At 33.8% G+C, this 60948-nt stretch overlaps 6 protein-coding genes and 1 pseudogene across 16 annotated transcripts in view; 3 read left to right on the forward strand and 4 right to left on the reverse strand.

Moving 5' to 3' along the window:
* The window catches only part of LOC146924644 (cation/H(+) antiporter 4-like), a 2555-nt gene extending 2439 nt beyond the window's left edge, over positions 1-116 (forward strand). The window contains exon 2 of the mRNA XM_085709608.1: positions 1-116. This exon is cut by the window's left edge and continues 1167 nt beyond it. The gene's annotated coding sequence lies outside the window, so the exon portion shown is untranslated.
* Positions 117-4860: 4744 nt separating this feature from the next.
* On the forward strand, positions 4861-7965 carry LOC146924645 (cation/H(+) antiporter 4-like). Its single transcript, XM_085709611.1, has 3 exons — positions 4861-5189; positions 5277-6323; positions 6639-7965. Exons 1-3 carry the CDS (start codon positions 4881-4883, stop codon positions 7752-7754), a joined length of 2472 nt encoding a protein of 823 aa, XP_085565737.1. The 5' UTR covers positions 4861-4880; the 3' UTR covers positions 7755-7965.
* Positions 7966-8050: 85 nt separating this feature from the next.
* On the reverse strand, positions 8051-10527 carry LOC146924646 (uncharacterized). Of its 2 annotated transcripts, XM_085709609.1 has the most exons (4): positions 10451-10527; positions 8833-9817; positions 8405-8467; positions 8051-8324 (listed from the first exon to the last, which is right to left on the reverse strand). In XM_085709609.1, the coding sequence occupies exons 2-3, from the start codon at positions 9799-9801 to the stop codon at positions 8453-8455; spliced, it is 984 nt and encodes a 327-aa protein (XP_085565735.1). In that variant the 5' UTR covers positions 9802-9817; positions 10451-10527; the 3' UTR covers positions 8051-8324; positions 8405-8452. The 2 variants fall into 2 exon arrangements, with proteins under 2 accessions (XP_085565735.1, XP_085565736.1); XM_085709610.1 differs by lacking the exon at positions 8405-8467.
* Positions 10528-11914: 1387 nt separating this feature from the next.
* Positions 11915-17326, reverse strand: SCAB1 (plectin-like protein). 4 transcript variants are annotated; one of them, XM_085709613.1, is made up of 14 exons: positions 17149-17326; positions 16774-16878; positions 16052-16352; positions 15769-15897; positions 15401-15493; positions 15114-15254; positions 14868-14936; positions 14532-14615; positions 13983-14163; positions 13734-13850; positions 13535-13593; positions 13012-13146; positions 12695-12844; positions 11915-12305 (listed from the first exon to the last, which is right to left on the reverse strand). In XM_085709613.1, the coding sequence occupies exons 3-14, from the start codon at positions 16331-16333 to the stop codon at positions 12261-12263; spliced, it is 1485 nt and encodes a 494-aa protein (XP_085565739.1). In that variant the 5' UTR covers positions 16334-16352; positions 16774-16878; positions 17149-17326; the 3' UTR covers positions 11915-12260. The 4 variants fall into 4 exon arrangements, with proteins under 4 accessions (XP_085565739.1, XP_085565741.1, XP_085565738.1 ...); XM_085709615.1 differs by having other exon boundaries at positions 16985-17239; XM_085709612.1 differs by lacking the exon at positions 16774-16878.
* Positions 17327-23805: 6479 nt separating this feature from the next.
* On the reverse strand, positions 23806-27864 carry LOC146924648 (uncharacterized). 6 transcript variants are annotated; one of them, XM_085709580.1, is made up of 14 exons: positions 27577-27864; positions 27377-27417; positions 26949-27230; positions 26513-26587; positions 26294-26421; positions 26114-26174; positions 25930-26025; positions 25602-25814; positions 25382-25511; positions 25133-25287; positions 24900-25020; positions 24632-24808; positions 24479-24547; positions 23806-24379 (listed from the first exon to the last, which is right to left on the reverse strand). In XM_085709580.1, the coding sequence occupies exons 8-14, from the start codon at positions 25766-25768 to the stop codon at positions 24368-24370; spliced, it is 831 nt and encodes a 276-aa protein (XP_085565706.1). In that variant the 5' UTR covers positions 25769-25814; positions 25930-26025; positions 26114-26174; positions 26294-26421; positions 26513-26587; positions 26949-27230; positions 27377-27417; positions 27577-27864; the 3' UTR covers positions 23806-24367. The 6 variants fall into 6 exon arrangements, with proteins under 6 accessions (XP_085565706.1, XP_085565707.1, XP_085565703.1 ...); XM_085709581.1 differs by having other exon boundaries at positions 26902-27230; XM_085709577.1 differs by having other exon boundaries at positions 27361-27417.
* Positions 27865-31590: 3726 nt separating this feature from the next.
* LOC146924649 (G2/mitotic-specific cyclin S13-7-like) lies at positions 31591-60653 on the reverse strand (annotated as a pseudogene). Its single transcript, XR_015011197.1, has 10 exons — positions 60634-60653; positions 58116-58190; positions 57848-58025; positions 57698-57738; positions 36325-36403; positions 35959-36207; positions 35833-35849; positions 32460-32604; positions 32158-32339; positions 31591-32043 (listed from the first exon to the last, which is right to left on the reverse strand). The product of XR_015011197.1 is annotated as a G2/mitotic-specific cyclin S13-7-like (transcript).
* LOC146924650 (uncharacterized) lies at positions 46035-50098 on the forward strand. Its single transcript, XM_085709616.1, has one exon. The coding sequence runs from the start codon at positions 46427-46429 to the stop codon at positions 48254-48256; it is 1830 nt and encodes a 609-aa protein (XP_085565742.1). The 5' UTR covers positions 46035-46426; the 3' UTR covers positions 48257-50098.
* Positions 60654-60948: the final 295 nt, after the last annotated feature.

Genomic DNA, 60948 nt, shown 5'->3' on the forward strand with positions numbered 1-60948 from the left:
TAGTTTTCTATACATATTCTAATGTTGTAGATCCATATTTTTCATCAAAATTCAATATTGTGTAGTACTTCCTGGAATTATTTGTCCTGTAATGTGAATATTCATTTTAATGCAATTCTGAGAATCAATTATTCGCATACTAGAGTCCATTTGTTACAATTATTAAATTTTACCGTGATAGCAGAAAAAATGCCCTTGTGAGAAAAATTCGCTTCACCTCAAACTCAATTTTAACCAAATTAAGTTAACAAATTTTTAAAATAAAAAGTTATTCATTATTTTAGTGAATTTTTTTTAAGCTCGTCATTATTTCTTTTGGCTGAAAAATGTCCCTTGAAATTATTATTCATTGAAGTAGTTAAAATTTAAAAAATGTCTTACTAGAGTTATCTCTCGAATTTTTTAAGGGAGAGTCTAAGAGACATTGAGAGAGCCTAAAAAAAACTGCTCCAGCTATTTTTGGCAGGCTGAACTAAAGTTTTTAAGGAGGTGAGATATCTTAGAGAACCAAGCAATGTATCCCGCTATGTGCTCCAAGGTGACTCCACCTCTAGACCTCGATCATCCTCATGCGTAACGTGCATCAAGAAATCATAGAAATGCTGATCAACACCAAACACATTAACATGAGCTACCTTTGAAGGATGTCTCGGAATATCATGAGCTTGCATGTACTGCCTCTTCACCCTCTCTGACAAGTGACGATAAACCTTCCCTCGACCGCATATAATTCATCCTGAGTACCAGCATATCTCCTCGAAGGGACGCGTCTCACGATGATCATCATATGGACTGAAGATTACGTTGTCAACCTTCGGACGATCAAGGAACATCAAATATTTATCTATTGTCTTGTGGCCCCTGCTACAAATAAACCGCAAAGTATGTGGCATGTCAAAGGCAGAGTATGGATCGTCAAAATATGGATATATTCCACTGATATGCTCCATAGCCCAAGCCTAAAATCAAACACAAATATAAAAACATATTACAAGCACAAATATAAATATAAATATAAAAACACAAACACAAGTATAAAAACCTACTAAATTAAAAAAAAAATATTAAAGTACAATTAATTACCTACATTAGCGTAACCAAAAAAAAATTACCTACATTAGGTAATCTATCCACCCATCTATCCTATATGGGGCTTACATGTAGTCGTGCCTACGTCGGCCCCTTTTAGAAGGAGGATTCGCTGCAGTATTCGCTCTGCGTACACTGTTGGTATGAGTCGGCCTCTCTAGCCTGAGTCTGTCTCTGTTGTCAGACATATCTACACATCAACCAACAACAAAATCCACGAAAAATTCTGAGACATTTCATCAAATACTTAGAGCACAAAATATACATACTTTGTTCATTGTGTATTTCAATTCTCAAACTACTATATTACACTTAAACTTAGTTTAAACTACATTCATAATCAACACATGCAAGTATTTGATCAAAAACTACCCAAAAAATCATCAATTTCAAAAATAAAATAAAAAACTAAAATATGAAAAATTAGAAAGAAAGAAAAAAACCTAACATATAAAACTAAAAATGTGTATGCTTAAGGATTTCAAACACATACTTGATTACTTGTTTATACAACAACAATCGGCGCTCAAGGGGTTCAGTGTTGCTCATATTTTACAAGAGATGTTGACTTATAAATCTGATCATATTAAAGCTTTTCAAGAAGTACTCGAAACTACGATTATTGGAGGAACAATACATAAACTTGTGGATGCTCCAGAATCTTTTCGATTGCTCGTTCGAGAACTACAATATTTGGCTCTAGGGCAAATCATTTCCATGTATCTGAGAAAGACTTCCAGATTCAAAGGAAGGAAGTTTAATTGGACTAAATCAGAAATCCATATCCCACTAAGTGGGGTCATCTACATAAATCAAAGGACGTCATGGTGTTCTATCAAAAATAATATTTTTCTCCAACTCATTTATCTCTAGATCCTTCATAATAGTTTCTCTTATAATTTTTCTAGCTCTACCCCTACCTCTAGTGATCTGACTATCCTCCATCTGATTTACTCTCCTAACTATATAATCTACATGTCTTCTCTCTGCATGTTCAAACCACCTAAGTTTAGTTTCTACCATCTTTTATACTATAGTTGCTACCATAACTCTAATGTCATAATTTTTAATTCTATCTCATCTAGTCTTGCCACACATCCAAGGCACAACCTCATTTATGATATGCTTATTTTATGTTCGTGTTGGTTCTTCACCACCCAACAATTTGTGTCGTACAACATCGTCGGTCTTACGCTGTCCGATAAAAAATTTCCTTCAGCTTCATTAAGCAGTACTTTTGCATCACATAAAACACTTGAGACACTCCTCCATTTCAACCACTCAGCTTGGATTCGATGGTTTACATCTTCTGTTTCCCAGTCATTTTGTACTATCAACTCAAGATATTTAAACTGTGTATCTTGTGCTATGACATGATCGACAACTTCACCTTTATGCTTGAGACTCTATGCCTCTTGCTAAAATTACATTCCACAATTTCTTGCTTATGTTTGAAGAAATTTGATCAAGATTGATTTCGTGACGTTTAGAGGGAGTATGGTTTGTGTGTGACAGTTTTTGTATATGTGTGGTGGTTCTGTTCTGATATATGATCAATGTAGAACAACAATTAATAACCGTTCAACAACGAACGACGGTTAATTGTCGTTCAACATCCAACGATAATTATTTATCGTTGAAGACATTTTGGTCAGTTCAGAGTGTCTGAGAACAAACCATGAGTATCTAAAAAGCAATTTGTCCTTCTTCCCGCCATCCGTAGTTTTAGCCTAGAAATTGAATCTTGAGTCCCAATTTGTAAATCAATTATCGGCATTGATTCTTCTAAATCTTAGGAGATTATTTTCCATTTGTCTATTCTTAGCTTGGACAGGTTGGATATATTGGTGAGGAACACCAGGGTGATTTAGTTCAGCAAGACCCTGGTGTTTTCAACAAAATCAACGAGTCTAGAAACACCATTGGCTTGCTTAACCGAAAAATCAACGAGTTTTACACGGGTGAACAAGATTAAATTAAATTAAATTAAGGCAAAATTACACTTTTAGTCTCATAACTTTACTTTAGGTAACAGTTTAGTCTTTTATCTTTTTCTCATTTCAATTTTGTCATTTTGATTCATTTACATATGAATTTTCAAGCTTAAAATTCATGATTTTAATTTCTTATGGTCTTTCAGTCTTCAAATATATGATCTTTGTCTATGTTTGTATAAGAATATTAAATTTGAAACTTGATAATGTATATGAAAATGGAAAAAAAGGACCATTTTTGAAAATGAGAAGCTATTTCAATTAACTTCTCATAAAAATCATTTTTGAAATGTCTTTTTGAAAAAAAATATGTTATTTTTATTACGTAAAATCACTAACAATGAATATTTAAGTTAATGAATGTCAAAATATCTTTTTTATGCATTGGGTTTTATTGTAGTCCCATTTTTTGGCCGTTTCTGATGTGCTTTCACAGTCGGCTTGTTATAATATGGTGTTTTCAACAACAAAAAAACTTATAACAAATGAGTTCGAAATAACTTCTATTAGTTTTGAGTAAATTTAAAAAATATATATATATATATATATATATATATATATATATATATATATAAATACAACGGAATTTTTTTTTTAAAAAATCTATAACAAAGAGACCCTATATTATATTTCTTTTAGTCATCCCACTAGCAATTCAAGAATCCTCATTAAATGTTAATGGAAAATTAACCATATTAATAGAAAAGGGATGTGTTTGTATATTTGATGAGAACTTAAGAATGTAAGTGTACGTTTTAAAACAAAAGGAGCGTCGGTGTCATTTTTTTCCTAAAAGGAGTATCAATGTCATTGTACTAATATGTTATTTTTATTACGTAAAATCACTAACAATGAATATGTTATTTTTATTACGTAAAATCACTAACAATGAATATTTAAGTTAATGAATGTCAAAATATCTTTTTTATGCACTGGGTTTTATTATAGTCCCATTTTCTGGCCGTTTCTGATGTGCTTTCACAGTCGGCTTGTTATAATATGTTGTTTTCAACAAAAAAAAAAAACTTATAACAAATGAGTTCGAAATAACTTCTATTAGTTTTGAGTAAATTTAAAATATATATATATATATTTAAATACAACGGAATTTTTTTTTTAAAAATCTATAACAAAGAGACCCTATATTATATTTATTTTGTTATTTCTTTTAGTCATCCCACTAGCAATTCAAGAATCCTCATTAAATGTTAACGGAAAATTAACCATATTAATAGAAAAAGGATATGTTTGTATATTTGATGAGAACTTAAGGATGTAAGTGTACGTTTTAAAACAAAAGGAGCGTCTGTGTCATTTTTTTCCGAAAAGGAGTATCAATGTCATTGTACTAATATTAGATTTTTACTGATATTATATATAGTAGATACAGTATAAGAATACAACTAATTGCATATATTTTCCACTATTTTTTGAGAAAAAATATTTTCCACTATATTTAGTACAAAATTAATTGAATGGTAGAAAATTGAAATTTAGATAAAAATAGCTATTCAAATTCAAATGAAAATGTCCATGTTTAACAGTATTCAGTTTCTGTTTTAAAATGTGTGATGATACAGTTTAATTTAACCACAATTTAGCTGTGATTTTATCGTTACAGCTTAAACAAGCTGTAATTTCTGGTATTATTGTTATACCTTATCATTATCCGTTAATGTTGTTAAGAAAATGTTACACCAATGAAGTAGTATATTAAAGACAAAACATGTTACTTGTTCATATTAATTAAATTTGTTTACAATCTTGCACTCTTCAATTCAATTTGTTTCTGGAAACATGAACGCAACAACAGCAACAGAATTTACAAACATGATATTAGACCGAACAATTTTCAAACATGCATATATTAATAGAACAGCCTCGGATCCTGACGGCAAATTAGTTATAGACGTAAATGTTTGTATTGACATGCCCCCTAAGGTTGTATCTGACGGCTTTTGGGCTGATCATGATCAAGCTGCAAAGCCTATGCAATCCACTTTGCCATTGTTAGAGCTTCAAATTCTCACAATCTTTGCCATTACTCAATGCTTTCATTTGGTACTTAAGCGTCTTGGGGTCCCTTATTTCGTTTCACAAATCTTGGTAATATAACGTGTTACATTTTAGTCGTTAATTTAAAAATATATTTGTATTCATGGCATCGAAATTAATGATACATAAATTTTGCAGGCTGGTATAGTTCTAGGACCATCATCTTTGAAGATTTCAAATAGATGGAATGAATTCAAAAACATCTTGTTTCCATACGGTACTGAAGATGTAATAAGTGTAGTATCCCTAATTGGATATGCATTTTTCCTGTTTCTATGTGCTGTGAAAATGGACTTCACCATGATAACAAGAACAGGTAGAAAAGCATGGGCAATAGCTTTTTGTTCCTTTATGATTCCGACGTTTATTGGTCTCGTAGCGTGTTACAGATTCTCAGAATTTTGGATACACAAGATGGGAGTTTTTGAAGCAAAAAACCTTCCTGTTATAGTTATAGGACAAAGTGGCTGTTATTTTGTTGTCATAGCTTCTTTGCTCTCTGACCTTGAGATTCTCAACTCAGAACTTGGACGTTTAGCACTCTCAACAGCTCTGGTTATTGATTCTTTCTACTCAATTGTTACAGGAATTGGCACAGCTTTTGTTAGCAGCATCCCAGCTGATCTAAGCAACGGTGCTGATGGATCGGCACATGCTAAAGCTTTTTTAGCTGTTTTCTATTACATTTGTTTCATGGTAGTGACTCCTCTTGTAGTTCGTCCTATACTGCAGTGGTTTGTTAGAAGAACACCAGAAGGTAGACCAGTGAAGAAAGAATACACCTATATTGTGTTCATTATGGCTTTGGCAGTTGGAATGTTGGCATTAGTGCCAAAGCAAAGTATTCTAGGTGGAATTTGTTTGCTTGGTTTTATTGTACCTGAAGGCCCTCCATTAGGAACTGAAATGATTAAGCAATTGGAATTGTTTTGTAGTTGGTTCCTTTTTCCTATTTTTGTCACAAGTTGTGCTATGAAGGTTGATCTTAATATGCATGTTGAAAAAGAGTATGCTTATGTTTGGCTTGGTTTTATCGTTGCTATTCATTTGTTTAAGATGCTGGTGACCACTGGAATTTGTTGGTATTGTAACATGCCTATGATTGATGGTTTGTGTCTTGCTCTCATGTTGAGTTGTAAAGGTGTTGTGGATTTTTGCACCAATGTGTTTCTTCATGATGCCAAGGTAATTTCTTTAGCTAATATTTCCATATATTACATGCCTTCATAGAAACTAAACTGATAATTGTAATATAGTGACTAATTTAAAATAATGAAAAACATTGCATTACATTTTACGTATATAAAAAAATGGTAGCATTTTTCGGCACAAGGATCACAAAAAATGTTTATAAAATTTCAGGGACTAGAACCGAATATTAGCAAAAGTTAGAGGGGCTAAAAACATAATGAAATCAAAATAGTAAATTCTAAGTGGTTTATAATGATTTACTTGTTGAATAAAAGTTATCTAATTTTGTCCACTATAATGCATGTGCAGCTTTTTAGCAAAGAATCACTATCCATTATGAGCTTAAATGTGTTGGTGATTGGAACCTTGGCACGCATTGGTGTGAAGTTCTTGTATGACCCTAAAAGAAAATATGCAGGTTATCAAAAAAGGAACATCTTGAGCTTGAAACCAAACTCAGAACTTAAGATAGTTTCATGCATCCTCAAACCAAGTCACATAATTCCCATCAAGAATGTTTTTGACATTTGTAGTCCAACATCAAACAATCCATTGGTAGTTCATATCATACATCTCATGGAGCTTGTTGGAAGGTCTTCACCTGTTTTCATTTCGCATCGTCTTCAAGAAAGAATTGGTTCAGGTCGATACGCTTTCTCTGAGGATGTTATTGTTACCTTTGATCTTTTCGAACATGACAATGTAGGTACTGCAAAAGTGAATACCTACACAGCTATATCTCCTGTGGGTTTCATGCACGACGATATTTGTTATCTTGCATTAGACAAACTTGCGTCCATCATCATTGTTCCTTTTCATTTGAGATGGTTAGAGGATGGTTCTGTTGAATCAGGGGACGAGAACATCAGGTCTTTGAACACCAAGGTTCTTGAAAGAGCACCTTGTTCGGTAGCGATCCTTGTGAATAGAGGATACTCTTCTCCATTCAACCACAATGATAATACAAAGCAAATTGCCATGATTTTCTTAGGGGGTGCAGATGATAGAGAAGCGTTATGTTTAGCTAAAAGAACAATCAAAGAAGATACTTATCACTTGGTTGTGTATCATTTGGTTTCATCGAGCAAGAATGAGGAGGCCACTAATTGGGAGGTTATGCTTGATGATGAGTTACTAAAGAGTGTTAAGGGAGTTTATGGTAGTGTAGATAATGTGACATATGAAAAAGTAGAAGTTGAAAACTCTTCAGATACCACTGCATTCATCTCAGATATAGCGAATCAACATGATTTCATTATAGTTGGGAGGCGAAATGGCATCAAATCGCCTCAGACACAAGCACTTGCATCGTGGACTGAGCATCCAGAGTTAGGTGTGTTGGGAGATTTGCTTGCTTCACCAGATACTAATACCAAAGCTTCAATTTTAGTTGTGCAGCAACAAGTAATGCCTAAGCCGCGATGAACATTTGCGTACATGTATACAAGTATGCATCATTCTAGTTATAGATACAGATTCTAATGTTGTAGTGCAAATTTTTCACCAACAGTAGTGCAGATACTTGAAATTATTTGTATTGTAATGTGAATATTCATTTGCATGCAATAGTGAGAATCAGATATTTGCATACCAAGCCCATATGTCACAGTTATGAAATTTTATTATCATTATGTCATTTATCAAGTTTGATGAAAAAAAATGCAAACCCTGCATCAAATAAATGAATAATAACATAGGCGCAAAGTCACAAGACAAATAAATTTAAAACTGGTAAATTTGACTAATTGTCATATATCTCACCAAAAGGTAGCACAAGCTTGTCATGATTGTCAATCAAGTACTCAAACAAGAACACAGACCGAAAGCACGTGCCTGACTGAACGGACATACTTACTAGTACATGATAAAATCACATAATTCAAACGACAAATCGATTTCTCAAGATACATAAATGTTCATCAAACTTTATTTTCTAATGGACATGGGCTGTAAATAAAATTAACAGCTGTAATGAGTTGCTACAGGTCTTCAATCCTGCAAAAGAGATTGAATACACAAATTATGACACAAGCAAATACAATATACAAAAGGAGAGATAGAGAAAAGATGTTGACCTACACTCGTGTGTGTTTGGCTACGAAAAGCAAAAATCGAGTTACCTCCTAACCTCGGCTTGACTAGAAGCGATAAAAAGTAGTTTTTGGGTTAGGTTGGACAATTTACACTAAGCTTCACATTGTCCTTGCGTTTAAAGTAAAAACACAAACATAAATCACTTCACTTCAAATACAATTTTAACCAAATTAATTTTACAAGATCAACTTTATTCAAATCATTTTTGTCAAACACTATTCCAAACACATTCTTGGTTACATTACCAAGAATTAGTTTAGGAAAGCGCCTAATTTGTTCAGTTAAATCTGTTTTCTATAAGAGATCCATACATATAGTTGCATACTAATACAAAACTATAAGACTTGTAACATCTTGGACAACATGCAAAGTATAGATAGGAAACATAGAAACAAATAAAAGTTAATACCTCGTCATCGTCATCGTCATCACCTCCATCTTCCCTATTTTTCTTAAGACGGGTAGTACCGCCTTCTTTGCTGATAGGCAATTTCATTGCTCCAAAAGGAGTGTCAACATCAATGTTACCTTTCATGGTGTAACCAGTTCCCTTTCCTCTAATCATATCCCATAATGCAGAACCAAAATCCTTAGGCCTAAATGTAATTGGAACATCAATGTAACTAATTCCTCCACTTTTCTCAAGTTTAGCAGATTTACTGAGCTGTGCACCTCCAATGTTAACATCACCAAGCCAAACCTCATACTCAAGTGCATTGAGACCTAGGTCAAAATCATTCATGTTTTCCAATTTCAAATGAAGATTCGCAACCGTCTCTTCAAAAGAGAACTTTTTGAATTGAATCTTGTCAATATCAACATCAGGCTTATAAGGAATCGGAATTTCTCCTTTTTTCTCTAAAGGTAGCGTAAACCGTCCCAAGACAGGAACATCAAAAATAAGATCAACCTTAACTCTATAAGGAATTATAGTTCCAGGTTTAATATCAGCATAGGTTTCCTTAATATCATCATAATTCAAAGTAAGAGGAATCTTGACAGTTTCCTCTCCATGAGCATGGATAGTACCTGCATCTGGTATCAAACCGGAAATGAGTTTCCTGTCATCACTCTCAATCAAATAATTGATGTCAACCAAAGGAATTGGCACCGGATTGGGATTCTTGATGAGAATATCAACAACAAGATCTATCTTATGAAGGTTAATTTTAGGAACGTGTATCGTTTTAACATCAGCAGTTGGTTTCCCAAATCCAATAACTTCCTCAATCTTCTCACCAATGTCATGAATGAAATCCTTCACCTTTTCAATAAATCCACCCTTCTCTTCTTCTTCTTGTTTATCTTCTTCCTTGTGCTTATCATCCTTAAAAAGCCCCCTTTCCACCACTTCCGGCTTATCCTCCGATGTCGACATATCAGATCAATCAACCCTGTAGCCAAGATCAAATCCAATCAAAGTCAAATGAAGTCAAACACTAAATCTGATCAATCATTTACAAAATTAATCAGATCACACTACTATTAGACATGAAAAAAAACTGAATCATAATTATTTGCAAAATTAAACACTAAAACATTTGGATCACATAAATACAGATATACATTAGCATTAGATATACTAAAAAAAATATTATTAAAAATACAAACTTTAGATCAGCATTGACTAAAAAATGCAGCAAAACTTAAAATTTCATATCAGGGTATAATAAAGTCAAACGCCATAACTCTGATTAGTGAATTACAACAACATAAGATTGGATCAAAGTTGATCAGATCATATTAGCATTAAAATACCACCAAAAAAAAAATTTGATCATATAATTATTTATTAAAAATACAAACTTTAGATGAGCATTGACTAAACAATGTAGTAAAACTTAGAATTTCATATCAGGGTATAGTAAAAAATATGAAATTTATGCTAGCATTCATTGATTCATATTTTTTTTTGTGCATGGTTATGCAGAAATAAGCATAAAATCAATGCATGCTTAATCAAATAATGTATAGATCATAAGAAACTAATATGAATAAAAAATAATTTGGTTAGAGTAGAGAAGTACCTGAGATGAGATGAGTGATGAGAGAGAGAGAGAGAGAGAGAGAGAGAGAGAGAGAGAGAGAGAATTTGATTGTGAATGTGACCAGCACAGAAAAATTCTGAGTATATTCAACTAAATTTTCTTGAATAGGGGAATCAACGGTTGGATATTGGCCACGAAGATATGAGTAATAATAGCCGTTGATTGAAGTGTTAAGGTGTTAACTATTCATTCCTTCATTTATTAGTACAAATCATGATTAACAGTACCAGTCTCTCAAAAGCATGGTCCACACGGAAACTACACGTGCCAGAGAAAGACTGGAAAGGAAATCACACCGACCATTTTTTTAGAATTGATTAGAAAAGGGTCAAAATTGATTGTGAAGACTGCCTTTTTTATTGCGTTAACGGGTATAAATTATGAGAGGTTAAATAAAATTTTGATTAAAATTATAAATACAAATATTTATGACTTTTAAATTGTAACATACTTAAAAATCATGTTTATTAAGAAAATTTGGTTTAAGAGTTTAATTGAAATAATAAAATGTCGGCCCAAAATTCATATCCCCTTCATATATAATATAAATAATATTGTTTTTATCGAAGTGTGATATTTCCTAATTTAATAGGATTTAATTTTTTAATTAAAATTTAAAATAATATTTTTATTGAATATAATAATAAATTAAATAGTTTAAATGAAGGATATAATAGATAATGAAAAAGACTCATGTATTTTGTTTAAATATATTATAGATGTAAAATAGATTCTAACAATTTGGTTGCTTTTGCTAGAATTATTCTACATTCAGAATTGATTTTACTTAAGCCTAAGATTTGTTGCTTTTGTTTTATAATTAATTTTTATACACAAACTTATTATTCACATCACTTTTAAAAATATTCAAATTCAAATCATTTTACTTTCAACTTACTTTTAATCGGAATCACTTCTATATAATCAATTCAATTAAAATCAGTTTTCGTCGCAGAGATATGTCAAGATATATCAACTTTTATTAATCAGATTTTCTCTTAAGGATAAAATCAAAGGAAGAACTTCTTATTAATTTAATACAATAAATTTGTCTTGGAATATGAAAAGTTATACCCGAACAATAATTTAGTGATAATCACACAGATTTAACAATTTTTCTTAGTAGATTATTCTAATAAAAGAACATAGTTACTTTTCTGAGTAAAAGAAAGTAACATTTATTATCATTATAACCATCTTGATAATAGGGGTTGTATGTTACAATTTTTTAAATAATGTTTATAGATCTGATTCCTCTAAAGTGATTAGCTCTAATAAATTGAATATTAGCAACCATTAATTAATAAATTAAAGATAAATATTGTAAATGCATCATAATTTGTTACATTAACAAACTCTTGATTTTATTTGTCAAAAAAAAAAAAAAAAAACTCATGATTTTATCACTTTTGATCCAAGTTTTCTTATGAAAAAACACAGAAATTTCTCAAGGCCAATGTCCATAGATAAGTGCAATGAGAGTGAGACTGAGGATTCTCTCATAGAGATTGTTAATCAAGTACAGCCCATTTGCAACCACTCTATAATATGTAACCTATAAATCTCTAGTCAACTCACTCACAAAGGCAAACAAAAATATGCCCAAGTGTTGATCAAACAAAATTACATTAAATGATTCACACCACAAGATATGAATCATTACCAGCTTACCAATATAACATAACAAGCCACGGTTCACTGTTAAAACTTATGTATAATACAAGGTAGAAAGAAACAAAACTCATAATTAATTACAAGTGGGAAATAAGTAAGATTTTAAGGAGACTCATCATGTCCCTAATGGAGCTCTGTCATCTGGTCCAGCAAGCATGATCTGCCATTATAGCAATGAAAATCAATAAAGAACAAACTAAAGGGTTTACTTTTCCTACTGCCAGCAACTATAACGTAAATGAATGATATGTAGCACTGACGCTTCAGATTGAAGGTGTGTCTGGTATCCGACGTGACACATGTGTTTACATTCTAATATATCACTTTCTCAAATTATTACTTTTGTCAACGTGTCAATGTCAATGTTGCATCCGATGTTGTGTGTGTGTGTCAGTGCTTCAATTATCAACTATTAATGGAAAAGTTAGCGGTTGATATTTCAACATATTCATTATTTGTTATGCAGGTGTATGTAATATCAATCATTGATTTTCTCATCTGACTGGTAAAATTTGAGCATAAGCTTAAAAATTGTTGAGAAAGACATACATTACAGTCAAATGCAAATCTCCTTGCAAGCATGATGGCTGCATTCCTTTCTCGCTCTGATTCAAAAGCCAATACAAAAGAAAGTCCTTGTTTTGGCTGCCAAAATAGTGCCTGTGCCGCAGCATTTCCACCGCCTCGAACTCCACAAAGCTAAAGAAAACAAGATCAAAAGCACATTAGTCGTCATAATCAAAATATAACTCTTTTAGTTGTTTAGTGAAAATACAAAAGCTAATGAATAATAGAACATGAAAATAAATTTTCAAGTTGCGAGTAAGAATCATCTCGAACCAAAAAGCATTGACAATTTGAAATACCTGCATTGAACTTGAATAATATTCTTTGGCAATTGTTGTCTTTCCTTTGCAGAGTTTGATCCTCATTTTTCCAACATGAAGTACATGAATAGATTCAGTTGGATGATGCAAACCACTCATTTGTGTTACAACTACCTGAAAATATCAAACACGGCATATTATTGTCGCAGAATCTGACTAGATTTGACTTCTAAATTTTTTATATTGAAATATGAAGAACAAATTACAAGACTTCACACTATTTTTTATGAAAATTTGATTAGAAGATTGTAGTTACGTTACGAGCGCGGAACCATATAGATTTGTTAAAACAAGGTCAATTTAAGAAGACATACGAGTTACGAACATCTTTTATTCAAAACTTTTTTAAAAAATTGGCCAAATGAGAAATAAAATGGACGTAAAAGTGATGAATGACAAGCTTACACAATAACACAATAATCTCTTCTCAATATCTGACATTGATGCTCATATACTACTAGGAGGGTGAAAATGAAATAAGTAAAAGAATGATAACACATACATTGAATTCAGTGTCATGTTTTCTCACAAGTGCCTCTACATAGGTTCCCAAACCAGCAGCTGCATAAAAGCAATTTAAGCTCAAATCGATTGTGCAACGTAAATATAACACCTTTATAGTTTCAATATAAACAAATATATAGAATCTATGTAAGTTCGTAACTTCTAAATCAAATGTGGATGACTCAATGAAACGATACCTGGATCTATTGGACCAGTAGTTGAAAGTATGATGTGCTGGTTTTCTGAAATAATATCAACATGCAATATTCGTCCGACATCAAATGGTTCAGGTGCGTAAACTGATTTTATAGCTCCTGAAAAGAGAAAAGTGCATTATCAAGTATAGAAATGACATCACAAGAAAATGCCATAACTTTCATGCTCAACATAGCACTGCAACAGAAAATGTTGTCTTCAACAGGTATTCGTCATGCAAAAATCAATACCTGAAATAAGTTCTTTTTTGGCACCATCAGATGATACACGACACCATTGAATTGAACAATTTGAAAGATCTGGAGCATTATCAGAGCAAGGTTGAATTTGCAAATAGGAGCCTAAGGTTTCATTCCCTTCAAGTTCATATAAATGTGGAACATTTTCCTCTCCTTTCTTTGTCCTTGTTATCTGAAAAGCATTGTGAAGGATAAACGGCTATCAGTCAAAAAAGCTTAAGATGAAAGACAGTCATGTAACTGCTCCACTTAATCGGAGAAATTTATCATTCACTCACGACAATAAAAAGTGGTATAACATTTGCTCAAACTCTAATCTATATATTAAAAATATCGAGTAACTCATCATGGAATTCTCCATCTTACCGTTCAAGACATTGCTCAAAGATCCCCTAAGTATATTTTAACATGACACTGCCTCAATGATAGGAATATGGACTACTACATTTTTTTTTTTTTTGAGGGAAATATGGACTACTACATGTTTTTCATTTTATATTCAGTTTTTTTTTCCATTGGCATGAGATTATACAGGCATACCTCCTTCTGAAGTCGAAGATAATGTCTGGTCTTCTCTGCAAGTTGAGCCCTCAATGCTTGAAGTTCATGTTCCATATCCATGACCTACAAATCAATCAACAATCAATGTATTCATTTCCTTGAAATAACTTGATGAAGTTGTAGAAAATAAGAAGAAATCCAATTCCACGTGGGAAAGACATGTCGATACCAAAATACAAAAAACAAACAGTTCAGCCATTAACTACGCTATGGAGGAAGACTAGAACTAAGAAAAAGAGAAGATATTTGAATAGTAATTATTACTATTATATATCTAGACTAAAGACGGAATAGAGACTACTATTTCGTATATACCTTGCTTGGCTGATGCAGCATTTTGATTCTTCGAGCCTCTTGAACCTCCTTCATTAATTGTTCCACGTCCTAAAACCCCAGCAAAGCCAAAAAAAAAAATCCAAACAAAAATTATTCAGTTGCATGAAACTATACGAATAAGAAAACAAGTGATAGTAAGTCCATCAAATTAATCATTAATGCATAATGAAATACGCAATTTGACATGTTTTATCACATGGAAAATGACAAATGAAAAATACAAACCTGCTTCCCGGAAGCTTGAGACATTCTCTCATGCTCCTGAAGCGACTCTTCCACTCTCTGAACAGCTGACCTAGCATTATCTATTTCTGCACGAGCAAAAGCTCTTTCCTCATCAACAAGTTTCTTAGCATCTTCAGAAGCCTGCAAATGAATCTATACTCTCAGCATATGTAACGGAAATATCTTTACACATGCATGCATAGAAGATATAACCAAAGCATATCTCTTTCACAACATTGAAGTTAAATCCTTTTAGCATACCATAAGGTAACATAAGTTAGCATCACCTGTTTAAGAAAATTTGCCAGTTTTTTAACCTCTGCCTTCTCTTGTAATAGTTCCCCTTCCCTTTGAGTTAACTGAACTGCTAGAGCTTCAACCTGAAGAGTGCAAATAATAAAAATTTCTTCTAGAAGCTTATGAAAAATTTAAAAAAACCATCCTCAAGTTTATTCACTATGCATCTTCAACTCTTCGTTAACATGTACACTTTAAGACCATGATTTTCATAGAGTACAAGTAAGAATATTTAATTACAATGTTGCCTTCACGGAATTTCTTTAAGCACATAACTGGAAAAACATAAATATATGTTTATTAGGAAGAAAGGAATGTGAAGTACATATCCTCCTATTTTATCTCCAAAAGAACTCACCATAGCAATAGCATCCTCGACATCATCCTTGTTTCTTCCCGCCACACGCCCCTTTAAAGATTCAAGTGAATCTCTGAGTTTCTTTAAAAGAACATGTTTTTCCAACGATGCTGCTTCTCTAAGTCTGGCCTGAATTTCACCAGCATATGAAAAGCTTGATTAAAGTCAGGCTACATAAAGAAACTCTAAGATTACAAAATTCTTAAAAAAAAAAAAAAGGAAGCAAAAATATAATTATATTGCTAAATCTGAGTTTTTCAACTAGAAAGCAAGGTACACACACCTCTTCAGACAACTTAGCAGCCGCAGCCAAACCCTTCTCAAATTTACTAGCAAGGTCACGAACTGAGAGACGATTATGCTGGTCCAACAACATAGCAGTCTCACGCGCAATAACCTCCTTCATAGATAACACTTTAGGGTCATCCTTTGCCTCCATTATCTGATCGTTAGCTCCAATTCTATAATTAGGAAACCGACTAGTAGCAAATACCACATCAGAAGACACTGCAGGCACAGCCTCTTTTTGCATTGTATCGCCAAAATCACGAGTTACCCTCGTCATCTCTTACAACCACCTCCCTCTACAAATCACAAAAATGCAAACTTTAGCTAAGGTAATTGAACATCGCATAGTTAAGTGCAAGACAAAATCAAAAACAACATAAGGAATAATAAGTATAGGTATGGTTCCACTTTGGGAGCAGTGAAAATTGATTTTGATATGTTTGGTTGCTCTCGAGTAGAATTGATTCTAATTTGTAGCTTTTCGAATGTGATTTTTACACTAAAATTATTGTTCAATTCACATTTTCGTAAATGTATCCAAACATAAACCACTTAAGATTCAACTAATTTAAGTAAAATATATTATACAAAACCAATTCATATCAAATCAATTTTTGTCACTGCAGAACCAAACAGGGACTTATCATATAGCATGAATAGAACAAAGAGTATTGAAAAAAAACAACATAAAAATAAGAGACTTGTAAATAGAGATACCACTAGCATTAAGCTAATTGAAGTAAAAGAAAATTCTAAATTTTCTTCAAATTACTTCAAAGTGCAACTGAAGTCTAATTTCCTTCTTCTTCTTTCTTTTTTCCCCTTTTTTATATAATTTGAAGTACATGACAAAAAAACACAACATATAAGAATGAACAGAACAAAACAAGCCAAAAATAAGAGACTTATGAATAGTGTTAGCACATACACTAGCATTAAGCTTATGAAAGTGAAGGAAAATTCTGAGATATCTTCAAAATGAAAGTAAACCCTAGTTTCCTATTTTTTTTACTCTTTTTTTTTTCTTCTACAAGTTGAAGCAATGATGAAAAATTCAACAAAAAAAGACAAAAAAGGAAAGCTTGAACTTACAAAAGATCATGTGAAGATGAAAATGGGTGGTTAGGCTTGTGATTGTAGCAGTAGATGCAAAAGGGTGGCTGCAACTTGGTTATTCAACAACGGGAATCACCACTGGTCTTGTTGATGCTTTTAGAGAGAGAGAGAGAGAGAGAGAGAGAGGTATGGAAGATTGCTTTTTGAAAAGAACAATAAAAAAGACCAAAGAGGTGACTTTGTTGTGGCATCCGTGGGTTCTGTGGACCCCACTTCGTTAGATTTGGGAAACCTTTTGTGCTGTCTGTGTTCTATGTATCTTGTCTTAGTTTATCCTATGACCAACTACATATTTGAATTCCAACTATGTGAGATTCACACTACACTACTTAGATTATTAGCATGTTACATAACATTAGTACTATTATAGTGCCCTTTTATAGACGAGAGTTCTATTTTTGTTGTCGATGTAAAATTCTCATTGATAGTTTGGTTGTATGTACTTATTAGTGTGTGAACATGTTACGTTAGTACTATTATAATGCACATATATGATGGTTCACTTGATAAAAAGTTGAGTATATATCACAAAGATAAGAGTTTTATTTTTGTTGTTGATGTAAAATTCTTGTTGATGGTTAATTTGTAAGTATCTCTATAAGTGTAGTGAATACGTGAAATTCAATTTATTTAAACTTTTTATAAAAGAAATAGTAAAATACTATGGTGTCATGCTTCATGCTGCTATGCTATGGCTTTAAATTGAAAATCTTTGGTCCCATTCCTCCAACAAGAAAATAATAGTTGGTCTAGTCCTGATTCATTCCAAGGCTTAGCTTTTTTTTTTTTTTTTGAGCAAAATTCCAAGGCTTAGCTGTTGTTACTTCAATCCCACTTTCTATCTTTTTCCTTTTTTGACATGTAAACTTTGCTTGAAAAAGTTGAATAGTGGCAACTATAATGTAAATTATCCATGTTGAACTTTCTTGTGTGGATGTAAATTTGAAATTCTAACCAACTGGGGAGACTGATCTTTTAAACCATGGTAGAGATTGGAATAAACAACTTATTATTTCATAATTGTTTATTATGATTATTGCTTATTTATAAGTTATTTTTGTAGTAAAAGATAAAATTAAATGAGATTATTTTCCCATTTACTATAAACTATCTTGTAGAAAAAAAATCATTTTTAAATTATTTGTTGTATAAAAAAGCTTGGCACATTTTAAAAATGATTTTTTTGTGAAGACATTTTGAAAATGATTTGTTTGTTGATGGGCGTGAGTAGAGTCAACGAAATTTTTTAAAAATCTTGTTTTTAACGCCTACTATCTAACTGATAGGTTGTATTTAGGATTAAACTAATAATTTGAAGAAAAATATATGCAAAAAGTCTATTCAACTACTTAAAGTAAACTTCTATTAAAAATAGTTAAAGTATATTTCACATAAAAAGAAAAACTTGTTAAAGTAAACTTCAAATGCTTTTTATAATTAAAACCTCTATCTAAGCTATTTAAGCTTTTAACAAATAATTTAACAGTTTAATAGTTTACTATGATTAGTGTCCCATATGTTTACCCAACAAAAAAAGTGTCTCATGTTATATGTCCTCTAAAGTTATGTTTTTCTAGAGGATCCTCTAAAGTTATGTTGAATGGATTAGGAAATTTAATTAATAGAACGCCCCAAAAATTGTAATTAATATTGGCGTCTCTAATTTTAGCGCAGTAATTAATGATTGTAGACGCTTGTTAGCTTCTGATTTAGTAACATCTGATGTTAGGTTTATTCGGAAACAAGCCAACGAAGTCGCTCATAGCTTTGCTAGGGTAGCTTCGCGTTATGCTAGTTTCCATATTCATATTAGGATTCCATCTTGTATCTCTACTATTATTGTGAATGAAATGCAATAAGTTTCTTCTTGTCAAAAAAAAAAATCGTTAATTTATGTTATTAAGGAAACGTACAAGCCCTTTTGAACTCTTCAAAAGTAGGAAATGTACAAGCCCTTGTATTTTTCTATGAAATAGATATATTCGTGAATCTTTTGCTTAGATTACAATTTTATCTATTTTGTAGAAACATCTAAAAATTAAAGAAAATAATTTATATAAAAAGTAAAAATTGTGTAGATGAAGGACTAAAGTCACGAACCCCATCCAATCTTCATTTATGCAATAAAACAAACAAAGAAACAAAACCTTACGGTGGGAATACGCAACAAATGAGTGTCACTGTTATGAATCATCAATCAATGCAACACTTGGAAACAAGGATTGGTTGTTGATTGATTATAAATGCTTCTTAACTCCAATTCATGTGGAAGATGACATAATAGTATACACAACCATTTCCTTTAAATAAAAAGTATACACAACCACATCAAGGATTTAGAAGTTGTAGTTGAAGTTACATTTTTGTGCTCGTAGGGCAAGGGAGTTAATGCACACAAGGGAATTATTTATTTTATACGTTATTAAAATGAAAAAACAGATTTTAATTGTTACTTCTTCTAGTTCTAAGAGAAAGTTAGATCAACAAAAATTGATAAATTTGGATTCAATTTTAAACCAAATACATCAGTTTTTGTTAACTCAACTTTCTCTTATAAATATGATTAAATGGAGTATGTCTAAAATAACATAATTGAATTTAGAGGAACGTACCCCTTTAGTTTGAAAAAAGCACTCATCCGGTCTACCCTATGTTAACTCAATTAACTATTTTAACGATTTACAGTGTTTCTTTCTCATCACCGCGACCAATAACATGAAATGTCTCACCCTTTCGACCATTTGTTTATGATTATGAAACTACACCGATGTTGTCATAATTCTTGTGCCATATTTATTAGAGGAGTGTATCAAGTTTTCTTCTTGAAATGCCATAAAAATAAGGAAAATACCTTCCAATATTTTACACAATGTTCTACCTCTGGAGGCATCCACTACGTGTGTCTTGTGTGGTCGAGGGGAAGAATCAACTACGCATCTATAGGAGGAGACTTTGGGTCTTTTTGTTTTAGAATCACCTCTATGCGTCATTTTTCTCTTCTTTTTATCTAAAGAAGTGTTATTCACACATATTAGGATCTGTTTTTGTTTGGGAATTCTTCGTATAAGTGCGGCATAATTTGGTTTTTGCATTTTTGTGCGATGTAGTTGGATTTTTCTATTTTGGTTCTTGTTGTTTTCTATATGGACGGTCTTGATATAATTTTATTCTGCCAAGGTTTATTTCATTTCTTTAGCGTCGATTAATTGTGTTTTCTTAGCATAATTTGAGGGAAAAATAGAATAGGACTACTGAATTAAAAGGGGGAAATGTAGTGGACCAAAATAGATCAAATAAAAAAGAAGAATAGAACTAATATTGCACTTAACTATGTTTCACTTGATCCAACGTAATCTTGTTGGATGCACACCATAAGTAAGTTTCTAAAGCAGTATTCTAAATGATATAATAAACTGGGGTGATATACTGATATCTAAAATTTATGTTAATTTTTTGAGCAAAAAATTTATGTTAATTAACAATAACAAGTAACCGCCGATATGATATATTCTAACTCGTTAATTGATTAAAGCAAAAATACATGCATGCAAAGATACGTGTTTTATAGTTATGTTTCACACATACAAAGACTCGTTTGGAGCTTCCTATTTCGACCCAATACTATATAGTCTTCACCTATAACAACAATATTTGTTTGTGATTGAAGAATTATGGCTTCAACTGCAACATATTTGGGTCATCATAGTGTGATATAATCACAAATAATAACGACACCGAGTATATAAATGTCCCACATAGACCAGAACAGAAAATATATGAGACTTTATAAAGTGAGATTAAGCATTTGATGTATTCTTCCAACTCAAATGAATGGATATTTGTTTTAATTTGTTTTAAGTAAAATAAATTTAATTTGTTTTAAGTAAAATAAAATGATAAATTATTATAGTTAGTGAATATATATATGATACTACATTTTTTTTAGGGTTTAATAGCAGATTTAGCTTAGTGAATATATATATGATACTAGATTTTTTTTAGGGTTTAATAGCAGTTTTAGCCCTCTAACTTTTTGAAAGTTGCGATTTTAGCCCCCTAAGAAACAAAAACTACAAAACCGCCCCCTAAGTTTTGCACATGTGGCAGTTTTGGCCCCCAAAGCCAATTTTGACTCGGTCTACGCTGACATGGCATCCTAAGTGAGGTGTCACGTGTTATTTTTTTTAATTTTTTTTTGTCCTTGAGGGGCCAAAACTGCTACAGTTGCAAAACTTAGGGGGCGGTTTTGTAGTTTTTTTCTTAGGGGGCCAAAATCGCAACTTCGTGAAAGTTGGGGGGCGAAAACTGCTATTAATCCTTTTTTTAACAAACAAAAATAGATTATATGAACACCAACCAACTGAGAGTCATAAAGAACCTCAAAAGTTTACCGTCGCCACATAACAAAAAACATAAGAAACAAAAGGACTTAGTTTATGCTCATACAAACAAAAGACTCGACCACCGCATATATGAGTTTAAACCATGATTGACATTATAAGCTTTCAACCACCAAAACGAATGTAATTTGACCTTATCTAACATATAATGAATTGTATTTTTCTTAGCCTTGAAAACTCTGGTGTTCCGTTCGTTCCACATAACCCAAATAAGTTGCAAGAAAGAATGGCGAGCTTGCAATCCTCCAGAAGAATGAATAAACTGAACAAGATGATTCTGTAGCACATCCGGATCAGATAAAGATATTCCAATCTGAGATCTAACCATGTACCACAAAGGGGCGAAAACGGAGCAAAAACGGAACAAGTTGAGTTGTTTCCAATCCACCGCATCCAGAAACACAAAATTGAGATTCATGAGAAATGATGTTACATGTCACCAAAATGTCCTTAGTCGGTAACCTGTTCCGAAAGAGCCTCCAAACCAAAAAAAAAAAAAAAACACCACCGCCCCCTACATGCAAACGACCCCCTTCTTCCTCATACTTAGCACACAACACCCTATACCATAAACTCCGAGTTTCCTTCAACATCTTCCAACACTATTTGCCTAGTAAAGCTAAATTAAACTCATGCATCCTCCTAACCCCCCAAGCCTTCATTTTCTTTTTTTCAAGCAAATAGTATCCCATTTAATCTAGGATATCTTCCTAAAATTCTCACACCCACCTAGAAAAGAGCATTAAGAATGGATTCAAGAGAATAAATAATACATGAGGAAAGCCTTGAAGGAGGAAAGAAAGTAGACCGGAATGAAGGACAAAACATACTAAAGAAGAATCAGACATCCTCCCATAGATAAATTACGACTCTTCCACCCCGCCAACCTTCTTTTAATCTTATCAATTAGAGAATACCAAAAATTGCTTCCTTTTTAGGAGAAAAAGTTTGTTAATAAAGTTTTACGTAAGGGATAGATGTGTAAACTTTATTATTTATTATTTTTGAAACAAATTATTAGAAACCTGTTTCCTTAATTTTTGTAAATATATCACATTTGTTTGTTGTTCCACTTACCATCAAAGTAAAAGTAATTCCTAACGTAGTTAGTATTACACCACGAGAAAACTCCACCTTAGTTTATAGTTGTTACTTGCATTGTAAGCTAACTGCACAGTTAGTTAGTTTCAGTATTTGATACATGCTAGTACACCATAGCTTAATGTGAAGAGACAGTTGTATATAATAATATAAATAGTAGATTTTTTCCCGATAATTCTCTCCTAAATAAAATTTTCTAACCATGACCAAAAAAGCCATATAATAGATCATAATAGTAATGATCTCTCCTAAATCAAACCATACAAAAGCTCCAATGCATAACATCTAAATCATTCATTGTATAACGATAGTAGATACAACTAGATCGTCTACCCGTGCTGCCGCACGGGTCATATATAGTTAAAAACGTAATTTGATGAAATATAAACGACAATGATTGTTTTTTGATAACAGAACACGATTTTCTTAACGTAGAGTTTAATAAAAGTACGATCAAGACACGGCAGTATTGGATACATTGCTTTTAAATAAATTCGCTTGATGAAACACAATAACTCAGCAAGAAATTTAAAAATGCCAAACATGTGTCCTGTTGCATTTAAGCAGACTAATTTGCATCAACAATCCATATACAGCTTAATTAGACGTTGTCATATACAGCTTGTAGTTTAGATGCTTAGCCTCTACAATCCATGGAGGTCGTTAAGGCTTCCCCAACTATAAGTTATGATACTGTGATCAAAACTTTTTTTACCTAACCACTATATGATAATATTAAGTATATAGTCCCTAACAGTTTTATACTTATGTAGAATGATATAATTTAATTAGGAATAAAATGATTTTTAACGTGTTGTCAAATGTTCATCAATTTATAATTGTCATATAAATGACTATATAAAATATGAAATACTTATAATATAAGGTCATAAACTTAAAAATTTCAGTTAATGGACCTAGATAAACTAATTTAATATTTTTCAAAATGCAAGGTACCATTTATCAAAATGAATATTTGTGATCATTGGAGATGACCATTCACAAACCGACGGGCCAAAGTATGCTTGAAATGTAACCAAACATAACAATTTGCTAAAAACTATTAACAAATTGCCAAAATTCATCTCAAATATCATGTGCAAAAAGTAAAAGATGAAATTCGGAAACATCTGCACAGATAGCTTTGTAATAATAGCATGTGTTTAAGCTAATAGGCTTACAAAAACAGTCAGAATAAACACATTACATATGTAAAACACTTGGACTGATAAATGTAAAACCTCAAACAGTTGAAACATCAATAGGAGGAAATACTTTCCTTCAAAAAAAAAATAGGAGGAAATACTTAGATTGATTCAGACAAAACAGCTAACAAAAAGATAAACGGGAAACAAACAAAAGGCTGTAGGGCCTAAGGTTCAAAAAACATTACACCAAAATGGGAAATAGTCTAAAGAAAATAAGCATAACATATTGATCCAGAACCAACACAGAATCTGGTATCAGACAAAACAGAAATTTAAAATTACGGACTTCATCCTCCCCATTAGTTCAGTTTCTCAACCTTGACACATATCATCTTTTGCGGCTTGTTAATTGATCTTTCTCCAATCTCTTCGGTGCCAAGTATAGCAGAATCCTCTGCATCAGCAGACCTTTTCCCTCCAGATTTGCTACCAGGTGTTTGCTCGTTATCCACCAGATCATTCCCAGTTTTGGTTGAATCACCAAACTCAATAAGGCGGCTTTGTAAATGGAGAAAATATTGCATTATTAGTTTAATGTTTCCCATGGTTCAAAATATTTAAAAAACATTTAAAAAGTGCAATCTGAATCGTTTATACCTCCAATTGCGTTTCACCAATCTGTGTTAGCGGAACATTGTTATTGCAAGAATCATCCTCTTCAGCAATCTGAAAACAATACATTTTGAACTTAATCTTAAAGTGAATGATCTAATTTAATTTACGTAATAGAGTCCTATAAAAAATTACCACCTTAATGTTATGTTTCTCAATAAACCCTTTGATCAGATCAGCATCATCTGAAGTCCTCTTGACACCATAATTTCGCCAATTGTGTACCAAATTCCAATCAGTGATCTCAACTTTAAACAACATCTTTTTACCAACCAACAGCCCCAGTTCTTTGGGGTAACCAAGAGAATTGCTGGCCTGTAGTGTAAGCAGATAATCATCAGAGCTCAAAAGCCATACCACGAATTGGCAAGGTTAATACAGGATCAAATTTGTTTAGTTATATCACCTGCCCCTGAGTATCAATTAGGTCTTGAACACTCCTTCCCACATAATTTGCGACGTTACAGTCAAAAATGATAAAACTTGTTGATCCTGTATTGTCCATCACCTGGACATGCAACTTGAATCTGTAATGATAACAACACAATGACACAGTGAGTATTAATACAACAACCCAAGCAATCAAAATATATACGGTAATCAAATCACCTTGTATGAGCGTGACCCTTAATTGTTTACCTAGGAACAACATTCCTGCTCTGATTGCATCTAGCACAGAACATCCTTCCAGCAATAATTTTGATTCTGGCCGCACACTTGGTAAATGCATCATAATACCAATTGTACTCCGGCTCAATACCACAAATAGAAGCAAAAACTATCACATTGCATTGCTACAGATGATATAAAAAAATGTCAGATGTTTGCCTATTCTCCAGTGTGATTTATTTTATGTTCTAATTAGGGAAGTTAAGTTAACTGTAATACCTCATACGACTCAATCAATTCTTCAATTGTCATCATCTTTGACTGAAGCTGATCATCAGATAAAGGAACCATTAAGGTTCCAGATGCTTGACTAAGACCTTGAGCCACCTCAATTGCAGCACCACCAATCCTGTTAATGACAATCATACAATTATTAAGTTCTATAAAGGTGTTGATATAAGCTATAAACTGGTATGAACTCCAGATATGTTATTATTACTTGCTACGATACTCCTTAGCAGCCGGAAAATTATCATCTAAGATCAGCTTGGTGCCATAAAAGGCATTCGAGACACCCATAGCACCATAGTATTTTTTGAGTTTTCCCAAATGTAAAATCACCACGACAGGAGAGTTTGGGTCGTGAACAGTCAAGTGAGCATCCATTCTAATAGCATATTGATCCCACAAAGAACAATGGATCCTCTTACCCCTGTAACAGTCGTACCACATAAAGCAAATATCAAATATAGAGGACCTAAAAGGAATACATACAACAATGAAATGCAAAAAAAAAAAAAAAAGATAAGCATCATGTATACACATACTCATGATCCTCCAATGTTATGTCAATGAGCTTGCTTTTCTTGCCATTCACCTCTTTTTCTTTTAAGGCATCTCTTTCCACAACATACCAATTACATCTGAACATATAGCATGTAACGTGAATTTAACATCTATTATAAACTGAACAGAATTGCACATATATTAATTTTGGAATAAGTTAGTTACCAAGAGTAGATTTATAGGTGATTCCTCCTTCCACGTTATCATTTATAATGGTACTCAAAAACTTCAAGTAGAAAAGGAGAGTTAAGGTGGAAAAAAATGAATGAAGATATACATATCTAAACATGAGCATATATGAGTAGCATATTAAAAAAGCTCTTCCCTGTTGGGTTATTATTGTACCTTCAACCAAAAAGGATGAAAACAGAAACATTCCAGTTTCAATGCTTGCACGTCATACATTCATAAAGTTGCATATGCATTGGACCAATCTTTACATTTTAATTGCTAAAGTTACTTTGCCACTAAACCTTCACAGGAAAAACGAAAAATTACTTCTGTTTGCAAAATCCCAGTACGAAAAATCCTAAATTGACAAACAAACAAAACCCCAACAATTACCTTTATTTGTGAAATAAAAATCAAATTCAAAGTGTGAGATGAGAACCATGGGAAGCTATATTGTCACTGCAATACCTACAACCACCATTGAAATAAACCTGATGATGAACTACTCAAATCAATGATTTTTTTGGCAAATTGATAGATTTCTAAAGTTCTCAAAATGCCTGATCAAAACTGCAGGTTTTCATTAAGGTAAGAATTGGCAAAAATAGTTAAGAAAACGTAGATTATTATTCTCATAATCACTTTCACTGGAGTCAAACAACACCATAAAGCAATAAAATTTGATATCAAATAATTTCACAATGTAAAAAATCAAAGAAAAATTAACTATTTAGTTGTTGTCAAATTAACAATACCATATGATTAAGCCCATCTAACAATACCTATCTCAATTACCACCAATAGGAGAAAGTAGCGATAAATGTTCAACCTGAAGGTGACACCGTCGGCATACATTCAATTTTGCAACGTAGAGGTGATGGTGGGAAGGGCGTGGTTGAGCCGGGTGGAAGTTGTTGAGAACAACTATTTTCACCAGAGCCATAAATATGCAGGTCCTTAAGAAGATGAAGACAAACAATAACCGAAAAAATCAAACAGCCAAATGTCCTCCATATTTTATCTAATAAACAAATTCAGCCTCCAACAATGTTTTGAAATTTCCTCTCAAAAAAACAATGTTTTGAAATAGAACAATGATTGTTCACTCAGGCTGTAAAAAATAGAAAAATTGAAAATCAGAAGAGTGATTTACATGAACAAAGAAATGCACACAAAAAATCTGAGAATCAATTTTATGGGAATGAACACAACAAATTAATAGAGATAAAAAAAAACCTCACTGGAGTAACTTTCAACCTTGGTCATTCAATCCTTTGCAACATGGCGCATGATGTGATCTAAAACATAAAGTAGAAACGAATCAAAAGCCGAAATCTTCAATGCTATCATCAACCCAATTCGAATTAAATATTAACGATGGAATTTTTAGTTAAATGGATATCAAATTGAGAAAGAATAAAGCAAATAAGAAATTGAGGAAAAAGCAAATTGCATACCTTCTCGTTGTTATCGTCGCGACTCGTTGAGGTTCCCTCGCTGTTACCATCACGACTCGTTGCCATGGATCGGCCGCTGAGTTCAACTCCACTGGAGTTGAGAAAGGGAGGAGAATAAGAAGAGTACGATCATTACATTAACTTTCTGTGGTGGTTCAGATCTGGTTATGGTGTTCTCCGATCCAGCAATGAAATTGAAATGGGAGTGTAGAGAGAGAAAGAGGAAGATATGGTAAATTGAGAGAGAGAGGTCGGGGAACATAAGGTTGCCTTGGAAAATACATGCTTGAAGGGAAGAGAAAGAGGCTCAAGTGATTATTGAGCAGTGTGTATACCAATTGTTTCCCTATGCACGTGAATCAAATTTCAAGGAGTGAGATTTGATCAATGGCTGATATGATAATCTCCCCTAATTACAATGATCTAACGGTTGGGATAGATTGGAGCCAAAAAAGTAGGGTTAGGGGTTGGGAATTAGGGTAAGCATGTTTGCTAGGATTAGATATAAAGGATCATCCCAAAAAACAACCCTAAACTACTAGAGATTAACCAGAAGTCAATGAGTGCTCATTTCTCTCCTTATGTTTCAAAATCACTATCATAAATTACTACTAGAGAATAATTGCCCAAAAAGAAGTGATATTTGTACCCGCATAAGAAAAAAATAAGGAACATTACCTCATAAAAAAAATTAAAATAAAACGGAAGAGTTGGTGTATTAAAAAAATTAAAAATTAAAGATTTGCACAAAAAGGATTTCCACAGCCGGGAATCGAACCCGGAACTCATATCAATTGAATTTGCCTGGTGTGCTACTGTGGATTTTGTGATGTTCTTCCGCCAATTATTTAAATATACTGTGTGTCGTGAGGGAATTTTATTCTTCTTACCATAGTTATTTATTTATTTATATATAACCACTAGTTTTTTTATAAGAAACTGAAAGTAAAAACTAAGAACATCAAGCTAATCTACGAGTTTGAAAATGATTCATTTATCTATTTTTAAATTATTATTTATTTATGAGAAAGATAGACACAAGTGAAAAGTTAGTAAAAGTTACTAGTGATTTATTTATTAAAATGAATTCACTAATCAATCTCATTGTATATCTCTCTCGGAAATAAATAATAAATTGAGTTTAAAATATTGTGCATATTCATATTCGTAATCTACTACCCCTAACATCATTGGATAAAATAATAATTAAAAGGAACATATATAATCTAAAATGAACACTCAAAAGAAGGGAAATACGACCCATTTATGCTAGAAGGACATAATATTAGTTTTTTTTTGTCAAGTAGTCAAGTGAGTAGAGAAATTCACCTTACTGGTGAAATGTGGCGTGTCTAGGGTTCGAATCTCGACCCCTCCATATATTTTGCATTATCACTTAGCAAGTGAGCAGAGAGATCATTGTATTTTATTTATATATACTAGTGGTTGACGGACACTCCGTATATGTCTAAATGCTCTTTTTATTACGCTAATGCTTGTAAATTATAAATAAATTTTTATGAAATTTAGATTATGATTAAAATTATATGTAGAGATTTTTGACAGAAAAATTATATGTATAGATGTTTGTGACTGATTGTAGCAAGCCATATGCCTTTTTTTTAATTACACAACAATATTGCAAATATAAGATAAACTCTTATCACATTCAATGACACCAACAATATAACATTATTATAGAAAAATTTGTTTAAGAATATAACTGAAATAATCAGTGCGCGCGCGTGTGTGTTCATTCATAGTTTTATTACAAATGTGTGTCCATTCATAGTTTTATTACAAATGAATCACTCATAACATAAAAGAATTTGGTCCTTCACTTGCATGAACATAGATGATTAACTCAGTATCATATTGAGTTTGGCAAAGGCATGATGAATCACGAAGAAGAAACAAGAAAAACGTTAGAAAACGCATAAATGCGCAAAAATTTCAAGAGAGAATCAAAGAAAAGACAAGAAAATTTGCAAAGAATCAAGAGAAAACGCAAGAATTCCTGCGAAAATGGATGTAGATCCAAGAAGAAATGATGAAGAATGAAGTTGTAACTAACTTTCTAACAAACTTTCTCCGTGAAAATGAGAAAATGCACCAATACTTGACAAAGACACTCAAAATCATTTTTTTTTCTCTCTTTCATTTACACTTTTCTTAATTTGTGTGAAATGATCAACTGGCTCGGTTAAACTGGAACGAAGGGAGTATATTGTTAGAATTAATACAGTTGAATTTACTTTTTAACTTTTAATTAATTGAATGATACACAAAATTTAAGGGAATGTTTCTACTTTTATGTTGCTTTCTTGACACGTACTTTTAAAGCACGGTAAATTTAAGGATAAATACTTCAACTTTTAAATATAAATTTAAGGTTAAAATCATTTATAGAAGTAAAATCCACTTTACATAAATATAAAGGTTGTAAAATTGATTTTATCATGTTTAACTTCAAAAACATTCAATTCTACAAGCAACATCAATTCTCTTATAACTCATTCAAACATGATAAAATCAATTCTACGACCTCTAACATTATTTTTACCTTCCAATATTAAAACCAAACATATGCATATTATGTTTATTATATATTACTAATAAAATATTCCTACTTCTCAGACACCTTACTACTTACTTAAACACTTCACTAGCAAACTTAGCCACTAATCTTGGCCATCCTTTCATAAACCTTTTTTTCTTGTTTATGCCTTTTTCCTGAGTTTTGAATGCTTTGTGTTTTGCTAGATTTTCTTTCGATATAGTAATTATTTAGCAACTGAACAAAGTTTTAAATCTAAAAACTCAAATTTCCATAAACAAAGGAATTCTAAAAACTCAACAAATTTAAAATCATTTGGAACCAGCCATCAGCCATCTTTAGAGTAAAATTATGGCAATAACAATCATATAAATTATGACAGTAATCATTATTCGAATTGTGTGTTTTGTTCCGGACAACTTGAGGCAGAGAATCATTTATTTTTAGGTGTAGCTTGGTCGGGAGGGTTTGGTATTCGATTTTCAAGTGGATTGAAATGGGAGTGATTCTACACAGAAATATGGTCATTCTTCGTGGCTATTTTACAACTTCCTCTTGGAACAAAAAATATCGCAAAGGGCTAACTCTTATTTGGAAAGCTCGGAATGAGGTTATTTTTTCTTCGAAGAACTCGGAAGTGGAGGACTTGGTTGACGCCATAAAATCAACCTCTTGGAGGTGGTTTCTAGAGAGGAAAAAAGGGGGACCTTGTATGTATTTTGAATAGATTTTGAACCCACTGCTTTGTTTTAATTCTTGATTTGGGGGTTTGTTTTTAGGTGGATCGAGTACCCCTTGTACTTTTCCGTCTTGTGGGTTAAGTACTCTTTGCACTTTTCTCGTTATTCTAATAAATTTTGATGTTAAACCATATGAACCATCAAATCTTTTCTCCTTATAAAAACAGTAGCTTCATATAGTAGATACCGCCATCAATCTTGAATCCCAAAACCAACTAACGGTTTGATCAGTTGTGTAATCAAAACAATTTACATTTGTCTAATGTCAATCCTACTGCAACTGCGATTTTTATTCTCTCAACTAGAAAGTTAGAGAATATATATTGCCTCAACACTAAGATATAACATGAAATCGTAATTAGTATTCCAAGCCATACGACCTTTATTGTTTTAAAATGGTTCTTTGCAAACACTGTTCAATTTCTGCCGCTTAAATCAAATAGAAGTGATTCCTAACGTAGTTAGTATTACACCAGGAGAAAACTTCACCTTAGTTTATAGTTGTTACTTGCATTGTAAGCTAACTACGTACACAGTTAGTTAGTTTTAGTATTTGATACATGCTAGTACACCATAGCTTAATGTGTAGAGACAGTTGTATATAAATAGTAGATGTCTCAGCCCATAATTAATGAAGTCATTACTTTCATTCAATTTGTCTAGCCTGGAAAATTGGTAAGGCAAAATACTCAAGCCATAAACAAACCATCACAAGCATTTTCCAAATACTCAATTTCATTATAGCATATATCTTGCTCTACTAGAAAAGAATCAACCTGTGAGCAGGGCCATGATTCTCTCCTAAATCAAATTCTTCTAACCATGACCAAAAAAAAAAAACCATATAGATCATGATAGTCATAACAGCTAACGGCTAAGTCATAACAATACAAAAGCTAAGTCATTATGTGGACCCTTTTCTCCTAAATCAAACAATACAAAATCTTCAAGTCATAACAGATAAGTCATTGTATACCGATAGTAGATGGTATCAATCACCCAAAAAACAACCCTAAACCAGAATCAATTCAACGCCATGAGGACAAGTTTTTCGCTGGAGTCATAAGAGCAACCGCGCAACGATCAGTGTTGCAGTACTTCTTGTAGATTGCCCTCAGCTTGCTTCTCGGAGCAGCATAATGAAAGCTAACCATGAGTTTGGCACAATCCCTGACAACATAAACAAACAAAGATTACTTTCATTGTCACAAAACAAGCACATGCTCCTGAAAATAAACATCAGGCTGAATGTCCAAAACATAATTGTCTTGATATCATTATTACCTCACTTGTTCCTCAGAGTAGCCTGTGTAGTGCTTCAGAGTATCGGTCCAAAAAGGGCTCCTCTTAAGGGTTGATCTTGCTGCGTATACAGCAGAAGCAGCGATCATTGAAGGACAGTACAAGGATACAGTAGCATAATGCATCATAGACAGCTCAGCTAGGAAATTCGCCATATTTTCCATCTACATTGACAAAAACAAATTCCACAATCAAATAAGGTCATTACATTCCACACTGCATCAATCACACTGCACTTGAACAATTTACTCAATCAAAGTATAAAACTATAAAGAAATTCATACCTCTTTATCAGCTGGAGTGGAGGCTTTGATGTACCGAACGAGAAAGACATAAGGAGTAGGAACTGCTAAATTCCATTTCAGATTTCTTAAGATTGTTTTCTCCATAGCCAGAACTTGTTCTCTAACATATGCATAGTCTGATATGTGTGTTTGGGCATAAAGCCCACGTGATGTGTTTGTGTGTGAATGGGTAATAAAAACCCATGTCACGTGTTATTATAAAATAAAATAAAAAAATGTGTGTTGTGATTGGGCTTTTTGTGCACGTGTTAGTGTGTGAATGGGTTAAAAACCCATGTGTTTGGTGATTATAAAAGGGAATTAAAAATCCCTAGTTTCAGTACCGTGCGTGAAGAAATAATATAGAGGCGCAGCACTTTTTGAGAAAACAGAGAGCTTTACGAGACTGAAGAAGTTGATTTTGGGTACCGGTGCCAAAAGTGTGTTCGGCAAACGATCTCCGTTTCAGCTGAAATTTGAGTATGTAATTTTTGTTACCTAGTTTGATCCTTAGATAATTTTTCTAAGTAGTTTTGTCTTCGCTTTGTGTCTGTTTGGGATACCTATTTAGGGTTTGCTCTCTCGTTGTTAGAATCACCATAGTTGGTGATTATTTGATGATTGTCAGTTCCTAGAGGTTTAGGAAGATATTGATTGTAACCATTATTGTGATAGTGGAAGTTTTTGGCTGGACTAGGTCCCGTGGTTTTTATTCTCTCACATTGAGAGGAGTTTTCCACTTTAAAATTCTGGTGTTCTCATTTACAGTTTTTACTCCTTTTTATTGTTGCTTCTGTTGTTGTTGGTTGTGCTGGTAAATTTGATTGTTCAGGTTCCACAAAAAGAGATAATTTAAGCTTCCGCATATTCCGCTTTGCGCACTCTGATCCCAACAACTGATATCAGAGCTTCGTTTCTTTTTGTGGAAATTAGTTTTTGGTGAACAATGGAAGTCAACACAACTCGTATGTTGTCTTTGAATGGGTCGAATTATGCCCTTTGGAAAACTAAGATGGAGGATCTGCTTTATGTTAAGAAATATCATGAACATGTGTTTGTTGCAGCGAAGCCTGAAGATAAGACTGATGATGAGTGGACTCTACTACATAGACAGGTGTGTGGATACATTCGTCAGTGGGTTGATGACAATGTTTTGAACCACATTAGTGGGGAGAACAATGCAAAATCATTATGGGATAAGCTTGAGCAACTGTATGCGAAGAAGACAGGTAATAACAAGATGTTTCTTATAAAGAAAATGTTAGGTTTGAAGCTCCAAGAAGGGACTTCGTGTGCAGATCATTTGAATACCTTTCAAGGAATTATGAATCAGTTATTTGCTATGGGTATTAAGTTTGATGATGAAATTCAAGGTTTGTTTCTTCTCGGTTCATTTCCCGACTCGTGGGAGACATTTAGAATGTCTTTGTCTAATTCTGCTTCTGATGGTGTGTTGCCAATGAACCTTGTCAAAAGTAGTGTTTTGAATGAGGAAATGAGAAGAAAGTCTCAGGACTCATCTTTGGAGTCAGGGGTATTGGTTACTGAATCAAGGGGGAGAAACATGAACCGGTATTCAGGTAATAGAGACCAATGCAGAAGTAATTCTAAGAAAGTTATTGAGTGTTACAATTGTGGTAGAAAGGGGCGTAAACAGAGATTTTGTTGGGATTTGAAAAAGGAGAATGAGCACAAAGGTAAAGGAAAAAAGAAAGAAGAAGATGGTGGCTCGACTAATCTGACATATGATGATGAATTGCTTCTTGTTGAAGAGCATGATATTGTTGATAGTGCATCCAGTTGGGTGATTGATAGTGGTACTTCAGCACATGTCACTTCCAGGAGAGATGTTTTTTGCTCATATACTTCAGGTGAATTTGGTGATGTGAAATTGGCTCATAAAGGTGTGTTAAAGTGTGTTGGCCTTGGGGATGTTAATTTGGAGATGTCCAATGGGACAAAGTTAACTCTCAAGGATGTGAAGCATGTTCCAGACATCCAGTTGAATTTGCTTTCTGTGGCTAAACTATGTGATGAAGGTTATGACAACTTGTTCTCGAGGGATTCTTGGAAACTTACCAAGGGATCTATGATTGTTGCAAGAGGTACGAAATGTTCTAACCTTTACTTGACACATGCAAAAATAATTAAAGATGTGCATGTGGTTGAATCAGATGAGAAAGTTGGGTTGTGGCATAAGAGGTTGTGTCACATGAGTGAGAAAGACATGATTATGCTATGCAAGAGTAATGTGTTGTCTGACATGAGTAATCCACACTTGAAGAAATGTGATCACTGTTCTGTTGAGAAGAAAAGAAAAGTTTCTTTTGAGGTTCACTCACCTACAAGACCAGAAATTCTTGATTTGGTGCATTGTCATTTATGCGGTCCTATCAAGACAAGAACAATTGGGGGAAGCGCATACTTTCTAAGTTTTGTTGATGACCATTTAAGAAAGACTTGGGTTTACACCTTGAAGAGTAAAAAAGATGTTTTGAGCATGTTTAAGAAATTTAAGGTCTCAGTTGAAAGTGAAACTGGGAAGAAGTTGAAGTGCATATGCGTAGATAATGGAGGTGACTTTCTGAGAAAAAATGGAGTTTATTGTAGAGAGAACTTGATTAGATATCAGAGGTCTTTACGTTTTAATGGTGTTGCTGAACGGACGAATAAAATATTGGTGGAAAGAGTTAATTGTTTGTTGTTAGATGGAGGGCTTCCAGAACCGTTTTGGGGTGAAGCACTGAGCACAATTGTGCACGTCTTGAATCTTTCACCATGTGTGTCCTTGCAACATGAAGTACCAAAGATGATTTGGTCAGGTAAGAATGTTTCTTATGACCATTTACGTGTTTTTGGATGCAAAGCTTTTGTGAAGAGTCAGCAGTGTGTGTTTTTAGGCTATGGCCTAGATGGAGTTGGTTACAGGTTGTATGATCCTGTTTTGAAGAAACTTATCAAATGTTGTGAGGCTGAGTTCATTTGTATGATCCTGTTTTGAAGAAACTTATCAAATGTTGTGAGGCTGAGTTCATTGAAGACCAGCGATTGAAAGATATTGATAGAGTTAATGTTGATGATCCAACTCATGATGAAGACCGTGAAAATTGTCACGAGAGAGAGGTGCAGTTTGAGGTTGAGCCTGTTGCACATATAAAATCCACCCATGTTAGAAAGCCTTTGAAGAGGTACACTGCTGAAGGAGTTGCTATTGCAATTGATAATAGAGCACCTAATTTTGATTCTCAAGAAATGGAGAATGTTAATGCTTGCGACATAGTTGTTGGAAAGACAACTGATTGTCCACTTGAGTCGTGAGGGGGAGAATAAATGTGTGGTCCCACTTGAGGAGGGACCCACCCAACATGATATCCATACAAAGTCATTAACCTATACACACATATGAAAGACACTTTCAATAAACCATATAACATATAAGCATTGAGCTGATTTCATCAAAGTCACATTAAATAAATCACATAAAAATAAGGAAGTTTACCTCTGGTGCTCATTTCGCTTCATATTTTGATGCTATAAGCATTGAGCTTATGCCAACAAGTTGAAATTCCTCTCTAGGGACAGCTTTTGTGGACAAGAACCGGTCAACAATATTAAGAGTCAGATAGAAAGTTTCTGGCATGAGTTTGAATGTTCGATGCACGTCATTCCACCAGTCAACAAGAATTGATCTCCTCTTAGCCGTTATATCTGGTTGTGAAGCCATGTAATCATGTACTCGTACATCAACCTAAGTCATTCATGAAATTCAAAACATTAGAGAATGCCAACAAAGAAAGAAAGAAACTAGAGACATATATATAAAGAAAGAACACAAAACAAATCAAAGCAAAGCATAAAACATTACCTCAGAGAGTTTGTAAAAAGCGTAGATGTCATCAACGTACTCAGTTACAGCCAATTCATTATCCTTATCAGCAGTATCATGTTGGAACAAAATGTGTTTAACAATGAACCTTAAAGAGTTTTGATGATAACAAGGTATTAAAAATTGTAAATTGGACTAGCTAATATTTGTTCAAGTGTACAGGACCATAATTATAAAGTTACATCATCATTGGTTCTGAATGAGCAAATAAAGAGCAAAGGAAACAACAAAAATTTGAAGCTTGGACGCTCCTGAAGGCAACTTGTTACTGAAGAGAAAAAGCGCTCCTGAAGTTAAGTCGCTTCTGAAGTAAGGATAGTGCTCCTGAAGACAAGAAGTCCAGAAGTCATATCATCAGAAGCTGCATCATCAGAAGCTGCAGAAGTCACATCATCAGAAGCTGCCTCATCAGAAGCTATTTCACCAGAAGCTGAATCTCAACTGGATTTGCAAAAGATTCAAGAATTGAAGAATTATCAATGCAAAAGCTGTCTATTGGATTCGAAAACACAAACAAAGGATTAGTGGAATTTTGCAACGGTCATTTCAAAGGTGTTTGAAGGCTTGTGCTTGCAATTTGGACGAAAGCGTTGACATTGTACTTTGTACGAATTGTACAACCACGTTCTCCACTACTCTGTTTTGTGTCCACGCTACAAGACAAGAAAACAGCTCCAGAATACGGTTACGCCTGCATAGATGTTCCTTTGGATAAGGAATGGATTTCAAATTTGTTCTTCATAGGACAACAACCAAATCAGGCAAAAGATCATTGGTGAAAGATCAAGCTTCAACAACGACTCTTTGGTGTGCTGGCAATTTCACAACGTCTCTTTCACACCTCTATATAAAGGAGTGAAGACCTAGAGATTTGGTAATGCAAGAACGCTGAACGAAAGACTCACAAGATTTTCAGAAGTACCAAACATCTGCTGAAATTGTTCTGCATTCACTTAGAATTTCTGTGTCTCAAAGTCATATCTTAGAAATTCTTAAGTCCATTGAGTCTGTATCTGTTTTGTATTGTGAGCACCTCTGATTGTATATCAAGTGTTCAACCTTAAACAATTTTCTGTGTAATTTTGTTTAGTTAGGAAGTCTCTTGCAGTTGTGCTTGAGCAGGAAGTCTCTTGATTGTGTTCTTGAGCAAAGGAAGTCTCTAGCTTGGTAAGAAGATCAGAAGGGATGCTTCAACTGTAAGAAGCCTGGACACTTCATTGCTGAATGCCCTGATCTTCAAAGAGAAAAGTCAAAGGACAAATCAAAGAGGTCTACATTCAAACCAAGCAAATTCAAGAAGCAGATTAAGCAGAGTTTAATGGCAACCTGGGATGATTTGGGTAGTGAATCTGGATCTGATAAAGAGGAAGCTGATGAAGATGCAAAGGTAGCTGTTGGGTTGGTAGCAACAGCAACTTCAGAAGCTGGATCAGATTCAGACTCAGAAGATGAAAACGAGGTATATTCCAAAATTCCCAGAGATGAACTTGTTGAGTCACTTAAAGAACTTCTTACACATTTTGAAGTAAGAACCAATGAGTTGAAGGATTTAAAAGAAAAATATGCTGATTTGGTACAACAGCAAAAATCAACTCTATTGGATCTGAAAGCTTCTGAACAAGGACTTAGGGGTTTTGACTTCATGTGTAAAACATATGAAGATCAGCTCAGGTTCTTATGTCAGAAGCTACAAGAAAAGTGTAATGAAAAACCTTTAAGTAATCATGAAATTGCTCTTGAAGATTTCATTATATCTGGCATTGACAGAAGCAGAGTAGCTTCTATGATTTATAGCATTTACAAGAACAATGGCAGAGGAATTGGTTTTCCAGAGGTGAAACTTGAGAAAACCAATCTAAAGTCTTGTTGTGAATGCATCAAGGAAGGTCTGAAAACATTCTTTGTACCAGAAGGGGCTGAGTTGGAAACTGTTGTTCAATCAGAACCTGAAGCTTCTAGTTCTAAGGCTAAGGTTATTTCAAAGCCAAAGAACTCTAAGTCAAAGGCTATGGTCAAATCTGATTCCAAGACTTCAAAGGTTAGGATCCTCAAAAGATCAGAACCTATTCCTCAGAGTCTGGTGAAACCAAAATCTGGGGTTCTGAAGTCTAAGTTTCAGAAGAAGACAGTTACTGCTTATGAAGTACCAAAACCTAAGGTGATGGTTAATCAAAAGCAACCCAACTCACAGCACAAGGTACAAGAAGTGAAGAGTAAAGCCTTAAGTACTAACCTTCCAGGACCCATAGAACAATGGGTACCTAAAACTTAAAATGTCAATGATGCAGGTATGTCTAAGAGCAGTGCCAAAGCAAAGATCATGGTACCTAGACAGCGGTTGCTCAAGACACATGACAGGAGACAAGTCCATGTTCCTCAGCCTAACAATGAAAGAGGGAGGAAATGTGAAATTTGGAGGCAACCAGTCAGGCAAGATCATAGGTACAGGAACTATTGGTAATTCCTCTACCTCAATTAATAATGTATGGTTGGTAGATGGTCTTGAACATAACCTTTTAAGCATTAGTCAATTTTGTGATAATGGTTATGATGTGCTTTTTGAAAAACCCAACTGTACAGTAATCAACAAGGAAGACAAATCCATTGTGTTCAAGGGAAAGAGAGTTGACAATGTCTATAAAATCAATTTTTCTGAACTGGCTGATCAGAAGGTGATTTGCCTACTATCAGTGAATGATAAGAAATGGATGTGGCACAGAAGGTTGGGACATGCTAACTGGAGGTTAATCTCTAAGCTTAGTAAGTTACAACTTGTGAAAGGGCTACCAGACATTGACTATCATTCAGATGCACTCTGTGGTGCATGTCAGAGAGGGAAAATTGTGAAATCATCTTTTAAAACCAAAGACATTGTTTCAACCTCAAGACCTTTAGAATTACTCCATATTGATTTATTTGGACCAGTGAGTACTGCATCCTTATATGGAAGTAGATATGGATTAGTCATTGTTGATGATTACAGCAGATGGACTTGGGTGAAATTCATAAAGAGTAAAGATGTTGCGTGTGATGTATTCAGTAGCTTCTGCACTCAAATTCAATCTGAAAAAGAATCAAAAATTTTGAAAATCAGAAGTGATCATGGTGGAGAATTTGAAAATGAGCCATTTGAAGCTTTTTGTGAAAAACATGGAATTTTCCATGAATTCTCTTCTCCTAGAACACCACAACAAAATGGGGTTGTAGAGAGAAAGAATAGAACTTTACAAGAAATGGCCAGAACCATGATTCATGAAAACAATTTACCAAAACATTTTTGGGCAGAAGCAGTGAATACAGCATGCTATGTTCAAAACAGGATCTATATTAGACCTATTTTGGAGAAAACAACATATGAATGTTGAGAAAATATTCATAAATTCCTATTTTAGTTTTAAAGATGAAAAAATATATTTAGATTTTACTTTATAAATGAATTCTGATATTATTGTATTTAACATCTTTGTATGAGTATTTTTAGTTGCAGGAACTTAAACTCAAAAGGATTGATATAACTAAGTTCCTTAAAAATTATTTGAGCACCTCATACAATGATCAAAGCAAGAAATATTTGGTTAAGATTGAATTGGATGAAATTAGACATGCCCAAAATTGAGCAGCACGTTGGCATACACAAGCTCAATACAACAACTGGTTTTGAATATTGGTTTTGAATATTGGTATATTATGTCTCCTAAACCACTCTCTATCCAATCAAATGACATATTGCAAAGTACAAACAAAATACTTCTTTTTGGTGAAAAGGGACAAAGCAAAAGGTTGATAGCTTGCAAGATGGATATTTATCTTTTAAGCCACAAGAATTGTTACACGTGGACATTGATGAATTACAATGAGCTGTGATGCTCATAACACTACACACGTGAGAACACAAAAGGCATGAGCTGTAATCCTGCAATCTTATACGCTCCTCACGTGGGAAGAAAGAGCAAGCAAAAATTCTTTGAGCAATTGTGCCTATAAATACACATGCTGGGTGCAAGAACAAACCACCGAATTTTTGAGAAAGCAAAGCAATATACACACAAGCAAAAATACACAAAGCTCTCTCTTTTTATTTCCAGTGAACTAGAAATTGCTCTTTTGTTCTTGAGCTATTTTTAGTAAAGCACTACTCAATTTTATTTGATATTTGGTCCAAGTAAGAATTTATTTCTTATTGGGTTGTAAAGCTTGTAGGTAACAAGTGTGTAAAAAAAACAAGGGTTAAATCACTCGTTTGTAGGGATAGATCAGGTAGATCTAGCAAGGGTGATTTGTACTCGTTTGTTGTTTGGTTGTAAAAGCAAAGGTAGATTTACTCGGTTGCAGGAAAGATCAGTCGGATCTAGCAAAGAGTAAAAGTTACTCATTTGTGTAAAAAGAAGATAAAAGAGGAGTTGTGGTTAACGGTACTTAACACAACTACCTAGTGGATAATCTCACAGGATTGTGGGGACTGGACTAACCCATATTGGGTGAACCAGGATACTTCTTGTGTGTGATTTTCTTTTCCCTATCTCTTTTATTTTTGTCTCACACACTTCACAATATTATTCTTTTTATTAATTAACATACTAACCTAATCCAAGTATATATATACTTGAGAAATTTTTATCAGGCATATTTTAAACAAGTCACAATTCAAACCCCCCTTTCTTGTGAAAATAGTTTACTTCAATTGGTACCAGAGCTCTGCCTCTAAAAAGCCTACGCACCCAACGGTGCAGGAGGAAAAAGATTCAGAAGAAAAGTCTCAACACAACCTAAACACCCAACGGTGTAGAAGGAAGAAAATTCAAAACCGAAACACCCAACGGTGTAGAAGATCCAAGAAAAGGAAATATGTCTAAAATAAAATTTATGTCCGAAGGAGGCTCCTCAAATAGACCACCGCTCTTTGAAGGAGCAGACTACTATTACTGGAAAGGAAAAATGGAACTATTTTTACAATCACAAGATAATCACATGTGGACCATAGTTGAAAATGGAGACTATATTCCATATGATGAAGATCTAAATATAAAGAGTAAAGAAGACTGGTCAGAGGAGGAAGGTAAGCGCATGTTATTAAACTTTAAAGCTAAATTATTTCTAACCATGGCTTTGAGCAGGGAAGAATACGATAGAGTACAAGAATGCAAAAATGCCAAACAAATTTGGGATACACTAAAAATACATCATGAAGGCACCAGTCATGTAAAAGAAACAAGAATTGACATTGGTGTTCGTAAATTTGAACTATTCGAAATGAAAGAAACCGAAACCATAGATGAAATGTATGGAAGGTTTACTATCATTATGAATGAGTTACGTTCTCTTGAAAAGGACTTTACAGTCCATGAAAGAGTAAGAAAAATTCTAAGATGTCTCCCAAAATCTTGGAGACATATTGTAACAGCTATAACAGAAGCAAAAGATCTGAAAAAACTCAGATTAGAAGATCTTATAGGATCTCTAAAAGCACATGAAGTTCTTTTGCAAGAGGACAAGTCCTCAAACAAAAGTAAAATGATTGCTTTCAAAACAAATCAAGAATCACAAAATCAAGAACTAGAAATGGATTTTGACAATCAACAACAAGAACCCGATGACGAAGATCATCAAGATCAAATCATTCTTCTCACCAGAAAACTTCAAAGAATGATTCACAGAAGAGATCAAAACAAAAGAAACTTTTCAGCAAGGAAAGAAAACACAAAGACTGAAGTTGACAAAAGTCAGGTTACCTGTTACGGTTGCTACAAACTTGGACACTACAAAAATGAATGTCCATTAAACAAAACAAAATCAAACAAATTCAAATCAAATCAAAGATCCTTCTTAACTAGATGGGATGAACTGGAAGAATCAACAAATGAAGATGAACAAGCAGATCTTTGCTTAATGGCAAAATCAGACAATGAAGAGGTAAATCCTGATCCTTGCTCATCATGTGAAAAAACCGAATATTTGTTTGATAATCTTTTTTATAACTCTCAAATCTTAGAACAAACATGTGCAGAATTGAGAAGTGAAAATCTTAAACTACAAAGGGAAAAAGAAATGTTGGAAAAAGAGAACAAAAATCTGATTGAAAATATTCAAAATTCTCAATCAAAAGAAGTCTCTGAAAATAAAAATGTCTCTCAAAAGGAAAACATTATTTTAAAAGAAAATGTTTTACAATTAAAAAATGATATTTCAAATTTTGTTAAATCAACTGAAACATTTCAAAAAATCATGGGATCTCAAGTAAGTGTCTTTGATAAAGCAGGATTAGGTTTCAGAACTAATCATAAACAAAAACTTTATAAGAATTTTTTTATTCCTGAAAGAAATGAGAAAACTTGTGAAAAATACAAATGTACATTTTGTAAAAAATATGGACATTTAGAACCTTTCTGCTTTAGGAAAAAGAAGAATCAAACCTTTCAAAAACCAAGGGTTAATCACAAAACAAGTTCCATTAAGTTTCATAAAAAGAAATTTTCTGAGTATAACACTAACCATCAAGGACCCAAAAAGATATGGGTACCTAAGGCACTACTAACTTCTACTGCAGGAATGTCTCATAACAGTCAAGAAAAAGCCCTGGTACTTGGACAGTGGATGCTCAAGACATATGACTGGAGATAGACAAAGCTTCCACTCCTTCATCAAAAAGGAAGGAGGATTCGTTACCTTTGGTAATAATGAGCAATCTCAAATCAAAGGTACAGGTGTTATTGGTAAGAAAGATTCTGCAAAAATTGAAAATGTTCAGTTTGTGGAAGGATTAAAACATAATTTAATTAGCATCAGTCAATTGTGTGATAGTGGATATGAAATATTATTCAAACTACACACATGCGAAGTAAGACAAAAATCTTCAGGAAAAATTCTATTTACGGGATCAAGGTTTAAAAATGTTTACGTTCTATACATAGATGAACTCCCTGTCGAATCCTGTTTTATATCTCTTGAAAAAGACAAATGGATTTGGCATAAAAGGGCTGGCCATGTAAGTATGGAAACAATTTCTAAAATATCAAAACTTGATCTAGTAAGTGGACTTCCTAAGATCAACTTTGAGAAGGACAAAATATGTGAAGCATGTGTCAAAGGAAAACAAGTCAAAAGTAGTTTTCATTCAAAAGATTTTATTTCAACACAAAGACCTCTTGAACTTCTTCACATAGATTTATTTGGTCCAATCTCAATAGAAAGTCTTGGTGGAAAAAAATATGGCTTTGTAATCGTTGACGATTATTCCAGATTCACTTGGGTTTTATTTTTAAAACACAAAAATGATTCTTTTGAAGCATTTCAAACTTTTTGCAAAAAGGTTCAAAATGAGAAAGAAGCCAACATCATTTCTGTAAGAAGTGATCATGGGGGAGAATTTGAGAACTCATCCTTTGAACAATTCTTCAATGATAGTGGAATATCTCATAATTTTTCTTGTCCTAGAACACCTCAACAAAATGGTGTTGTAGAAAGAAAAAATAGAACTTTGCAAGAAATGGCAAGAACTATTTTAAATGAATCAAATGTTGAGAAATATTTTTGGGCTGAAGCCATAAATACATCTTGCTATGTTTTGAACAGAGTTTCAATAAGAAAGATTTTAAACAAAACCCCGTATGAACTCTGGAAAGGAAGAAAGCCAAACATTTCTTACTTTCATATTTTTGGATGTTATTGTTACATCTTAAACAGCAAAGACAACTTGGGTAAGTTTGATTCAAAATCAGACAAGGCCATATTTCTTGGTTACTCCACAACTTCAAAAGCGTACAGAGTTTTTAATCTAAGAACAAGAATCTTGGAAGAAAGTATGCACATTAAGTTTGATGAATTTGAGGAAATTGAAAATCAAGAAAGAATCATTGAAGAAGATGAAGAAATCAACCCTATCATCAACAATTCTCACCAACAATCTTCAAACGAAGAAGCTCCTCAAAGTCCTCCAAAATCATGGAGAACAGTTGATTACCATCCACAAGATCAAATAATTGGTGAAACCGCAGATGGAGTAAGAACAAGAAGATCCTTTCAAACAAATGATTTAGCAATGATATCTCAAATCGAGCCAAAATCGATAAAGGAAGCAATCATTGATGAATCATGGATCGAAGCAATGAAGGAAGAACTACTTCAATTTGAAAAAAATCAAGTTTGGACTCTTGTACCTAATCCTCAAACTCATTCCATCATTGGTACAAGATGGGTTTTCAGAAACAAGATGGATGAAGAAGGAAAAGTAACACGAAACAAAGCTAGATTGGTAGCCCAAGGTTACAATCAACAAGAAGGCATAGACTATGATGAGACTTATGCTCCTGTGGCTAGACTCGAAGCCATAAGAATACTTCTTGCATATGCATCTCATAAACACATAAAACTTTTTCAAATGGACGTAAAAAGCGCTTTTTTAAATGGTCTTTTAAATGAGGAAGTTTATGTTCATCAACCTCCAGGTTTTGAAAATTTAGAAAAACCAAATCATGTGCTTAAACTAACCAAAGCTCTTTATGGACTTAAACAAGCTCCAAGAGCGTGGTATGAAAGATTGAGTATCTTTTTGATCAAAAATGGTTTTTCTCGAGGAAAAATTGATACCACACTTTTTAGAAAAATTGACAAAAATGATTTATTAATTGTACAGGTGTACGTTGATGATATCATTTTTGGATCCACAAATGAAAAAATGTGTGATGATTTTTCAAAACTCATGGAGAGTGAATTTGAGATGAGCATGATGGGAGAACTGAAATTCTTTTTAGGATTACAGATCAAACAACATAAAAATGGTATTTTCATTTGTCAAGAAAAATATGTCAAAGATCTTCTTAAAAAATACAAGATGAATGAAGCCAAAATTATGACTACTCCCATGCATCCTTCATCTAGTCTTGACAAGGATGAAAATGGAAAAGATTTTCCTGAAAAAGAATATAGAGGAATGATTGGATCTCTTTTATATTTAACTGCTAGTAGACCTGACATTGTTTTTGCAGTTGGTCTATGTGCTAGATTTCAAACTGCACCAAAAGAATCACACTACATTGCGGTTAAAAGAATTTTCAGGTACCTTGTAGGCACTACAGGTGTCGGTTTGTGGTACAAAAAAGGATCACATTTTGACCTCATGGCATACTGTGATGCCGACTACGCCGGAGATAAAATCGAAAGAAAAAGTACAAGTGGCGCATGTCAATTCTTAGGAGAAGCCTTAGTCAGCTGGTGTTGTCGAAAGCAAAGTACTATAGCACTATCCACCACAGAGGCTGAATACATTTCCGCTGCAAACTGCTGCTCTCAGGTATTATGGATTAGAAATCAATTAGAGGATTTCTCCCTCAGGTACGCAAATATTCAAATATTATGTGATAATACCAGTGCTATAAATTTATCAAAGAACCCCATTCAGCATTCCAGGTCTAAACACATCGAAATAAAACATCACTTTATTCGTGATCATGTGAATAAAAAGGAAGTTGAACTTTTATTCATTAACACAGAAAATCAATTAGCTGATATTTTTACAAAACCTTTAGTGGAAGATCGGTTTTTATTTTTAAAAGAAAAATTAAAAATAATCAAGAATCCATGTTTAATTTAATCATTTTTTAAATAAATGCTTTACGTGAACTTTTATTTTTACAAAACCTTATATATTTTTTCTTTTAATTTATTTTATTAAATGTATATCTTTTTCTACCATCACACTCGACCAGATTTTTTTTTAAAATTTTTTTTTAATGCTGCATTTTTTTTCTTTCCATAAAAATCGTTCCTTTACTCCACCAAATTCTCATTTGAGTTAATTTCTCTCCTTTTTTATCTCAACTCACGCGTTCTCTCTCTTCAATTTTCAAAACACTAATCCGACAAGATCCTTTCCCCTAAACAAATCTTGACCGTTCATTTCTTTGATCTCCCCTTAAACAAAAGGCTAACCTAAAATTTCATCATTTTCTTTTCTGGTTACGCAGACATAACTCTGCGCTTAACATCAACTCAAACCCATCACTCTTGTCCACTCCACCAATCCTTCTCCTCCCCATAAAAATCCTTTCATCCATAGTCATTCACCTTATTCTCAAAACCCAACCAAATGGAAAACTCAAAACAAACCCTCTCTGAACTTCTTCTTTCGGTTGATCAAACCACTCCCTTCTCTCCTAATCGTTCACCACCATCGACCCCTCCAGCTTCATTCACCTATCTCTCTGAATCACTCTCCATTCCTTCAAACATCATTCTCAAATCACAAAAGGATCCTTACTCTTTCTCACCACCAAAAAGCATCACAACTTCAGCTCCAGTGAAAACTGAAACCTTTGATGAGTTTTTCAAACCAACACCAAACGACAAACCTAAACAATCCTTCTCAAATGAACTCAGACAATCCATTCGATTATCAACTAAACCCTCAAAAGTTTCCTACATTGATCTTGAACATGAATCAGACTCCTGCATCCAAACTCAACACCCTGCCAAACGACTCAAAACATCTCCTTTAGCCTGTTTACCGTACGATCGAAAAGTGGCCAAGAAAGAAAAATTGCTGGAAGATATCATCTCAAAACCTGTCAACACTAAAGAAAAAATGATCTTGAATCCTTATCTAACAAACCCAGCTCCTGGAATTCTTTCAAGACCTCTTTGCGAAAGCAAATCCTTTGACTTTGAGGATATGAAATCTAAGAAAATCGTGATTGATGATGTAATGACCAGTATTGGGTGGAAAGAGTTTTGCGAGTTAGATGAAGTAATCTATCCAAATCTTGTTCAACAATTCTACTCATCTGCTGAAGTGCTTGAAGGACATGATGTTATCATCTGCTTCATGAATCAAACTCAAATCATTGTAACCACTGACATCCTTGCTAAAGTCCTCAATATACCTAACTCTGGTGTAAAACTGTTTGGAAGGAAATGGTATGATAAGGTTATTTCTGACAGGAACACTGTGTTATATGAGTTTTTTGGTAAAATCAAGCCAGCCAAAGACTTTGCTGTAACTTCTTTGAAAAACGAGTACAAAATTCTGCATAATATATGCACTCATTGTCTCTTGCCTCGGAGCAGCAACAGGTATAAAGTTAATGATAATGATCTCATGATCTTGTATCATTTAACTCGTGGAAAAAGGATCAATCTTCCATATTTGATCATTAGACACATGATTGCTGCAATCAAAGACACAAAAGGGAACGGTGGTCTTCCCTACTCTATGGCTCTTACCAAAATTTTCCATGAATTCAAACTTTCCTTCATAGGAGAAACAGCCGCAGAGAATCTGAAACCATTCAATCGTAGGAACATCGCTCACATCAAACTTCATGACGGTATTGAAACCCTAGGTTTGCATCAGATTCCACTTCCACAAGAAGAATTTCTCAAAGAGGAAGAAGAAGAAAATCCACTCCTAAGTCTCGTGAATGCAGTTATCGTGGAAAGTCACTTGTCCTCTCAATCCGCTCCTCTAGATGTTCCTAACACTTATCATCACTTTGTTGATCCAAACATCTCAACTGATCTTAAACTGTCACTTGATGGCAATGTCGAACCAAATCCTACAACCCCTCTTTTTGACTGCGAAAATTCTGCTCTGTTTGGTTCCTCCTGCTTGAACAGGTTTATTAATTCTCCAAAGAATGACACTCCTCTTTTGAGTGATCTTCCCATTCCTTCGCATTTCAGCTCCTTTGACAGCTTCAAGTCCACTGAAACTTCTCCAAAAAGGGATACTCCAATCGAACCAACAAACTCAATCATCTCCAATGAGATGATACTTGCTGAGGTTGCCTCTCTTCGAGGAAATGTTAACAATTTGCGTGAATGCTTTGTGTCATTCATGTTCCAATACTTTGGCATGTCTGCTCCTGTTCCTGTCCATGATCCCGGTTCTTCATCCAACCCACCTCCAAATCAGCAGTAGCATGCTATGTCTATGGTATCTTATGCTATCTTTTTGAAGATGACAAAAAGGGGGAGAAAGCAAGTGTCTTACGTGAATACTTGCATGAAACGAATTTGAAAATGCCCTTTATATGTTTTGGTTGTAGACTGTTAAGCACATGGGTGCCTTTTCCTTTACTATTTATATGTCTTTCTGTTTCTAGCTAAGAATCTTAGAAATGGTCTTTTGTACTTTAGCAAGTTATTGCTAAAAATGGAATCTCTAAGTTATATGTATTTTGGTCCTTATCCATGTTAAATGCAAGTTCTGAATGTTCTAATAGTCATTTAGCCTATGTAATAATATTTGGAACTTTAATGATTTATGCATCTTAAGTATTCTATCTTTGTTAAATACAAGTCATTTTTTTCTAATTAGTCACTTAGCTTCTTTGAAGAACATAAATATTCTTGTTATTAAGAAAAGTATGACTATGTTTAAAAAAAAAAGGGGTCCCTATCATCCTTTTCAAATCAATTCGGTAAAAAGACTTGTTATATCTTATTAATATAATTTAATTCTTTTTACAAAGAATATCAAATTGAGGGGGAGCCTAGTTTCTTTTTAAGTAATCCTTTTCTTTTAAAAAGACCTCAAAAGATTTTCATCAAATTGAGGGGGAGCTTAATCGGAACACATTTATAAATCAAATTCTAATATATTTTGTCATCGTCAAAAAGGGGGAGAATGTTGAGAAAATATTCATAAATTCCTATTTTAGTTTTAAAGATGAAAAAATATATTTAGATTTTACTTTATAAATGAATTCTGATATTATTGTATTTAACATCTTTGTATGAGTATTTTTAGTTGCAGGAACTTAAACTCAAAAGGATTGATATAACTAAGTTCCTTAAAAATTATTTGAGCACCTCATACAATGATCAAAGCAAGAAATATTTGGTTAAGATTGAATTGGATGAAATTAGACATGCCCAAAATTGAGCAGCACGTTGGCATACACAAGCTCAATACAACAACTGGTTTTGAATATTGGTTTTGAATATTGGTATATTATGTCTCCTAAACCACTCTCTATCCAATCAAATGACATATTGCAAAGTACAAACAAAATACTTCTTTTTGGTGAAAAGGGACAAAGCAAAAGGTTGATAGCTTGCAAGATGGATATTTATCTTTTAAGCCACAAGAATTGTTACACGTGGACATTGATGAATTACAATGAGCTGTGATGCTCATAACACTACACACGTGAGAACACAAAAGGCATGAGCTGTAATCCTGCAATCTTATACGCTCCTCACGTGGGAAGAAAGAGCAAGCAAAAATTCTTTGAGCAATTGTGCCTATAAATACACATGCTGGGTGCAAGAACAAACCACCGAATTTTTGAGAAAGCAAAGCAATATACACACAAGCAAAAATACACAAAGCTCTCTCTTTTTATTTCCAGTGAACTAGAAATTGCTCTTTTGTTCTTGAGCTATTTTTAGTAAAGCACTACTCAATTTTATTTGATATTTGGTCCAAGTAAGAATTTATTTCTTATTGGGTTGTAAAGCTTGTAGGTAACAAGTGTGTAAAAAAAAACAAGGGTTAAATCACTCGTTTGTAGGGATAGATCAGGTAGATCTAGCAAGGGTGATTTGTACTCGTTTGTTGTTTGGTTGTAAAAGCAAAGGTAGATTTACTCGGTTGCAGGAAAGATCAGTCGGATCTAGCAAAGAGTAAAAGTTACTCATTTGTGTAAAAAGAAGATAAAAGAGGAGTTGTGGTTAACGGTACTTAACACAACTACCTAGTGGATAATCTCACAGGATTGTGGGGACTGGACTAACCCATATTGGGTGAACCAGGATACTTCTTGTGTGTGATTTTCTTTTCCCTATCTCTTTTATTTTTGTCTCACACACTTCACAATATTATTCTTTTTATTAATTAACATACTAACCTAATCCAAGTATATATATACTTGAGAAATTTTTATCAGGCATATTTTAAACAGGTCACAATTCAAACCCCCCTTTCTTGTGAAAATAGTTTACTTCAATGAACTCTTTAAAGGAAGAAAACCCAATATCCCTTACTTTCATCAATTTGGATGTACATGTTACATTCTGAACAACAAGCTCTACCTAAAGAAATTTGATGCCAAGGCCCAAAGAGGAATCTTTTTAGGTTACTCTGAAAGGTCAAAGGCATACAAAGTGTATAATTCATAAACACTTTGTGTTGAAGAATCTATGCACGTTAAATTTGATGACAAGGAGCTTGAAGTTAAAACTTCAAAGCAAGGTGAAAGTTCTGCAGAGATACAGGTTCCTGAAGCTACTCCAGAACCTGATCAGATAGCTGAATCTGAAGATAGTCCAGAAGTTGAACCCACATCAGAAGCGCAAGATGAAACAGCTTCTGATGAAGCACAAGATGGCTCACATCAAGAAGATCCTCCCAGAAACACTTTCAAACACAAGTCTTCACATCCTGAGGAGCTAATCATTGGAAACAAAGATAGTCCAAGAAGAACAAGATCACATTTCAGACAAGAAGAGTCAATGATTGGACTAATCTCAATGATTGAACCTACAACAGTTGATGAAGCACTTTCAGATGATGGATGGATCCTAGCTATGCAAGAAGAGTTGAATCAATTTCAAAGAAATGATGTGTGGGATCTGGTACCCAAACCTCAGCACAAGAACATTATTGGAACAAAATGGGTATTCAGAAACAAGCTGAATGAGCAAGGTGAAGTAACAAGAAACAAAGCCAGGCTTGTTGCACAAGGGTATAGTCAACAAGAAGGCATTGATTACACTGAAACGTTTGCTCCAGTTGCAAGATTGGAAGCAATCAGGTTACTTCTTTCCTATGCAGTTAATCATGGCATAATATTATATCAAATGGATGTCAAGAGTGCATTTCTAAATGGTGTCATAGAAGAAGAAGTGTATGTCAAACAACCTCCTGGATTTGAGGATATTAAATATCCTGACCATGTTTTTAAACTGAAGAAATCACTATATGGCTTGAAACAAGCTCCCAGAGCTTGGTATGATAGACTAAGTAATTTCTTAATCAAAAATGATTTTAAAAGAGGACAGGTTGATACTACACTCTTCAGAAGGACCCTTGAGAAAGATATTCTTGTTGTGCAAATATATGTTGATGATATAATATTTGGTTCTACTAATGCATCTCTTTGCAAGGAATTTTCTGAGTTAATGCAGGATGAATTTGAAATGAGCATGATGGGAGAGCTGAAGTTCTTCCTGGGCATTCAAATCAATCAATGCAAAGATGGAGTCTATGTTCATCAATCAAAGTACACAAAGGAGCTTCTGAAGAAGTTCAAACTTGAAGATTGTAAAGTGATGAACACTCCAATGCACCCTACGTGCAACTTAAGCAAAGAAGATGAAGGAGCTAAAGTAGATCAGAAGCTGTATAGAGGTATGATTGGTTCTTTGTTATACCTCACTGCATCTAGGCCAGATATTTTATTCAGTGTATGCTTGTGTGCAAGATTCCAATCAGATCCTAGAGAATCTCATATGACTGCTGTCAAGAGAATCTTCAGGTATTTGAAGGGAACAACTAATCTTGGACTCCTTTATAGGAAATCCTTAGATTATAAGCTAATTGGATTCTGTGATGCTGATTATGCTGGTGATAGGATTGAAAGAAAGTCAACCAGTGGCAACTGTCAATTTCTGGGTGATAATCTTATATCCTGGGCTAGCAAAAGACAAACAACTATTGCTATGTCTACAGCAGAAGCAGAATACATTTCAGCTGCAAGTTGTTGTACACAACTACTTTGGATGAAACATCAGTTGGAAGATTATCAGATAACTGCTAACAGTATTCCCATTTATTGTGATAATACTGCTGCTATTTGTTTGTCTGAAAATCCAATTTTGCATTCAAGAGCTAAGCACATTGAAATCAAACACCATTTTATCAGAGATTATGTTCAAAAAGGAATTTTAGATATACAATTCATTGATACTGAAAATCAATGGGCTGATATATTTACTAAGCCTTTAACTGTTGAAAGATTTGATTTTATAAAGAAAAATTTGAACATGCACTTTGTATCTGATTAAATGCTTGCTTGCTCCTGAATAGGGTTTTAGGTTCTGAAGTTAGTTCAGAAGCGGTAGTCCATCAGAAGCTCTTTATTGAGGTTCTGAGGAAAACTCGCTTCTGATGATGACGTCAGCATCTGAAGTCCAGAAGCTGGATTTGTTGCTTCTGAATAGTTGAATTAGTGGAAACGTTGGAAGTTACCTTTTAAAAAGTAACTTCTGGCCCACTAACTTGGTAGTTACTCTGTGAACTTCTTACGTGGCCTGTATGTGTTGGTGTATAACTAAAAGGGCAATGATGATTTAATAGCTTTGAAAGTACTTTTCACGCGCCCCCAATTTTGTCATTAATGTTATGTTTGTTTGTCTCTTTTGAATTGCAATCGTTTTACTTTTAACACTTTGACAATTCACACACTACTCACTCACAACAAACACATTTGCTCTCAAACCTCTTGCGAAGTAAGCGCATTCTCTCAACCTTAGAACCCTAAAATCTTCATCTTCTTCAAATCTTCGTCAATCATCAAATGGCATCATCAAGCTCAAAAGTTTCAGAATCTACATCAAACAAGCAAAGCGTATCAGAATCGGGGTCCATCTACAAAGAAAAGACTATGGATATTCCATGGAAATCCTTAATCGTCCAAGTAGAATCGCCAGTGGACTTCACTTCACTCAAGAAGTACGAAGTGGACATGGAAGGCTATGTAGAAACTCAGAAACTGTCTGGATACTTCAACATGCTAAATGGGCCAACGTATGTGAACTTGGTCAAAGATTTCTGGTTAAGGGCTGAAATCGTCAATAGAAAGCCTGTGAAGGCAGCAGATAAACCAGCTGGGTCGAAGAAAGGAAAGAAGCAGATTGAGTTGAATCCCACTTCCTTCAGTAGCCTTGAGATAAGGTCTGAAGTGATGGGTATTCACGTAATCATCACAGAGGAGATAATTGCTAAAGCTTGTAGAATGGATGCAGAAGGAAGATTTCAAGAAATAGTTAAAAAGGATGATGTCCTGCTGCAAAACTACTACAACACTCTTCTGGGTGGTAACAAAGATGTTAAGCCTTCTGAAATGGAGATTCACAACAGAATGTTGGTGAAATTCAGTAACGATTGCTTCTTTCAAAGAGCAGGTGGGTCTGATCAACCCAACAACCAACAGAAGCTAGCAATCTATTTCATGACCAATCTGGAAAAGATAAACTTCCCAAGATATGTATTGGATCATCTCTGCTGGGCTATTAATGAAGGCACAGTCAAAGGAAGGAAACAAGTGCCCTATGGAAGATTGCTCTCTGAGATCTTTTATCAAGGGAGAGTGCTGGATTTATTGAGAAGAACAAGGGATGCTTCTGATAAATGCTTCGAAGTTTCTACTGCTGAAAAGACTATCAGTAGCAAGACTTTGCATTCAATGCACTTTTTCAAGACAGCTCCTAAAGATGAGAAGTGGTTGGAGATGACCACAGAAGAATCTGAGATTATCAGGGACTTTCCTTCCTTAGTTAAGGAAAGTAATCCTGAACACTTAGCTAGATTAGTAGCTGAGTACGTCTTGGAGGATGATGCAAGTTCTCAAGAGGAAGCTGCTCTTGCTAAAGGGAAAGGCAAGAAGGCCAAGGCAGTTGCTGTGTCAGAAGCTGCTGTTTCTGATGCACCTAAAGGGAAGAGGGCCAGAACTAGTTCAGAATCTGATGCTGCTCCTACTAAAGGAAAGAGGGCCAGAACTAGTACTGAGTCAGAAGCTGCTATTGCTAAATCTGAAAAGCAAAAAGTTGCTAAGTCTGAAGCTAAACCTGTTTCTATCAAGGATAAAGGAAAGATGCAGAAGGTTGGTGCTGCTTCTATTCCTCAGAAAAGAAGAAAAGGTAAGGCAGATTTAGTAATCACTGAAGAGCAGCTGCAGGAAGCTCTTGAAGAAATAGAGAAAGAAGAGGCTGATCCCAAGCTAAAGAAGAAGAAGGCTCCCCTTCAACTTGTGAGTCCTATGGTTGAGATGACTCCAATAAGGAAAAGGATGGCAGATGAACGTGCTTCTGATCTTATATCAGATAAAAAGGAACTAAAAGCACAATACATTCATCAAAGAGATGAAAAGCTCAAGGCTCTGGGTATGGAAGATTGTGATAGGTACTTCAAAGAGAAATTGGCCGAAGTAAGAGCCATTGCTGGTAAGTCTACTGAAGACAACGAGGAAGAAGAAATGATGATTATGATGGAGGATGCTCCAGAAGATGGAACTTCAGAAGTAGTTCCTCAAGCTGCTGGTCCACAGAAGATCACTTCTGAAGCTGGCCCTGCAGTTGAGGTAATCCAGATTCCAGTCACCTCTACCCCCATTTCACCCCTTTCACCACAAGCAACTGAGCAAGAAGAAGACACTTCTGTCTTAGACAATCTTGCTCTCCACTACTCAGGTGAGTTACCTATAGACAAATCTACCTCAGAAAAAGCCTCTGAAACAACTCCAGAAGCAGCTGCTTCTGAAAATGTTGTTTCAGAAAACCCCCATCAACACACACCTGAACCACATAAACCCACAACACCCCCACAATCACCAATAGCTACCATTGACCCCCAACTCAACACTCAAACATCAACTTCACCACAACAACCACCAACTGAAATTGAACACTCCCCAGAACCAACTCCTATGGATGTTGACATCTCTCAAGTCAATGTTCAAGCCTCAACCTCTACCACACACATTGCTTCTGACCAGCCTTCATCTTCAAACATACAAACACACTTTACCATTCCAGTTCCTAACCCTGTTCAAGATTTGGAAATCAGTGATTCTGATCTTGAAACCCTTGAACAACCACCCACAAACATCCTGGAATCTGGATATATTAATTCTGAGCTTCTGACAATCCTTAGTCAATTGCATAATCTGGTGGATCAAAGAAGGACAATTGATCTCACAAGTGCATATGAAGACTCCTGGGCATCTCTTCAGAACCGGGCAGCTGAGCTTATTGAAGATATCAAGGCTAAATGCATCAGAGTCAAGCAGGCTTCAGTCAGAAGGCTAATGGAGCATTTGAATCAGAGTCTCAGAGTAAGAAGTTCTACACTGCTCCTGGCAAACCAGCCTTTCTTCTTAGAAACGGATTACTTAACCAGAGAAGCAAGGTTGTGTAAGCTTCTGAAGAAACAGATGGCACAGCAGCAGCAAGAAGCTAGAGAAAGGGAACAAGCTCTTCTCCAGAGGCAACAACAGCTTGAAGAACTGTTGCAAAAGAAAATTGAAGAAATGGAGGAGATGAAGAAACAACAACAAACCAACCCTTAGTTGCACACCTTTGTGTTATTTTTGTTTGTTGTTTGTTTTCAAATTCTTAGTCCTTGCTTCTGAAACCATCTTGTTTTATTTTTATGCTTCTGACTGCTTACTGCTTCTGACTGCTTAGCTGCTTCTGATAATTGGATATTCATGTTCGTATATTTTGGTCTGTTTTATTTAATTAATTTCTTGTATACTCTCTTTTGTTTGAGTTTTTCTCAAATCTTTTTGTCTTTTATGTTTTTTTTATCTTTTTTTGATAATGACAAAAGGGGGAGTATATGTGACAAGTATTTAAAGGCTCTGAGCCCCATTAATGGCATTTGAAATTTTTGAAAAACTTCTATCTTTTTTTTACCTTATTGGTATAAGCTATGAACGAACGAAGAAGTATCAAAATTCAAGTAAAATTAATTGAACCATTCTTCTTATCTATAAGTTAATTCTTTCAATGATTCATTTTTTTTTGAAAGCTCTGATAATTTTTTTTTGTGCGAAAAATGAATTTAATTAACCTGGATAGAACTTAGGGGGAGCTTACAAACCTCACCTTAAAGACTATCAGACTCAGGGGGAGTTTGAGCTTACAAACCTCAGAACCCCAAAGTCAACTTGTTAATTAGATTAACAACAATTGATCAATTTTAAATACTTTTGTTTGTCATCATCAAAAAGGGGGAGATTGTTGGAACAAAATGTGTTTAACAATGAACCTTAAAGAGTTTTGATGATAACAAGGTATTAAAAATTGTAAATTGGACTAGCTAATATTTGTTCAAGTGTACAGGACCATAATTATAAAGTTACATCATCATTCGTTCTAAATGAGCAAATAAAGAGCAAAGGAAACAACAAAAATTTGAAGCTTGGACGCTCCTGAAGGCAACTTGTTACTGAAGAGAAAAAGCGCTCCTGAAGTTAAGTCGCTTCTGAAGTAAGGATAGTGCTCCTGAAGACAAGAAGTCCAGAAGTCATATCATCAGAAGCTGCAGAAGTCACATCATCAGAAGCTGCCTCATCAGAAGCTATTTCACCAGAAGCTGAATCTCAACTGGATTTGCAAAAGATTCAAGAATTGAAGAATTATCAATGCAAAAGCTGTCTATTGGATTCGAAAACACAAACAAAGGATTAGTGGAATTTTGCAACGGTCATTTCAAAGGTGTTTGAAGGCTTGTGCTTGCAATTTGGACGAAAGCGTTGACATTGTACTTTGTACGAATTGTACAACCACGTTCTCCACTACTCTGTTTTGTGTCCACGCTACAAGACAAGAAAACAGCTCCAGAATACGGTTACGCCTGCATAGATGTTCCTTTGGATAAGGAATGGATTTCAAATTTGTTCTTCATAGGACAACAACCAAATCAGGCAAAAGATCATTGGTGAAAGATCAAGCTTCAACAACGACTCTTTGGTGTGCTGGCAATTTCACAACGTCTCTTTCACACCTCTATATAAAGGAGTGAAGACCTAGAGATTTGGTAATGCATGAACGCTGAACGAAAGACTCATAACATTTTTACAAGTACCAAACCTCTGCTGAAATTGTTCTGCATTCACTTAGAATTTCTTTGTCTTATAGTCATATCTTAGAAATTCTTAAGTCCATTGAGTCTGTATCTGATTTGTATTGTGAGCACCTCTGATTGTATATCAAGTGTTCAACCTTAAACAATTTTCTGTGTAATTTTGTTTAGTTAGGAAGTCTCTTGCTTGTGTGCTTGAGCAAAGGAAGTCTCTTGCTTGTGTGCTTGAGCAAAGGAAGTCTCTTGCTTGTGTGCTTGAGCAATTGTAATCAGATATTACTCTTAGTGAAATCTCCTTGGAAGTGCAAGGGGGACTGGACTACTTCCGGATTGTGGAAGGAACCAATATAATTGCTTTGTGTCGTTCTTCTTCTCTCTCTCTGTTTTTTCCGCTGCATTTAGATTCTGATCATCACTTCAGAAGCTGTCTCACTTAGTTTCTGATCAGTGTATTCAGTTGTTTAGGAGAAACGAAGAATTTTTCAAAACACAATTCAACCCCCCCCCCCCCCCCCCCCCCCTTCTTGTGTTTTTCTCACCTTCATATCAATGTTCACAACTAAATCCTTTAGCACAATTCCACAAGAAGCCTGAATTTGACAAACATTGTTCATACTTATTATTAGTCCACATTGAAAAATAGAACCCTAAATCGAAAACCATATCACATATGAGAAATAGAAAATAATGGAAAAAAACCTTTCTTCTAGCTGAAATTACTGAACTACAGACTTTGGCATTTCTCCTGGTGGATCTTTCTCTTAACTTTCTTCTTTTAACAACTTGTTTCTCCTTCACTTCCGCATATTCTTCATCAGAGCTGATGACAATAACTTCAGGTACTGTAGGCTTCTGAGCAATAGCACCTAAGTGAGTCCTGCAACAAAACAAAAAAAAAAAAATTAGACATGGAAATAGATAAACATGAGGTAATAATTTAATTTTAATTAAATTAAAAAATTAGCACCTTGTGATGCATTTGGAAACATTAGCATTAGCAATAGAATCTGTTTGACTAATCACAAGATTATCATCTTGGCTTCTTAAAAAAAATTACAAGATAATAATGCCAAAAATACCAGAATCATGGTATGCAAATATCATATATCATTCATGAAAAAAGAAACTCAACTTCATCTTCACATTAGAATAGAACATTATGTTTTTCCATGGGTATTTTCCTCTATATATATCATTTCAATTTCAATATCTCACTCATTATTGTCTTCGTGAGCATAACTCATTTGACATGAACAATGTATTGTAATATGTCAGGTCAGAGTTTGAACCTCGGACACCCCATCACTTATTCGATTTAAAAAAAAAAAAAATCACTCATTATCATTAACAGAAATGCTTCTATAATTAGATGTAATACTTAATTATAATAATTAGTTACACTAGTTAGTTAAATTAGACCAGTTAGCTATATAAGCGTTGGTGTATCCCCTTCATGTAAACAATTTTCTCATTATTCAATATATTGTTATGTGATATTTACTCATCTATATAAAAATTTGTAATATGCTATCCGAGAGAACTATTCTGCTAAGCTATTGCTCTTTTTCCTTCTCGGTTACAACCTTTCTTCATCAACACGCTAGTGCTCCACAAATATGAACACAAAAAAGCTTATTGCATGTAAACGGTGCTGATGACATTTTTATCAAAGTTTACACTATCTTTATTTTAATCATGTGGTTTCTCTGCATGCATGGAAAGTAATCAGATTGGAGTCACGTGACCTCACTGTATGCATGATGGGAAAATATCGAGTTAAATTAATCTCTAACTTTGTAGAGAGCTCTCAAATAAGTCACCGTTTTATGAATTTTTTTTGTTTTTTTGAGAGAAGCCGTTTTATGAATATTGAAATGTCATGATCCTTTCAAATTTTCTTTATATTAGTAATTCAAAGAATATGTTCGGGATTAAATTGATAATAAGTCGATAAACTTAATTAGGAACCAAATTAATAATTTGTTGTTAAAATATAGGGACTTAGTTCCTCTAAAAAAAATTATATATAGAGACTTAATCATAGATAGCTATAAAGATTAAAATTTATTCTGTTTAGTCTGATTAGCATTTTAGCTTCCATTCATAAAGATAATGGAAAGTTAAAAATCAAAATTCAGTTTTTTAGTCTCATTATTCAATATAGTTTTATATGTTTTTATCTAATCTACAACTTCTATAAAAAATTCTGTCGAAGAAAAACTTCAATCAAGAATTGTAATACATGTCTAATTAATTTTGTCAAATATGATCAATACCAAATTCATGTTTTCTCATTAATAAAATATACATAATTCCATAACTTCTTGTTCATTTTCTTAAAATATATTTTTTTTGAGGGATCTTAAAATATTTAATATTTACACAATCTCTACCAAATCGTCAAGTCAAAATAATTTCATACTGCCTCATTCTTTTTTATATTTTGACAGTTATTGTCTCATTCTTTTATCCTCTGATAATCTTGTGCATTCCTTCATTTGTATGGAACCTCAATTAATAACAAATTTGTGAAAACCACTAAATTAGTCTCTGGCTTTTAAGTCAAATAAGTCTCTAGGATTATGAGTATCTTAGAAAGGTCTCTAACGCTACTAAACCGTCAAATTGGTCCTTATATTTAACCATTTAATATCAATTATATATGTCTTTATATTTTATTGACTTACTATTAATTTGGTCCCTAAGTTTATCCGCTTACTATCAAATTAGCTGCTAGCATATTTTTTGAAGAAAAAATACGAGTAAAATTTGACAGTGTCAGAGACCTTTTTTGAAATATTCATATAGGTATGAACTAATTTGAGAGTGTTCTACAAAGTCCGGTACTAATTTGGTAGTTTACTCAATAAACTTTATATCTTGCAAAATTCTACAATAAAACAAGTATGTTCACAAAGAGCCTATGTTCTAAGACCACAAGAGTGGGAGACGTTGTGTCACTTATATATCCAACATTAGACTCATTAATAGTCGACCAAACCCAATCAGGGCTCCGATACTACTTGTTGGAGTGTCCGGAGGACTATTGATAACAACAACAAATTAACGCTCTAAGACCACAAGAGAGGTAGACGCCACTTTATTACTCAATTTTTTTTATATTAGATATATAAGTTACCCATCTTATATATGCTCAACATAAACCAACAAATTGTACTATATTACAACTTACAAGTAGTCTTTCAAGTAAAATTACCTTTACTCAAAAAGGCATTTATCACTAAAGTTATATCAATTTAGTTCGATCACAATAGAAAAATTGAGTAGAAAACTATTCTAACTACTGGACTTCGGTGTTACTGATTTAGACAAAGTGATTCATCATCAAGAATAAAATAACTATGCTTAGACAAAAAGTTCTCAAAAAACCTTAATGAATAAAGTAATTATCAATAATAAATTAACGCAAGATAGAAATCACACCAAGAGGGAGGTTTTCAAATTTTAGAAGCATATATTGTCACCTTATAGTCTCAGACGACATTTCTAACTCCACCCTTTGCTTTGAGCTTCAACTCTTGTTTGCAAGTTGAACTCCCCTTCCTTTGTTTTTTCTTCTTTTTTTTCCCCTTCTCTATATGCACATCTATTTATTTTATTTTTTGATGTAATATGCACATCTACTTATTCACATAAATTAGTACCTATTTCTTTCAAAAAATAAATAAATGAATAAACTAGTGCCTATTTTTCCTCTCTTTATATTGGAAAATGTGCAATGGACAGCCATACATCCAAATGACACTTTGAAAAAGAAAAGAGTAAGTGATGTGATTGAC

This window comes from Medicago sativa, chromosome 5 (genome assembly GCF_051527215.1).
Source record: "Medicago sativa cultivar Bolivia chromosome 5, Bolivia_mono, whole genome shotgun sequence".
NCBI classification, from domain to species: Eukaryota; Viridiplantae; Streptophyta; class Magnoliopsida; order Fabales; family Fabaceae; genus Medicago; species Medicago sativa.

Bases quoted from the DNA above. Each gene is read 5' to 3' on its own strand.
- LOC146924645 (XM_085709611.1), top strand. From the start codon at position 4,881: ATGAACGCAACAACAGCAACAGAATTTACAAACATGATATTAGACCGA. The intron at 5,190-5,276 runs GTAATATAACGT...TAAATTTTGCAG, and splicing joins ATTTCGTTTCACAAATCTTG to GCTGGTATAGTTCTAGGACC. The intron at 6,324-6,638 runs GTAATTTCTTTA...ATGCATGTGCAG, and splicing joins TGTTTCTTCATGATGCCAAG to CTTTTTAGCAAAGAATCACT.
- LOC146924648 (XM_085709580.1), bottom strand. From the start codon at position 25,768: ATGGATGCTCACTTGACTGTTCACGACCCAAACTCTCCTGTCGTGGTG. The intron at 25,021-25,132 runs GTAAACAATTAA...TTATCATTACAG, and splicing joins AGCAGGAATGTTGTTCCTAG to ATTCAAGTTGCATGTCCAGG. The intron at 24,809-24,899 runs GTGATATAACTA...CTTACACTACAG, and splicing joins TAATTGATACTCAGGGGCAG to GCCAGCAATTCTCTTGGTTA.
- LOC146924650 (XM_085709616.1), top strand. From the start codon at position 46,427: ATGGAAAACTCAAAACAAACCCTCTCTGAACTTCTTCTTTCGGTTGAT.
- SCAB1 (XM_085709612.1), bottom strand. From the start codon at position 16,333: ATGACGAGGGTAACTCGTGATTTTGGCGATACAATGCAAAAAGAGGCT. The intron at 13,147-13,534 runs GTATGTGTTATC...TGATATTTTCAG, and splicing joins AACATGACACTGAATTCAAT to GTAGTTGTAACACAAATGAG. The intron at 12,306-12,694 runs GTATGTCTTTCT...CTATAATGGCAG, and splicing joins GATTTGCATTTGACTGTAAT to ATCATGCTTGCTGGACCAGA.
- LOC146924646 (XM_085709609.1), bottom strand. From the start codon at position 9,801: ATGTCGACATCGGAGGATAAGCCGGAAGTGGTGGAAAGGGGGCTTTTT.